The 72,089-nt window shown below is 44.0% G+C and overlaps 1 protein-coding gene across 1 annotated transcript; it reads right to left on the bottom strand.

Annotated features, from left to right (window-relative positions):
* Nucleotides 1–25,986: 25,986 nt before the first annotated feature.
* SMAD6 (SMAD family member 6) lies at nt 25,987–64,786 on the bottom strand. Its single transcript, XM_069974100.1, has 4 exons — nt 64,043–64,786; nt 47,075–47,131; nt 38,231–38,299; nt 25,987–27,375 (listed from the first exon to the last, which is right to left on the bottom strand). The coding sequence occupies exons 1-4, from the start codon at nt 64,434–64,436 to the stop codon at nt 26,834–26,836; spliced, it is 1,062 nt and encodes a 353-aa protein (XP_069830201.1). The 5' UTR covers nt 64,437–64,786; the 3' UTR covers nt 25,987–26,833.
* Nucleotides 64,787–72,089: the final 7,303 nt, after the last annotated feature.

The raw sequence follows: 72,089 nt of genomic DNA, 5'->3' as shown, positions 1-72,089 counted from the left end.
GGACAAAGCTACTGACCAGATCTATGTACCCTACTGAACAGTGCAGGAAGACTGGGAAACCTCGGAAGTCTGCTACGCCCAGATAACCGACGACTGGGGCTCGTATTACCCACCTAGGATGGGTACCTAACAACGAGAAGGCAAAAGGTGGTTCAGCGCCACTATTGGCATACGTGAGTTCGAGTATTCTCTTCTACTCTATCTTTTCCTGCACCTATTCCGGCAGAGCACATTTGGCACATTTCCGACAGGGCTTTTTTTGCAACTCCTCTCTTCTTCTTTTTCTGCTGGATAGCACCTTCTACTTCTACAAGCACTGATCCAACCTACTGGTCAGCACCAATGTTCTATGTCAAAATTTGCACTACTGTTATTGCGTGTACTGTTCAACTTGGATCAAGCTACAGTAATGTGGCAGTACCAACAACCCAGCTCGGTCTGCTACCACTCCAGGCTACCGTGACAAGTGCCCAAGTGACCCCAAACACTCCCGGAGGTTACCATCCATCTGGGCAGCCCTGCAGCAGTTTTGCTTGCAGGAAATCTGCAGTATATAACAGTGACAGCAAAGCGGACTATGGTACGCCTTTATATAATGACTATGGTAAGACTTTATATAATACTTGTAGTCATACAGTTTCAAAATATCATTATAGAATAAACAAGTATTATGACATACATTTCACCATCATACTGTTACTGACAAAATCCAGTATACAAAGACCAACATTATACAAAGGTCAGATACTACACAAGGACCACATTTAACCTACATAACAACTAATTATCAGCACTAAACTTTTACTAATAAAAATCCTATATACCAAGGTCAATTTTACCAACACTGTACAAAGGACAAATAATACGTTTACACTATGACTACATACTATCGCCACCTAATAAATGAGTGATAGCACTGTACTAATGCTAAATAAATATAATACAAACTATACACAGACCAAAATTACCTGCATATAGTCACAACAGTTTGGGAGTAATATCAGTGCACTTGGTTATGCACTTTAGTTTATTTTTTTTATAATTTTTTTTTTATATTTTATTTTTTATATATTTCAAGCATATTATTTATATAGGTCCTATATATACTTACACTTCACTATTTATATCAGTTTGATGAATTATATGGCTGGGTTCACACTATGTATATTTCAGTCAGTATTGTGGTCCTCATATTGCAACCAAAACCTAGAGTGGATTGAAAACACAGAAAGGCTCTGTTCACACAATGTTGAAATTGAGTGGATGGCCGTCATATAACAGCAAATATTTGCTGTTATTTAAAAACAACGGCTGTTATATTGAAATAATGGCTGTTATTTACCGTTATATGGCGGCCATCTACTCAATTTCAGCATTGTGTGAACAGAACCTTTCTGTTTTTTCAATCCACTCCTGGTTGAGGTTGCAAAATACTGACCAAATACTGACTGGAATATACTGTGTGTGAACCCAGCCTTTTATTGTATTCCATTCCAATACAATTGTGCATATATACCTTTAATATATTGGTTGTTTTGTAAGCTGTCATTTGTCTTAATCCATGTTTCCTGTATGCACATGAAGTAACAACAAATAGTTTAGCACTGGTTTACAACTAGCTTATACAATCAGTTTTACCATGCCAGTCCCAGATGACCAACGATGATGGAACAATAATGTAAATGAGCCCTGATTAGCTAGATCGGCGCTCATTTACTGAGTCTATTACTGAGTTTATTAGTAAGGGCTACACGGACATTGTTAGTGATGTCTGTGCAGCCCTTGCCCTAAACTGTTTATACAATACCTCTTCTTCTGCCCTTTGAGAAGAAGAACACCGGGAACATGGTGAGGTAATGTATAATGTATACAGTTACACAATCATCAGCCGCCAGCCGAACATCGCTATTACACGTAGCAATGCACTGTCGGCGGTCAGCAATTTTAAGTGAGGACCAAAAGACATGATCAGCCGATGATCATTGTCATCGGCTGATCGTTGTCTCTATTAGGGCGGGTTCACACTACGGAATTCTCGCGGACAATGTCCGCGGAATTCCGTCAGCTGTCCGCCCGCACGGGCACGCGCTTTTCCGCCGGCTCCATAGACACCATTCTATGGGCCGGCGTATTCCGCGATCCGCTAAAAGAAGTGACATGACACTTCTTTCAGCGTATAGCGGAATACGCCGGCCCATAGAATGGTGTCTATGGGGCCGACGGAAAGGCGCCCAGATGTGCGGGCGGACAGCTGAAGGAATTCCGCGGACATTGTCCGCGAGAATTCCGTAGTGTGAACCCGCCCTTACACTGAGCTCTGCCTAAACATCTGCCTGATTCGGCCCATCATCGCTCTGTGTAATAGGGCCCTAATGCTCAACAAGTGAAGAAGAGCCTCAGTATTTGTATTTAAAAAAGGCCGGATAGGAACATCATAAACCTTTAAGAAGTGCAGCTCTATCCTCACACAGCAGTATCAGGGCATGAGGATATTACATCTGACCTCTTGAAAAAAAAGTAAACAACATGCTGGTTCCTGAATAAAGAAAGCGTTTAACGCCAGGGTGTTTGAGACTTACAGCGCTCCAATAATGTCTAAGACAGGCACTAGATCAAATGCATAGACAAGCACTGCTTGTGTCAACAGCCTCGGTACTATGAGTAATTCTGGTGTAACATATTCCACTTCCTCAGAAATATCCACTTCATAGCAAACAGCATCACCAGATGTTCTTATAAATACCACCCAAAATAACGATGGTGCATTACAGGCTCACGCTGCGTGATGCTAATGTTCACATAAAGCAAAAATCTTCTCCAGCGCTGTTATAGAATTATTATTTGTGGGGTATACAATGCAAATTGAACTACCATTAACACATATGGCATATCATAAAATAAACTGAAGAATATCAGTGCCAGATTAGGGTTCCTTGGGTTCACTTAATATAGGGGCACACAGTCCATAGAGGGGCGAGCTGGGATGGGGCAAGTTCTTGGACTGGTTAGCCCTATGCCCTTTGTTATTAGATTGTTAGAATCTAAACAGAACTGTTCACTAAAAAAAGAAGGTGGAGAAGTAGCACATGGGTCATGGAAAGAGTGTGGAGAGACAAAACACAGTCCCCCTGTTTATGACTCCTTCATACAGACTCAATGGTTCACAATAAATAGTTTAAACTCAGTGGATGAAAATACAGCATAATGCTGCGTTTACACAGAACGATTATCGTGCAAATTTGCACGATAACGATCGAATTCGAACGATAATCGTACGTGTAAATGTAGCGAACGATCGAACGACGAGCAAGAAATCGTTCATTTTGACCTTCGAACATGTTCTTAAATCGTTGTTCGCAAAAAATTCGCAGATCGTTCCGTGTAAACAGTCGTTCACCGATTTTTCCTATGTGTGAGATAGGCTTAAGCGATCGCAAAACGAATTTTCCGTACGATATATCGTTCCGTCTAAATGCTGATCGTTATAAAAGATAAATCGTTACTTCGAAGTCGTTAATCGTACGATCGGGCGTATTATTCCTCTGTGTAAACCATAAGGTCCTATCAGACCTAAAGATTTGTCAGCCACAGGGGCCGCAAATGAGCACCAGTCGTTGAGAGCGGATCTCATTTGCAGTGCCTTAAAGGGCCTCTTACACGGGCCAGTCATCAGCCAGGAGCGTTGCAAGAAATGCTCCTGAGGCCCGTGTAAAAGTGACAGCGATCAGCTGAGGATGGGGGAAATGCCCGATCCTCGGCTAATCGTTAGAGCTTGCTTTAAAATTAATGTCAACAGCTACACATCTTTCTGTGTAAATAGTGGATTTTCGGCCGATAATGATAAAGGGAAACTGACAGCACGGATATATGTATATATCCGGTCACTTTCCATGGCCACTACATAGACCGATACATAGACCGATACATAGATAGTTCATGTAGTCTGACCGCTCGATTTCTAAGGGTCCTTTTACATTCAGCTATTTGTTGGCCACAGATTGGTGAGATTTGCGCTCGTTTGCAGTGTCTTTACATGGCATGACAAATAAAGTGGTATCGTTCATGTAGCCCTGGAAACTGACAGCACAGGTATGTACATCCACAATCCGCCCTGCCTGTGATCCAGCATTTGGGTCTCCAGCCTTCTGTACCTACAGGCCCTGCCTCCAGATTACAAAAAGCGCGGATAGTAATTATACACTGTTTGTCATCTGGAAACTGTCAGCACGAATATATATATATATATATATATATATATATATATATATATATATATATATATATATGCTCTCAGTTTCCTTTTATCGTCATCCCTGCTCACCACAGCCTTCTCTGGCACTTCCGAACCCGTCTCTGAGGTGACAGGCCACTGAGCCTCGGCGCAGCGTTGTCCTGTCTTGGCCAGTGATTGGCTGTGCACCCTGTTACTTCAGAGACAGGATCAGAAGTCCCCAAATGACCCAGGAACACAGCAACAAGGCTAGATGACATTAGGGGTGCCTGAACAGGTAAGTATTCTCCTTCTTATTTTAACACCAAAGCAAGGGCTGCACGAGCATCACTAATGAGTAATACGGCCCTTATGCAGGAAGATCTATGGCTGATGACAATAAATTTTAAAGGGGTAGTGCGGCGCTAAAAAATTATTCACAGAATAACACACATTACAAAGTTATACAACTTTGTAATGTATGTTATGTCTGTGAATCGCCCCCTTCCCGTGTCCCACCACCCCCGCCCATGTACCCGGAAGTGTGTGGTGCATCATACATTACCTGATCCGTGTCGAGGGCCGTCCGCCATTTTGTGTTAAACGTCATCTTCGGACGGATGGACGAATCCCTGCCGCCGCCCCCCCCCCTCTGCCGCGTCACAACTGTGCACAGCCGCGATTGGATGACGTTTGGCAAAAAATGGCGGACGGCCCTCGACATGGATCAGGTAATGTATGATGCACCACACACTTCCGGGGACACGGGCGGGGGTGGTGGGACACGGGAAGGGGGCGATTCACAGACATAACATACATTACAAAGTTGTATAACTTTGTAATGTGTGTTATTCTGTGAATAATTTTTTAGCGCCGCACTAACCCTTTAAAGCAGACTCAAAAGACACGATCAGTATAGGATCTGGCTTTTGCGCAATCTTCAGCTGATTGTTGTCACTTTTACATGGGCTAACTAATCTGCTGATAAGCTAAAATTATTATGTTAATTTGTTTTCCCTAAGACCCATTGGCATCACAACATATGGGGTAAATTCGCCCCTGCGAGCCCCTGGGACGAAGGAATATTTAATGAAAAAATAACAATTAAATTTTAATCCCCTCCTCCATGAGGTATAAATAGGCTCCACCCCCCCCTAGACCTCAGTCTAATTATAAAGAAACATAAAACACAGGGAGGGAGTCTTGTGATGCCAATGGGTCTTAGGGAAAACAAATTAACATAATAATTTTAGCTTCCCTTACGTCCCATTGGCATCACAACATATGGGGAATTAGCAAGCATTATCCCCAATGGGCGGGTTATTTATTACGTCCGCATTAAGAACAGATCTTGCAAAGGTTGTTCTTGACAAGAAAGAAGTATCCAGCCTGAAATATCTCACAAAGGTTGTCAAAGACGACCAGGTAGCTGCCTGGCATATGTCCTCAAGTGGCACAGCGGCACGCTCTGCCCAAGTGGAGGCCACAGCTCTAGTAGAGTGAGCCCTGGTAAATTCTGGTGGATCCAGATCAGCAGAAGAGTAACATAAGGCAATGGAGTCACAGATCCATCTGGATATTAAAGGTTTTGAAGCCTTTCTCCCCTTGTTCTTTCCTGCGAAAGGGATAAAGAAATTCTCGTCTTTACGAAAATCACCTACTCTATGTAGATAGATCTTGATAGCTCTGGATACGTCCAATAAAGAAAGATCCAAGTCTTCTTTAGATGATCCAGTAGGAGAAAATACAGGCAATACTATTGGCTGGTTGATGTTGGCAAATGAAGCCACCATAGGCAGGAATCCTGGAAGGAACCTAAGGATAACTTTGTCTTGGGAAAAAGTCACGTATGGAGGTGCGGAGCCAAGGGCTTGAAGTTCTCCAACTCTCTTAGCAGAGGTAATGGCTAGTAAAAGAGAAACTTTCAATGTTAACTTGAAGTCTACTTCCTCCCAAGGCTTAAAGGGAGGAAGACACAGGCGTCTCAACACAAAGGATAAGTCCCATGGGTCTACCTGCTTTACCAGGTTAGGCCTAGTCTAGCCTTAACAAAATTCTTTACCTCCAAGATCTGAAAGAAACGTGAGTTTAGGTGTGCAGAGAGGGCTGCTATCTGCACCTTGATGGAACTAGGTTTTAATCCTTTATAGAAGCCTTCCTGTAAAAACTCCAATGACTGTGGAGTAGAAGGTTTAAGTCCATCAATACTCCTGCTTACACACCAATCTTGAAAATCTTCCAAATCCGTGCATAAGATTTATTTGTAGTGCAACTACGAGCGTGAGAAAGGGTATACTATACCTTCTCAGAAAAACTAGAGTCCAATATGGTCCTCTCAGTCTCCGAGCTGTCAAGCTGAGGCTGGAAAGATTCCTGCACAGATGTTGACCCTGGAATATTAGATCCGGATGCAGAGGTAATCTCCAAAATTCCCCTCTGCTCATATTCATGGGCAGGGTGAACCATGCCCTCTTCGGCCAGAAGGAAGTTATTATTATCACTGACAACTGATCTTCATCAAACTCTGGGAATCATGGCTATGGGAGGAAAGATATACGCCAGCTGGTATGTCCATGGTATTGTCATTGAGTCCACTACCGTGGGATTGTCTGCCCTGTAAAGGGAACAGAAATTCCTCAGTTTGGCATTGCTTGCTGATGCCATGAGGTCTCTCTGAGGAAGCCCCCACCTCTGGGTTAACTGAATGAACACTCTCCTTGAGAGAGACCATTCCCCAGGTAATGTCAGGCCTCGACTCAGTCAATCCGCCAATATATTGTCGACACCCCTGATATGAATCGCAGAGAGTCTGGTTATTCTGGTTTCTGCCCAACAGAAAAATCTTCTCTACTTCCCTGAGGAGAGAAGGGGATCTGGTACCTCCCTGTTTAGGTACGCCACACAGGTCATGTTGTTCATCCGGATTCTGTAAAATAGGAGGAGAAAAATGAAGAAGAGCTAGGTAAATCACTCTAAGCTCCCTCACGTTGGAGGGCAGAGCGGATTCCTGTTGACTCCAAGATCCTGCAGTCGTGATGACTGTCAGATGAGCTCCCCAACCTGTTCCTGAAGCATCCGTCGTGATGGTTATCCAGTGTGGTTCTGAAAATAAACTCCATGTTTGACTTGTCTCCACCACATTAGAGAATGTCTTGTTTGAGTCGATAGAACATGCATCGCATCCAAGTCCTTCAGTCCTCGGTTCCATACTGTTAGTGCTTCTCTCTGAAGAAATCTCATGTGCCATAACGCCCATGGCACCGCGTCCACAGCTGAGGCAAGGAGCCCTAAAAAGCGCATTTATGTTCTTATGGATACCTGACGAGGAGGAATTAGGAATTAAGTCTGATTTCTCTATGTTGATAAGCCAACCTAATTGTTGAAGTATGTCCTGGACATAGTTCAACTGAACTCTCAGAAGATCCTGAGTCTGAGTCATAATCAACCAATCATCCAGGTAAGGGATAACTTTATCCCCTGTAAACGGAAGCGAACCATCATGGTGACACTACCTTTGTGAAAACAAAGGGTGCGGAGGTATTCCGGATGGAAGGACTTTGAATTGTAAGTGTCTTACCTTCCCCTGGATTTGGATGGCGAAGGCTCTCCTGTGAGCCTTCAGAATCGGTACATGAAGATATGCATCCGGTAGATCTATGGTGACCATAAAATCTCCCTCCTGGAGGATAGATTTTACCGATCTTATGTTCTCCATGTGGAAAGTCTTCTTTACGATGCATCTGTTGAGATATCGCAAATCTATAATAAGCCTCCAATTTCCGGATGGCTTCAGCACTAGTAACACTGGGGAGTAAACTCCCTGACCGATCTCAGATAGAGGAACATCCTCTAGAGCCTCAATGGAAAGGAGGCGAAGAATTTCTGTCTCTAGGACTAAGTGTCTTTCTGGCTTAAGATTTCTTGACAGAAGAAATCTTGGAGGAGGAAGAGATGATAAATGAAGGACATAACCATTTTGAATAATATTTAACACCCAGTGATCTTTTCTTAATTCTTCCCAGGCAGGGAGAAACAAACTCAGACGTGTTCCCACTGGACAGCTTCTGCGTCAGAAGTCTGGTTTCTTGTTGGTGTCCTTATTCTGCTGCTTCCCGGAACCTCTTCTGGAATAGTTTCTTCCTCGACCTCTGTACTGGTATCTCCCTTTGCCTCGCTGAGGAGATTTTGCTCTGCGAAAGGAATCACCGCTCTTATAGGACAATGGTAGGGACTTCCCCTCCTTGTCAGACAATTCCTCCATTAATTTATCCAGCTCAGAGCCAAACAGCCTACCTGGCTGGAACTCCATATTACAGAGCTGAATTTTGGAGTTAGCATCTCCAACCCAGGGTTTTAACCATAGCGCCCTTCGGCAGCGGTTGAGAGCGTACTAGTTTTTTTTACGCTAACCTGGTTCCCTGAGATGCAGCATCGCAGAGGAAGTCAATGGCCATAATGACCTTTTTTAAGGAGCGAAGGACCTTGTCCCTGCTAGCTCTACCTTCCAATTTTCCTGGACCTTGGTCAGCCATCTTCTTAGGCTTCTAGAAACCTCAAAAGAAGAAATGGAGACTGCCCCTTGGGCTGCCGCTGCCGTATATGATCTCTTGAGGGCTACCTCCACCCTTCTATCCATCGGATCCTTAAGATTGGATCCGTCCTCCGCAGGCAGCACAGTACCTTTTGACAGTTTGGCTATGGCCGGGTCCACCTTTGGAGGCTCAATCCAGTCCTTACATTGTTCTTCCTTGAGAACATATAAGGTCTTAAACCTCTTGCTCAAACCCGGAGCCTTTTCCGGTTCCTTCCATTCCGCCTGTAACATAGACAATGAAGTCTTACCCACAGAAAAAGCCCTAGGCTTTTTTGAGGAGGACCAATCCTATCCTCTTCTATTTCCTCAGGGTGTATTTCAGCTTGCACAGCTTAGCAGAGCTTGTGAATTCTATCAGCTGTGAAATACCCCCTGAATAATTCTTTCTCATCTTCAGAAGTAGAAGAGGTTTCAGAAGAAGATGATGAGTTAACTTCATCAATCACAGTAAAACTGAAAATGACCATAATCCTACAGCCATAAAGTAATATACTCAAAGGCTGGGAGTAGAGAGAGAAATACTCCATTTGGTCTTTAACTTAGGACACGGGCGGCGATTCTCATTAGCCGCTAAAGTCTTTTGCACATAGTCCTTGACCCATACAACTACATCCTGAACATCAGGCTCCTCATAGGTTTAGGTCTGCATGAAGGACAGCGTACTTAGGCATTATAAATATTTTTAGGCATTCATAAATATTTTTATGAAAGAAAGGATGAATCTTATCTGGAAAAAATGATCCTCCTACGGTATCCATAGCCGTCAGGTAGTGGAGTCTCACACTCGGTACATGAAGTGCTTCCTTAGAAGGTCTTTTGCCAGCAGCAGGACTGGTCTCCATTTCAGACATCTGCAAATAATCAATGTATTACAATACATATAAACCACTAGCCTGGCTAGAGTGATATCGGAAAGAGACACTAGGTGGCAGCAACACTTACTTTTAAGTATATAGAAGAGAGATCACAGCACTTTGCACTCAGATGTTTTCTATTAGATCCAAATGAGCCACAGAAAATCCTTCCAGAGGAAGACAGCCAGACCTAGAGGTAGCAACAGCTTACCTTCTGCCTTGAACATACAGCTAATCCGGCATGCAGAGAGTGCGCCGCTGCCGGCCCCCGGAAGTGACATGACGCCGAAGTGCTGAGACGCACGCAGCGCCGATGCGTTCCACAGTCGAACGCGACTGGAAGAAAAGCCAGCGGCTCGGGTGACACGCAGAGTGCGTTCCAAGAAGCACTAGGTAAGAAAAACTTAAAAGCTAAGACCTGCAGAAGCAAATATCAGGATACTACCTGGACACCGGCTCCAGCGGCATCCCAGCAATCATTACCTGGAGGGAAAACCTGAATGCAACAGGTTAACAAAGCATAAAAACGGAGGAGGGACAAAGTCCCCTAGGGCTAACAGCAACGAAGTAAAAAAAAGACTGAGGTCTAGGGGGGGGTGGAGCCTATTTATACCTCATGGAGGAGGGGATTAAAATTTAATTGTTATTTTTTCATTAAATATTCCTTTGTCCCAGGGGCTCGCAGGGGCGAATTTACCCCATATGTTGTGATGCCAATGGGACGTAAGGGAATCTCCCTTTAAAGGGTTGCCTAGAACTGTCTGAAGACTTTCAGTAAAGTTAGCAGGACTGGGCATTCGGCTTTCAGAGTATTCCTGCACACTGCTTTTATGAGTCTGTACTAGGTTAGCAGGTTAGTAGAGATTACTGCGACCATCAAATTGGATGCACCCATGTAAAAAGTGGTGGTTTTGGTCAGATAGGTCCTTATATCAAAGGGGTTTATCAGTTAAAAAAAAAAAATTAATGACGTATGATAAAAAGTTTCACAAAGTTTCTATCCTATGTGTTTCAATTATTCATTATTGCCAAGATCTGTGTTTTCTATATATGAAAGAGAACTTTCTGATATGCAGCCAGAGACTGAAAACCCATATCAACTCTATGAACAAACAGGGCACATCTTTCTCCATCAGGTGAATCCTTCTATAATCTAGAGGTTATGTCAGGGAGCCATTATAGTACGCTATCCAAGTTATACCGCTATATTCTGCTACAGGTTATTGTATCACTCAGAGTGTCACTGTATTACTCTGCAGGTTATTATATCACACAGCATGGGAACAGAAGCCTTTGCAAAGTTCCGTTCGTCTCTTCCTTTATTCCCCATTGCCTTTCCCAATGTCCCCCCTCTCCCTTCCCCTTGAGGAGAGCTAGAAATGTGACACAGAGTATTTCAGAGTTAATTCTTGATTGGAGATTTGGCGGGCAGCCACGTCCTCCCAATTTGTGGCAGAGGAAAGGACCTGATGGGACCTGCTGATCCCTTTCCAACCCCCACTACTGTGTCCCACATAAACAGCCTGAGCTGATTGAGGTGACCCCACAGAGAGACACGAGGTGGGGATGTCTGGCTCAAGGCATAGCCATAATTAAGACACAACACAATAGGAAACCTGAGGATGGCAAGCGCAGGGGGTTAGGGCCGAGCCCAGCAGCTAGTCACACTTGTCACCAGCACTTCAGGCTGTGTCAGCCACTAATGAGGAAAAGAAAGTGACCTCATGAAAGCAAGGGCAGCTGTGAATTCCAGCCGTGACCTGCACGCATCCCCTGCTGCTACTCAACATCACATGAGGCAGGAGGTTAGGGAAGTGCAGCAAGATGCAAACACATAGCTGTGGAAATGGCTGCTCGCACCGTCTCTTAATGCAGCTGCTTTCATTAAAGGATTACAGCAAAGAAATCCAATACATGAGATGACGGTTGTTATTTTCTAGCACATTATGATGGTCAAGATTTAGGCCATAGAAGGGTGTCGGCCTTGTAGCCATATGAGGTGCCAAGGGTGTGGAACCTTAAGTCCTATTAATTGCTTACGGAAGCAGAAGGACGTCCCCAGTTTTCATTGAGCCACCATTCTATATCTGGGGGTCAAGAAGGAAATCTTAGATGTAGATGAATAACTGGTTTTGCTTTGCTACAAAAAATTATTTTGTTTTTGGGATAATCAGAATATTATACGTGTTATCCTTCCTTTCACCAGTAAGTGGCAGAACAGCGAAGGAAATAACCTCTAACACTAAGCGGCTGTATACAAGCAGCCTGGACCTTTCTTTTCCTCTATGTTCTTAACTTTAAGGCCACTGTACATTTACACAGGACAAGTATGATGTAGAGTTTAATGAGCGCTGTGGATTTACTGCAGATTTTCCCCATTGACTTCAATGTGTAATGAAAAAACCTTAATAAATCTGCGTGTAGTTAAAGTGCAGTTAGAATTGTGCTCTGGTATGCCAGATTTAGCAGTGTCCTAGGTTGCTGCATAAATTTGGCGTACCTGTAGACTGTCTAAGTCAGGCCCTGACCTGACAGGCCCTGACATTCAGGGATGTCAAAGTCAGGCCCTCCAGCTGTTACAAAACTACAATTCCCATCATGCCTGGACAGTCAAAGCTTTAGCTGGCAGGTCGTCGATCGCTTCTATGGAATACAGGGACATGTAATACGTCTTTAGCCTTCACACGTACAGGATCCACAGCGGATTTCAAGCTGCAAGTTCCGCAGCGAAATCCACTGCCATCCTGTCATTTTCTAAGGCTTTACATACTCCCACTTACCCACTGCTGCCAGGCTAATACATTACTTTAGCTGCCCTGCCGTAGCCACTGACTGGCTTAGCGGGAAGCCAGGAGCCTGAGAAACAAATGGGAGTGCAGCCAGGTAACATATTAGCCAGGCACCAGTAAGGGCTTTACATACTCGCAGCAGAATTATTATTATTTTTATTATTATTTATTTATAAAGCACCCTTAATAATGAAATCCACTGCAAGTATGTAAACCTATAGAAAATGAAAGGACAGAGGATCACAGCGGAACTCACAGCGTGAAATCCACTGCGATCCAGTACATGTGAAGGCTCCCTTAACCGCCGCGCTGTGACCCCGCTCTGATTTGCCACGATCCCGACTGCTATCTGCAGCACGGGACTGCGGCTAATTAACACCGTTAGATGCAACTGTCAAACATGACAAAATTGGGCATTTTTGGTCGCATAAAATCCAGAAACTTTGTAATGAAAAAGGATCAAAAAGTCGCATATATGCAATCAAGGTACCGATAGAAAGAACACATCATGGCGCAAAAAAATTACACCTCAATCAGCCCCATAGACCAAAGGATAAAAGCGCTATAAGCATGGGAAGAGAGCAATTTTAAGGAACTTTTTCTTTCTGTAGAATGTTTTATTTTTTTAAAAGCCATCAAATAATATAAAAATTATGCAAGTTGCATATCATTTTAATCGTACCAACTTGAGAAACATGTATAACATGTCAGTTTTTCCATAGGACAAATGGCGTAAAAACCCTAAAGAAAAAGAATTGTGTTTTCCTGCTCCCTCTGCTCTCCCCCCCAGTAGACAAATCTCCAATGCCTCTGTCTCACATTGTGTGTGTTTGCTGAGCACAGGCTGATGATGCAGACAGGGGACAGGGTGTGATCTCACAGGAGGCTTGGCTGGATCTCACAATCCCCTGAGTGATTCACCATCTCTAACCAGCCCCTCACTACACCTGAGCAGACAATGTGTGACAGGAGCAGCTGCTGCAATTTAACTGATTGTGCAGAAGTCTGCAGTAAAATTAGGGCTTTGTTCACAAATATTGGAGTGTCATTGCAGTACTGCAGCGTCTGCACAAAAATGATGCAGTAACACAATGAAATGATGGCAGAGAGGATCAGAGCCGGCACTACCAATCCCACCTGGACAAAAAACAAGGCATAACTTCCTATGTAAGATAATATCGGATAAAGTCCTTATTGTGGGGCTCAAGGTCAAAGATAAAAGATTCTTGATGATAATATGTGCGTGAAGATTAAATTTTTTTTTTTTTTTTAATTTAAAAAGTTCTGCTAGAGACCAAGAAAAGTTTATACTACATTTCCAGTACCATTCCACTCTATGTGTAGAGTTACAAGTAAAAATGCACCAGAATATTGCCACAAAAAAACTGTCTCACATGTTGTGCAGTATATTTATTAGGTGTTTTAAACCTATGGCTTAGGTAAAAGAGTTAGTGACAAGAGTGGTGCTGTTTTTGGAAGAGAGTGGCCATGTTTATCTAATCTAACCCCTTCAAGTCAAGCATTACAGAAGTGTGTACCCCCTAGATATGCTGTGTTTTGGGGATTCTGCCTTCTATTCTTTGTTTCTTCATTTTTGAAAGCATCTGCTTCTCCGTAATTTTAACATTTCCATTTTTCTCCCTCTGTACTTTGCACAAAAATAAAATGGGCAGGGCTCGTGCCCACATAAAATGTCACCATAGACATAGCAGTGACGTGGCCTACCAATTACTGAATCACCGCGTGTAGACAGTACACAGCACCCACGTATTGAAGAGCAGACGTGGGGTTGTATGAAGGGACTGAAAATTTGGGAAAAGTACATACTTATCCAATGATTCATGGCTGTAACAAAACAGCATTTACTGTTGTTCCCGACAGCTACTGAGGTAATCCAGGTGACCCATCCAAAATCCATCTTATAGGTTTGTCCTGACTTAAAGTGGCAGGACAATCACAGAGGGAAGTCAAGGGAAGTTGTTTGAACGTATAGTGACCATGTAATATTTGTGTTGAGGCAATAAAAGCAATGTTACCATTGGTGGAGCTGGCCATGTTTCCAAAACTTGTAGAAATTTTTTCTTTAATTTAAGCATCAAAGAGGCAGTACTATGCCACTGAAGTGCTGCAGGATGGCGTGTATCTTCGTTCCTCCTCTCTGCTAGAGATGATAGAACCTGAGAAAATCATAGGTTCGTTGAACTCGAACATTCTCAAACCTGCTGCATTTGATTGCTGATGCCTTCCCGGTCCTTGCAGAAGAAGGAGCATGCCTGGGGAAACCCTGGAATTCCAGGCGGTCCTCGGGCACTATCCTCCTTTCCCACGGACCAGGAAGGCATCAGCAATCAATGCGGCAGGTTCGAGAATGTTCGAGTTCAAACGAACCTATGATTTTCCGATGTTCGATCATCTCTACACTCTGTCCCTTCTTGTTTATTTGGCAGTCGTAGCTCGGCTTCTAGCCCCATAAGCTGTAAGTGGCAATGCCCCCAACATGCAACACTGTTCATATCAACAGTGCAGACTTCAAGCGACTCTGTATCCGCCAACCCACCAAACCGCTACTACCTTCCATTTGATGAGATTAAATCCTTACTGATCGTGTCTTTTAAAATGCACCTGGTGCCTTGGTAAGTGCAAAAAATTATCAGGTCTGCAACGCCTCTCCTTTCTTCCTCCCCACCCTCCTCATCATTAGGAACACCCCCCAGGCAGGATTTCTCCTATTTATCACTTTTCTAAACTGCACCTGTGCAGTTTAGACGAGCAATGAATAGAAATCCTGCCCAGGGGTGTTCCTAATGATGAGGAGGGTGGGGAGGAAGAAAGGAGAGGCGTTGCAGACCTGGGGCACAGACACTGTAGGCTACCCCAGTTTCACGAATTTTAAAAGACACGACTGGTAAGGATTTACTCTCATCAAACAGATGGCACAAGCGGTTTGGTGAGGTGGGTTGGTGGAATGCTAGAACAGATGATTTTTGTTCATGACTACAGATGAGAGCAACTCGACTCGTCAGTTTCTCTGCATGTAGGTAGTAGTCTTGGGCTGGGTTCACTCTGCATTTTTGCAATCCGTTTTTTTGCAAAAAAACGGATGAAAAAACGGATGCATTTGCGTGCATCCGTTTTGATCCGTTTTTCCATTGACTTCCATTGTAAAAAAAAAAAAACAGATCAAAACAGATCCTTTTTTTTTGACAGACACAAAAACGTAGCCGACACTACTTTTGTGTCAGTTAAAAAAAAAAGGATTAGTTTTGATCCGTTTTTTTTACAAGAGGGGAAAATTCCTTTGCTGACGCAGTCCGATCAAGGGGGGGGGGGGGGGGGGAGTTAATTATTAGAAGATGCAGCACCTGTAGAGTGTAGCATACAGGAAAATGTAAGAAAACTGTCAAGATATACCAATAGTAATGGAGGGTTCCAGATTTAGGCCTTTTTCCTGCCATACATTCTTCCATGGCCGATATATGAAGGATTTTTGCAGCCAATCCATTACTGTTGAAAAATAGTTGACTTCCATTTCCACACATATAACTGTTCATGCTGACGATAGCAAAACAGAAGCTAGGCCTTTTATTGATACATTTTTATGTGACATTATCATCTTTGGTGAAGTTTACAGAGATCAAGTTAATGAATCAATAATATACCATAAAGAACGTTTCCGTCTCTGTCTTTGAGACCTTTGTCAACCAGGTATCTGCGGAGTAATCATAATATAATCATGATCTATCTACGAGTCTATGGACGTCACAAAATCATAGTGTAAAGAGATTTAGAGGAGGGGAGTACAAAGAAATTCCAAGTCATAATATATGGAGATAGATCATGAGGTCTCCTTCTTCTAACGGGTAGTATAAAAAAAAAAAACTTTATCAGCATATTTGCTGAGAGATTCGCTTTTATGTTTCTACAAAATAATCTCTAGTACTAATCATCTTTTTTTGAATCAGTTCTTGTATTTTTTCTGTTGCTTACAGATCTTAAAGGAGAAGTCCGGCAAAATTTTTTATTAAAGTATTGTATTGCCCCCCAAAAGTTATACAGATTACCAATATACACTAATTACGGGAAATGCTTATAAAGTGCTTTTTTCTCTGCACTTACTACTGCATCAAGGCTTCACTTCCTGGATAAAATGGTGATGTCACGCCCCGACTCCCAGAGCTGTGCTGCTGTGGCTGCTGGAGAGGATGATGGCAGAGGGATGCTCAGTGTCCCTCCAGTGCCCTGTGTCCCTCTGCCATCATCCTCTCCAGCAGCCACAGCCCGCACAGCTCTGGGAGTCGGGTCGTGACATCACCATTTTATCCAGGAAGTGACATCACCATTTTATCCTGGAAGTGAAGCCTTGATGCAGTAGTAAGTGCAAGGAAAAAAAACACTTTATAAGCATTTTCCGTAATAAGTGTATATTGGTCATTTGTATAACTTTTGGGGGGCAATACAATACTTTAATAAAAATTTTCGCCGGACTTCTCCTTTAAGATCTTTTTATTGCATCTCCTGCTAAATTGATCATTGTTCTTTGTCTATGCCATCAAAATTCATCTCCAAAAAGATGATTAGTACTAGAGATGAGCGAAACTTGAGCACGTTTGGGTTTGTCTGAACCCAAACACTCTGCATTTGATTACCGATGGCTGAAGACATTGGATGCAGCCCTAGGGAGTCCTGGGAAACAGCTGTTTCCATGTTTTCCGGGCTGCATCCAACTTCTTCAGCAACTGGTAATCAAATGCAGAGTGTTCAGACAAACCTGAGCGTGTTCGAGGTTCACTCATTTCTGATTAGTACATAACATTTTAATACACATAGTATTAATTGGCTGAAACTCCTTTAACTGCATTTAAATGTGGTTTTGCTAAATTTCTTTCATTTGCTTTGTACAGTACTTTGTTACAGATTATAATCTGCATCAAATACTTAGCATATCAATTTAACCTAAGCATGTGATATACACCTTGATGTCCATATTGTATCGATAAAATAGCCTGTACAAAAGATATAGACAACACAAAACCTGCTTATGGCTGGCACCATAGTGGTAGTTGTACCCCTTGTGCCAGACATCCTTCTTGTATATTTTTACACATTATCACACATCCTTATGCATGGTTCACATATTTCTGCACACTCTAGTTTCTATCTAATGTGACAATATAGATCCACAGCCGACCAAAGGAAAAGTGCATTGGTTCAGTATTGCAGTTAAACCCCAGAATGTAGAGGCTCGTTCCTCGGCTCCAGCGCAGCACTTCGAGCAGGGAGGAGGTTAAAAATGTTGAGGTCTGACGCCTGAGTCATGTTTCCCAAAGAATTTCAGGCAGCTCTCGAACTGTGAAGAGAAGATTGTCCCTTCATCTCCCCCTCTCACTTTCCTCCTATGTCTCCCCTTTCTTTTTATTTTTCCCTTCATCCCTTCCCTCTCTCCATTTCATCCATTGCAATAGATGTTATCAAGTGGTCTCTAAAGACAGAACAAACCAGCGATTCATATGCTTTACATTTATGGGGCTTCATCACCTAGTTGCCTAAAAATACCTCTCATCCTGGTGACGAGAGTTCATACAATAAATAGGCTTGCCAGGTTTCCACCATTTCCATTTAGGTATAAAACGTGCTGGCCCACAGTGTAAGGCTAGAAGAAGAAAAAGAAGAAAAAAAGCCAAACCAAATGAGGGACGGACAACAATGCCCAACAAATCCCATTGACTTCATGGGTCGGTCAGGTTTTCATTCTGGTCCCTGGTATTCTATCGGTCAAAATATTTTGTCTGACATTTTTGGTGGAATCTGTGATGGAGGCTCCTGAGGAAACCTTGGATGCAGATGTGAACCCGCTTTATAGTCTCTGAATGTAGACAAGGCAATTCACTCAACCAAGTAGCGTTCCGGAAATCTGAAAAACAAACATAATGGGCCAAAATATATGTTGACCTCACCACATTTATAAATAAAATAGGCATAAGCTGCGCAAATTTTGACATAAAGAGCATTTTGCCATCGTAACAATTACTCAATTGACTTTGCTTAGGCTGCCATAAGTCCATGTGAAAACCAACAAAACACAGCAATCACTGAGCTCAGGGAGGTCAGTGAAAAAAATCCTATGAAGTACTCACTCAAGAGTCCCCATTGATACATCGCCTTTAAATTAAAATTTGCAAAAAAGGGGGCCGTAGAGCCTCAGTTGCCAGTCTCAAAACACGGGATTAGCCAAATATCCCTCCACGATAGAAAAACCTGTTGCCAAGAGGTGCCTCCCCAAAACAGCTGTCTGCGGATGGATGCCTGGCTTTGGTAATCCCTTATGTCGCAATACTCGCAAAAGAGTTAGACTTTGATGTAAAAGGGGCCACCCTGGTATTTCCCTATTTATGTTCCAATACTTGCAACCAAGTGGGACTTAAGGGGCTATATATCAAAATGGTTTGGTGATCTCCCCACTGGGAGGCAGCCATTGGACACAGGTTTCCTTCCCTGGCGGGATATCTGTCTATTGTCTTGTTTTGAGACTAGCAACTAAGGCTTTTTGCAATGTGAAAACTAGCCTATAGTTAGTGGATATTAAATGGGTTGCCCCCAAAATAAAAATATGCCCTTTCCTCAGGATAGTGAGGGCCCCAACCCCCTGATCTTCACTGGGAATGGAGAAGCAGACAAACAAGCTCACCTCTGCTCCAATCATTCTCAATGGGAGCCACGGAAGATAGATGAATACAATGGCTCTCATCACCACTGCGGAAAGGGAACAAATTTGGCTCTTAGGCTTTTAAAGTTTACGTGGGCTTGTGTAAAATAGTAAATTATTGTCTGAATTTGGCCACAAGCTTCCAATGACCTGACAGATCAGATTTACCTGTTAGCCATTGTGAATGATTGGGTGTGGATATTTTCAAGCCATGGTTGACCAAAATTTGGGGTAACAAATTCTTATGGACACAGCCAATGTGTCACCTGAATTTTCTTTAACTGATTAGAGCCAGATACTAAAACTAGTTTCTTTTTATTTTAATCTGTTTCTATTTATTTTGTGACTTTATATTTTATTTATTTCACTATTTGTACATTGTTATGGGGGCTGTCAAATTGCCTGGGCTGTTCTTAACAGCATTTAGTGACATGGTTTAAAGCAAGACTCATGGACACAGATGACAATAGACAGACTTTGTCCCCTTCAGATGAATGTAAAACATCATTGAGCACGGACTGTGACCTTTGAAAAGGTCATTCCACAGAGAGCTGCTATCGTCTTGTTTTGATGCTATTTACTTAAGGCCCTATTCCACGGAACGATTATCGTTCATAAACTCGCTCCAACGACCGCTCGTTAACGATAATCCGCTTTGTGGAATTGGTGTAAACGAGCGAATGACAAAGGCGAAATCGTTATACGGTTGTTCATAATTTTCAGCATGTCGAAAAAAGTCGTTGGTCTTTGAAAGATAATACGCCAATCGGTTCGTAAAATTAGAAATCTTTCAGTCGTTCGTAAAAAGGTTTAAAAAAGTAGGTGTGTCGTATGGTCATGATCACCCCGGCAAACGTTTTAAATGACCATCTAACAACTGCAAAATAATCGTTACACTACATATATCGTTCACATTATGTGTTATCGTTCGCAAAAAAAAAAGTTTAGTGATCGTTAACGAGCAGTCGTTGGAGCGAGTTTATGAACGATAATCGTTCCGTGGAATAGAGCCTTTACTGGTGTCACATGATGCTGTAATGCCATACAGATCAGTTTACAGCAGCCTCCTCTTATCACTACTGATAGAACAGGAAGTCTCAGCTTAGTTTTAGCCTCAGTGGCCAGAATGGAAACTACAAGATTTCCAGATTATTTTATAATATAGATAGAAAAAGGGAAAATTCTTTAAAAAATTTCACCCAAAATTCTTTAAAAATGTTGAACATGAAAACATTATTCAAACAATAAGTCATTTTCTGATGACACATTCCCTTTATATGGCTGCCTCATAAAGCTTTTAACACAACATATTAGGTCACATGAGTCACAGTGTTCAGTCTCCGGATCAGGACCCCTTAATCAGCCCGAGCATACATCTAGTGAAGATGCCACTTTGTAATGGGCCGCACAGTGCATCTGCACACAGGTCTTTAAGGAGAGCTATCATTTTCTCCAGCAGTTTAATTAGATACATGAGGTCTCTGTGGCTTATTGCGCAATATATTGACTCTATTTCAGCTTAACAGCCCAGTCATACAATGAGAAGTATGGAAAAAAGAAAAAGCTTTAATTGTCAAAACTTGGAACAATCTCAAGTTGATCATTCTCTCAAAGAGTTTTTGGCTAAATTAAATTTACTGCTAATGAAATCCACAGGCCTACACAATTTACGGGTTTTGTTACCATGGAGATTACCACAAAATATGAATCCGCTTATCCATGTGGGCCCTGAAGCAACACAAAGCAAATGCTGTAGATCTGAGGGTGCCATGCTGCTGTGCATGAATTTTGCAAGTTATATTAAGGTATGGGATCATCTTTATTGATCCTAAAATAGTCTACTGGAGAACACATATATTATGTTAACTCCAGTGTTCCCGTAGTGAGCATCGCATTAGAATGCATGGCGCTAAAAACCTTGTGAGAAGAAATAGCAAATCGTATTGAGCAAAGATGGCGAACTGTTTGGGTTCTCCAAACCCTAGTTCGGTGCAGCAGTTGGATGCAGCCCTAGGAAGTCCTGGAAAACATGGATATACCCTATGGCTAGGTTTACATTATGTAAAACCAACAGCCGTAGTTGTGCAGTTGTTTTTACATAGTGTGAACCTAGCCCATGGCTGTAAACCACATTCAGACTGTTGAATTAAAGGGGTTATCCAGCGCTACAAAAACATGGCCACTTTCCCCCTACTGTTGTCTCCAGTTTGGGTGGGGTTTTGAAACTAAGTTCCATTGAAGTAAATGGAGCTTAATTGCAATGGAGAGTACAAAAACCTGTGGTAAAAATCAAAGCATGCTACAGATTGCACGGTTATCTCAGATTTAACCTTTTGCTCTGGATTTGACATTGGATTTCTCTCTTTGCAACACCGTGGGGGAGATTTATCAAAGGGTGTAAAATTTAGACTGGTGCAAACTACCCACAGCAACCAATCACAGCTCAGCTTTCCTTTCAGCACTGCCTAAAGCTGAGCTGTGATTGGTTGCTGTGGGTAGTTTGCACCAGTCTAAATTTTACACCCATTGATAAATCTCCCCCCATGTGTGTATTTAGGCCTTGTTCCCACTAGGTATTTTTGCTCAGTATTTTGCAACCAAAACCAGGAGTGGATTAAAAATACAAAAAGGCTCTGTTCACACACTGCTAAAATTAAGGGTATGGCTGCCATTTAATGGAAAATAATTTCTGTAATTTAAAACAATTGGTGTTGTTTTGAAATAACAGACATTATTGCCATTAAATGACAGCCATCCCCTAATTTTTAGCAGAGTGTGAACAGAGCCTTTCTGTATTTTCAATCCACTCCTTTTGGTTTCAAAATACTGAGCAAAAATACTGTGTGGGAACAGTCTTAGAGGGCAATTGTCACTATACTTCACTCCCCAGATAGATGTGCAGTCACAACTGATGCTGTAAGATCGTGTAGTAATAAGGTTGTGTGTATGAGCCCTTTGGGTGGCCTTCATCCTAAAAAATTGGCCTTCCTTACAATTTCTTCGCCAGCTTTCATGTAATACAATCATATCATTTAGTGAAGAATTTTCCACACGGGACAATGAAATTTTCCTATGAACAACAGAATTTTTACAGTTTGTTGAAAAGCCCTTGGGTACGTATGTCCTGATCTGATGCACAATGTGATACTGAACCAGAGTCAAGATACTCTTCCAATATACAAAAGGAAATGAATGGCTATATCTCCCTTAAATGGAATCAAACGGATGAGATCATTTTTGGACAGAGGTCGAAATGGTCAGAACCGGTTTGTGTGGTCGTCTGATGACAGATCGCTCTTCCAATGCAATATATACGTGAACTGGCCAATTTCAACATCCACAGGATGGTCAAACTACTAATGTATCCTGTTACTCCAGTGGTAGTGAGATAAATAGGACAACACACACATCCACTACACTTAACTTCCCCTACATAATACATGTGAGGAAACCCCAATAGGTCAACAGGACAAGTACATGTGGCCAACTAGATCAATGTAAAGCAGCACCGCTCCTAAAAATCCTCTGAATACCAAAACCACACATGAACACACAAATATTCCATGGGGTTACTAGTAGTAGAGATATGCATGATAACGCAGTAAACATGAGGTCAGAGATTTTTCTGGCCTTCCTGTGAGTAGCCTCATTGTAGAAGTTTACAGTTCAGCCTCTCTCCCACCAGGAAACGGCTGATAACAGGGACCCTACACAGCAAATGTTAAAAGGGGTTATCCAGTGCTACAAAAACATGGCCAATTTTTTCTACTACTCTTGTCTACAGTTCAGGTGTGGTTTGCTATTAAGCTCCATTTACATTAATTGAACCGAGTTTCAAACCCCTACCCAAGCTAGAGACAAGAGTGGTGCAAAAGTGGCCATGTTTTTGTAGCGCTTGATAACCCCTTTAAATGGGTAATGTTACCACAAAGGACAGGTACAGTCCTATGAGACCTAAAGGCTCTTTTACAAAAGCAGATTAGCATTCCTGCAAATGCTTGTTTACTCATAAAATGGCCGGTATAGTCATGGTTATTGGCCACAGATCTCTGTCTGAACAGAGATTAATCGTGCCTTGTAAGGGTGATTGCACACTAAAGAATCCACGAGTATGACCTGCCATGGATTTCTTCGCTCGCTACCGCTTGTGCCTACGCGCCTCTCTGCCTGTGCCATAGACTCCATTCTATGGCCGGGCGGATTCTGCCGTCCGCTGAAAGACTTGACTTGTCAATTTTTCCGGCGGATGACAGAATCCCCCTGTGCATAGAATGGAGTCTATGGCACAGGCAGAGAGGTGCGTAGGCGCAGGCACGAGCGACAAAATCTGTGGCGGGTCATACATGCGGATTCCGTAGTGTGCATTCACCCTACATGTAGATGAAACCACATTGAAATGCGGGATGTGGCAGCCAATCGCTGAACCATTTTGCCATGAACAGTTTTTGTAGCAAACCACTGGCCACAATGTATGGGCAAGGGCTCAACTGCATGTCTCAGCTTAAGAACCCAGCCTAAAGAGTAATGAACAATATATGCACAAAGTTCTATGGAATCTGTTAAGAATAAAAACTGCAAGATATCAGGATTATTTTTAAATACAGATAGAAAAATGGAAAATTAAGAAAAAAGAGGTCACCAAAAATCCTTAAAAAGTCCTGGGTCAGCCTTTTTTTTTCTCTTATAAAAGAGCCAGGGAGAAGGTGGCTGAACATAACACGCACCTACCTTTTTGGTTCCAGTGCTGGGGTCTTATGTCCTCTGTTCCCAGTCGCTGACTGGCTGAGTGAGCGTGACACGTCACAACCTGTGTCCCTGGAACCAGAGCAGAGGACAGCGGACCCCAGCGCTGGAGTCGGGGAGGTAGGTGCTTGTTATGTTCCGCCACTTCATCCCAATTTCTTTTGACACCTCCTCCCCTGCTCTGCTTTAACATAAAAACATTTAAAACAATATTTTCTGAGAACACATTCCCTTTAAAGGGGTTATGCAGGAAGCAAAATAGTTCCTACCTGTTTTACTCCCTATTTCTCCATTTATACCTTCCAAGACATGAAAGGGCAGGTGTCAGGGGGATCGCTAGCTGGTAGAGATGAGCAAACCTGGAGCATGCTCGAGTCCATCCGATCCCGATCGTTCAGCATTTGATTAGCGGTGGCTGCTGAAGTTGGATAAAGCCCTAAGGCTATGTGGAAAACATGGATATAGTCATTGGCTGTGTCCATGTTTTCCAGACAACCTTAGAGCTTTACCCAACTTCAGCAGCCCCCGGTAATCAAATGCTGAACAATTGGGTTAGGATGGACTCGAGGTTCGCTCATCTCTACTAGCTGCATGTCCGCTGCAGATGTTACAACGACATCAGACAGCTATTTAACACCTGATTTCGCCCGCAGGCAATGATCCCGACATGCACCCCCCCCCCCCAAAGACACCCAAGGGAAGGAAGTGACCTGCCAGGGAGTGGAACAAAAAGGACCTCTTCTGCTCCCTGGATAACCCCTTTAAGGAAACCAGGAGATGAGCGAAACTCAAGCACGCTCAGGTTTATCCAGCATTTGATTACCAGTGACTGAAAAGTTGGATGAAGCCCTATGGAGTCCTGGGAAACATGGATATGGCCTATGGCTATATCCATGTTTTCCAAGCTGCTTTAGGCATCCAGCTTGTGCTCCCTGGATTCTTTAAGGATACCTAGGGATAAGCGAACCTTTAGCACGCTGCGGTTCATCCAGCATTTGATTACCAGGGTCTGAATAAGCTGGATGCGGCCCTAAAGCTGCCTGGAAAACATGGATATAGCCATAGGCCAGAACTCCATATGGCTGCATCCAACTTCATGCCTAATGAAACCCAAATACCCCTTTAAACAGATTCTGTACCCACAATATGACCCCCCACAAACCGCTTGTACCTTCGGATAGCTGCTTTTGATCCAAGATCTGTCCTGGGGTCCGTTCAGCAGGAGAGGCAGTTATTGTCCTAAAAACAACTTTAAACTTGCAGCCCTGTGTCAAATTGGCGTGGCCTAGATTGTGTATGCATTAGGCTGGCACAACCTCTCTGTCCCTCTTCCCCATTAGGAATGCGCCTAGAACAATTTCTCCTATTTATCACCTTTGTGAACACTGCACATGAGCTGGGTCGTTAAGGCACCTGCGCAGTGTTCATACAGGTGATGAATAGGAAAAATCCTGCCGAGGGACGTTCCTAGTGATGAGGAGGGACAGAGGGGCATTGCAATCCAAAGGCATACACAATCTTGGCCACGCCAATTTGACACAGGGCTGCAAGTTTAAAAGTTGATTTTTTTAGGACAATAACTGCATCGAACGGATGCCAGGACAAATCTTGGATTAAAAGCAGTTATCTAAAAAGGTACAAGTGGTTGGGGGGGGGGTCAAGATTGTGGGTACAGAGTCGCTTTGAGGCTATGTTCACACTACGTATATTTGAGGCTGTATTTGGTCCTCAAGTCAGATCCTCATAGCAACCAAATCCAGGAGTGGATTGAAAACACAGAAAGGCTCTGTTCACACAATGTTGTAATTGAGTGGATGGCCGCCATTTAATGGCAAATATTTGCTGTTATTTTAAAACAACGGCAGTTATATTGAAATAATGGCAAATATTTACTGTTATATGGCGGCCATCCACTCAATTTCACCATTGTGTGAACAGATCCTTTCTGTGTTTTTAATCCACTCCTGGTTTTGGTTGCAATACTGACTGAAATATACTGACTGAAATATACGTAGTCTGAACCCAGCCTAAAAGCGCATTCAGCCAACTATGGAGTAGCATGTACCTTCTAAATAATATAACTTTCAGATGCGTTTTCACTATACTGATTTTTGTTTATTGATTCTGTGCTGGAAGAACTGTAAAAGCCAAAGTGCATTTTATTTGTATTTAGGTTCATATACACATTGCACCATACATAAATAATGACATTGTAAAAATGACTCCATATTTACAAGTATAATATATATTTCCATATAATATATAAACATTTTATATTAAATCTAGGGCATGGTATTCGGGAGAGTCCTTTTTTTGTGAGGAGTGTGTGTAGTCGTGTGGATCCCTCATTCAAAAGGGAATTAACTATTTCAATGCCAGGGGCCTGTAGTGCACTGCAAAGCCAAAAAAAAAAAAAAGCAGGCAAGCAAGGCAGTCCAGGCCCTGGTGGCAAGGAGAGGTTAATTCTTATGGCACCTGAAAAGGTTAATGTGACATGATGCAGCCCCACTTTGTGAGCGTGGAGGTGTCATACTGTAACCATATGCATAGTTGTGCAGCACCAAGGTGTTCACAGCTGTGTTCTTCTAGCATGCGGGATAAAATGGCAGCTACAACCAAGAGCACAAAGAAACAAGGCTAATCGAAGATTCAATCCCAAAGAAGGGAAATGGCTCCACAGTTCCATAGGTTACATCAGAGTATTGATGCTGGAAACCCTATCATCTGGCAATGAGGCATGAGATGCACGGTTATTAATATGCACGTTGATGTATACAATATAAACAAGATAATGCATGCCTCCCTGACAGACAATGTATTAACCAGGGACCTTACTTAATAAAATGTATGCTGGAAATGGTATGTATCCTTCTTTGTTCATACACCAATTGAACGAAGAAAAAAAAAAAAAAAAAATGTAAAAAATGTGTGGACTGGTTGCTACCGTCCTAACAAAACCTCCAGCCAGCATGGGCAAGAAGTGATCATCTGGCGAGAGTAGCATGGTCCCCAGCCCTTGGCAAAACTGATGCGTATACTGTTAGGGTCATATGGTCCGTCTGTATATTCCGGGGGTGCAGGGAGATGCTGTAAGATGCACGACTTTTTATAGTCAAACACTTTGAGGGAATAGCCAGGCATCACCTTGCGCACTATGAGGGAGCGGCAGGTGGGTGAATCAAGCGTTGGAGAGTTAACAAAAATGGGGTGGTCGCTGCGGTTATAGGCCCACACCCCATCCGACTCCTTGCTCAGCACAATACCCAGTCCAATCTTCCCTCGTGTCCTGGAAGCAGCCTCGCTCCGATTCTCCAGATTCAACTGGCCCAGACAGAAGCCGCTCCCTTGAGGTAGATCATAGAAAATGCTGACTGAAGGCTGACATACAGCATAAAGACGGCCCACGCGGGTCCTGTGCTCCCAGTACGCTACGCTGCACCAATGGCCCTGCTTGCTTGAGTCGAGAGACAGACTGGTGTCAACTGTGGAAACAGGGAAAAAAATACTGTATTTAATAGAAGTTGTGGCAAGATTGAAATACACACACACACACACATCTTTGCATGTACACAGATCCAAAGTTAACGCCTATATTATATACCACACCTACATTTGTTTTTTTTAGATTTAAGAGATTTAAAACAAACAAACATGGAATTTGCCATTCATACTTTGATCAGGTACGTTCTCATTGAGTTTCTTCATGCAGTTACTTTTTACTACGTTCGATTTCTATGATAGACTATACTTTCTGCAATTTGTCAAACGCCTAAGCAAGTTCTGTGATTTCAGCTCTGAATGCCAGTTCTAAATTATATTATGGACTGTATGTAATTGCACATCAATACAAGGCAAGTACAGTAATACCTCGGTTTCTGAACACCTCAGGAACCAAACAAAACTTCAGGGGGAAATTTCGTTCTGTATGTGAACAAAATCAGGGGAAGATAACCGTAGCTGAACTATTGCTATTAGGTGTCTCCTATGCAGCTGAGCGCCGGCCGGCTGGAGACGGAGAACGTCACCGTGCAGGAGCTCCAGGGCTGCTCTTCTCCTGCTGGTAGTATAAAGTATATTATGGGGTGCACTAGGGGGATTCCAGTGTATTAGGGGTGACTCGAGCTCCTGCACAGTGAAATCATCATGTCTCATATGCAGCTGAGTACGCCGGCCACCTGGAGAGGAAGGACATCATTGTGCAGGAGCACGGTTTATAGCAGGGACTCCAGTTATTATGACTGGAATCCCTGCTCCTCTACAGTAAGTAGTAGTGTAAGATGCATTGCTACTTGCTGGTAGTCTTTACACTCTGTGGGCCGGGCTCTGCACCAGACCATATGTTAGTGTATATAGCTTGTACCTAGTTTTAAATTTGTACACAATCCATATAGAGCATTTTACAAGAGCTAGTTTTTCTGTCCACGCTTATCATGTAAGACATATGAAAACCAAATTGTAAAATGAGAAGAAATAAGAACCCCTTTGTGTAAGTAAAAGTTTCTCAGTGCCCCTTTAAGAATGTGCAATTCCCTTTGTGCAGAAGCAGCTAGCTGGTTTTCAATTAACTGAAGTGATAAGCTGAATGAGGGAGGAAAGAGGAAGGAGATAAGACATAAGCAAAATGTTCAGGAGAAGGATACCAGAGCCTGATTAGGGTTACTCCAACATGCCAGACCTCATACCCTGCCCTGGGCCCCTCACACAGGAAGCTGCCTCCTCCTGCGGCCATTGAGAGGAAAGTAGGGCAAGGGGAAGGGATCAACGCAAAGCCTGGAAGAAACATACATTTAGACGTAGGGGAGAGGTCACCCTAAGATAAACAGGCTTTCGATATGAAGTAGTGTTCTAATGAAAACAATGAACATTGAGACATTCTCAGGACGTCCTGGCATCACCTTCACAAAAACAACACACTACATTGGTTCTCTTTCATGGAGCATCCCCAGGATTATCCCTGATCTCCTCCCAAGGCAGCTCTTGGGGACACCCCCTCAGGAGAGAACCATATGATTTTACTTTTAGGCCTGGCTGTTCCTGCCTAAATGGAAAGTCTGTGACAGCAGTTTGGAAAGGACATCAAAGGGCTCTGTGGTCTGAAAGGAGACGGCTCCTGTAGAGTGCGCACATCCTAAATCTTCTCAGTCTTCCTGGCAAAAATCAGAGGGGGCAGGACAGAAACCTTCCTGCCAGGGACTTATGTAATGACATAATAACCAGAGGCATTTCACCCAGCAAACTAGATCACCACGCAAGACGGCGGCACAGACTTAGATCCAAGCTCAGGATACAAATAAGTTTTTTAAATTTTTATTTCATGCTATATCTAACAACATTTATCTGTAGTGCTGGTATAGATTGCAGTACAGATCATCATCTATTGTGTATAGCGAGCTTCACAGTATATAGTAAATGGACTGCATAGATACATAAATGATGGAGTGGACACACCATAACAAACAAATGGTGACAGATTCCATTTAAGAGATGGTAACTAAGTGGCTTTGGCGGGGCAGCGCACAGGTTGGCTGAGCAGGACGAGCAGATGCCAGGGACCCCCAAAGCAAGCCGGAGCGGGGAGGAGGTGATGTATGCTCCGGCCGGTGGGGGGGGGGGGTTACCTTACATACACGCAGCGGGATTTTAAGCAGTATGTATTCTTATAGGGATGCACTGACACTGGGTCTGCAGCGGATTTCGCTGCGGATCCGGTGTGTGAAGGCACCCTTAAAGGGAATCTGTCAACTGTAATTCACGTGCCAAACTGCTGAGAGTGGGTCATATGTCTGTCTGTGCTTTTGTCTGTCTGTGCTTCCAGAATGTAGAAAATGCTTTTGTTCTACAGTATATATATAAAAAAAGTCAGACAGGCTTTCCTGAGCTCCTGTAGCGCAGCAAGCTGTAACACCTCCACCCCCTCTACCATACCTGACCCTACTTGGGACTCCGCTTCCAGGTGTCAATCAAGCAGGGAGGGAGAGGAGGCAATATAGCTTGCAGCAGATCAGGAGCTCGGGACACTCTGTGTCAGAGAATAAAAGTATTTCTCCCTGGGAGCACAGCTGGATATATGAAAGGTACTGTGTGTCTCCTTTTCCTAGCAGCTAACAGTGTCAGCAGTTCGGAACATGAATTACAGCTGACAAATTACCCTTAAAAGTTGTCTTCTGGCAAAACATATTGATGAACTATCCACAGGACAGGCCATCAGTTACTGATCGGCAGGGTGCTGACACCTGGCTGTCCCGCCGATCCGCTGTTCTGTGCCTGCTCTACACAGTGAATGGGGCCGGTAGCAGTTGTCTCCATTCACTGTGTAGTGACGGCTTCTAGTTACTTGAACCAGAGCTGATCTGCAGTCTGCAGTTACGTGTTGCCACCACTATACAGTGAGCGGAGACAAACTGCTTCCAGACTGAAAAGGGGGCAAAGCGAAGCTACTGAATTTTTTCTATGCCATGTGTTCTCCTAGTGATCAGCTATAATATGGAGTGGGATCCTGGCAGCAAGTGTGCAATTCCTCTACAGAGGAAGTGACGATGCATTGCATTTTCTCTGTCTTTGAAACTTTTTTTCTCCAATCATTAATACTTCCTGGCATGTTTTCTGATGGTAAAGAACACTTGTATCAGAAATGTTTCTAGAGTCAACAAATATGGCCAGGCAGCTGCCTGCCTTCTACTTAATAGCACTGTCAATAAAGCTGCCCATTTACATTAAGATGCATTACAAATGTTAATTTCAATGAACAGGGAAGATCTAGGCTGCAGCACTAAAGATATAGACAAAACCTTGCTGCAGTTAATAACCTAACAGTGTGTAAAGAAAGGTTCCACTTTACAACCTTCCCTAACGCTTAAACTCTGTAAAAGAAATAGCATCCCACAAAGTCTCAGTCTCTCCACTTGCGGTTTCCCATCAACATCCATGACGCCACTGATCTTCTCATACCAAGCCTTATCCTCAATTAAAAACCAGCTGCCCTCTGCAATGATCCCTCCTGGCACTGGTGACCAACACAACGTGTTGCCAGACTCAAAAGGTGCTGTAAAATAATGCAACTAGCAATATACTGAAGGAAAAGTTGGAAAACTGGCTTTAGTTTTATGCATTATTTAGCAATTGTGCTGGTCAACAAGCTACAGTCCTCTTAACATTCATATGTGACTACCAAAACCAGCCTAGCTCCCCATACACTCTATACTGATGTCGGCCTAACCTGCCCCTGGCAGTATAAAGTGTACTGGAGTCTCCAGAGACTACACCGACAAAATGTTGGTGGGTATAGGGATCGGGCGTGATGGAATTTCACTGCCCAACCCCTTTGTTCATAGAGATAAGCTGCCACCAAAGGTGTCTGTCTGCGGTTTACAACTCCCCTCCCCATAGGGATAACATGAAGGTTTAGGAGTGCCAAACATTGATGTATATGTGGAAAATAATAGACATAACTAACTGCTGAAGAGTTCTTAAATGCGTATGGCCACCTTTACGTTCCATCTGTGAGACATGGACCATGAGCTGGCTGCATTTTACAGACTGAACATGTCCTTGTTAATGGAAGACTCACAATCATGTATTATAATGCAGTGAGCCCCTTAAAGGGCAGAGCATTATCCTACCGAAGTGACAGCTTTGTCAGTTCAGCAGTGTAGTGCTCTGGCAGTACGTTGCTCATTGCTTCATATTACAGTATGATGGTGTCCTGATTGTACTTCATGAAATGCCACCCTCAGAGTCATGTGTATACAGAATTACCATTATAGATACTGTACTATACGCTGTGTTTAAATATTCACGCTACTGTACTCAATACGGGGGCGTGAAGATTTAAACAGTTTTGGAGCTCCATAATGAATGATAATGGCGGGAAATTCTAATTCCGTTCCATAGCACAATGTCCAGGTTCACAGATTGTGCATGAAACGTGTGAATGCTCCCTAAGATTTATACGCCGAGTATCTGAAATTTGCACCACAGGTTCATATCTGTAAAGCTTTTCTTACACCGCATTTTTTTTTTCTTCTCTCTCAGACTTCAGAGCATTTCCAATAGTCTGGACCCTAGCCCAAACTATTGTATCCATTGCCAAAGCAGCATAAAAAAAGCAGCTATTGAAATGACATTAACACTTTTTAGCAACTGGCCATTCTATGTGGAGATGTGGAAGTTCAGGTAGTGGTGCGGAAGTCCGTATTCCATATTAGTAACAAAGTATTTCTGTATGTATGAGTCCATTAAAGTGCAGGTATGTGAATAGTAGTGCACACCCAGATGTAGAGTATACACCAGCGCACACTCGTACTCCCCTCCTTACACGGTCAGGATCCTGCGGTCTCGTCTGTGCAGAGGTTTTGGTTTAAAAGCAGGATAAAAGCAGGATGTTTGTCTGAGGTTACCCTGCCCTCAAATAAACATCCCACAGCAGCCTCATCCCAAGCACAGGCTGAGCAGTGTGAAATCGCTGGCTTCATTCTGCATTGCTTCCATATCCTGCCTGTGCTGAGCAGGGCACGTCTTCTAGAGAAGCCAGGGCTCGGGAGATTGGGGGGGGGGGGAGCGGAGGAATGTATAGGAGGGGAGGAGTACATCAATGTAGCAGGGGAGAAAGTAAAACAAGAAGAATTTAACTGAAGCAAGGACGAGGAATGTTGGGTGGGGGAGCGGAAGAAATGACTGCTTGAAAGGTGGGTCAGAAAACCAAAAGGGTAGGTAAAAAGTATAAGTAGGGGTGTTTGGGTATGTAAAGGACTAGGAAATACTAACAACTCATGGTGAAGGAGTCTAGTGTTGCTCTTCATCTATCACAGAAAGGCCTCCCATTGATGAAGCCTCAGTAGGTCTGACACTGACTATGCTATTCACATCCCTCCTCAGGTTATATAGGCTGCTGTGTAGGAAAGTCACCTAAACCAGACCTGAACAGTCAGTGTCATAATAAATGTGAGAATCTGCAGAGAAAAAAAAAAATGTTCCACGCACTTCAGCTGGCATATATATATATATATATATATATATATATATATATATATATATATATATATATATATATATATATATATATATATTATATTATATTATATTATATATATATATAAATATATATATATATATATTTATTTATTTTATAATTTAAAATAAATAAATATTATAAATATACATACACACACATATATATACATACATACATACAAAGCAGGCTGGATCCGCGGTTATGCAGTGCGAGATGCACAGTCCTCACAGGGTCCGGCCAGCACCCCAATCGTATTCAAGAAAAAGGAGCGGAGTACAGCATCTCTTCATAAAGTGCTTAATTCTTTATTGTGCCAGTTTGCTTAGAAAGTGCAACGTTTCAGCTCCTTGAGCCTTTTTCATGCTTGACAAAGGCTCAAGGAGCTGAAACGTTGCACTTTCTAAGCAAACTGGCACAATAAAGAATTAAAGGGAACCTGTCACCCCCCGTACCGGGGTGACAGGCTCCCGACCCCCCGTTAGAGACCCCTATACTTACCTCATCCCGCCGGGTCCCGCTTCTGGATTCGGTCGGGTCCCGGAGATCTCAGCCGCTGCAGCCCGGCGCGCGCGCTGACAGATGAGTCCAACGCTCATAGAGAATGACGGAGCGCTGGACTCTCCTGTCATTCTCTATGAGCGTTGGACTCATCTGTCAGCGCGCGCGCCGGGCTGCAGCGGCTGAGATCTCCGGGACCCGACCGAATCCAGAAGCGGGACCCGGCGGGATGAGGTAAGTATAGGGGTCTCTAACGGGGGGTCGGGAGCCTGTCACCCCGGTACGGGGGGTGACAGGTTCCCTTTAAGCACTTTATGAAGAGATGCTGTCCTCCGCTCCTTTTTCTTTATATTATATATATATATATATACACACACACATTCATAACAAACACACATGTTCTTAAGAGTTGGGAGGCTACCATACACATTAAACGATTAGCCGCTCACATTACGCAGTAAAAAGGTTTGGACAAATTTATATTATATTTATATATATATATTATATTATATAAAATTTTATATAGAAAGTAGAGATGGTCCGAAACTGCCGAGGTTCGGGTTCGTATGAACCTGAACACTCAGCATCAGATTCCCGCTGTCTGCCTGCTCCGTGCAGCGGGTGGACCGCCTGGAAAACTGGGATACAGCCTATGGCTATGGCTGTATCCCAGTTTTCCAGGCGGTCCTCCCACTGTATCCACCCTCTCCACGGAGAGGGCAGACAGCGGGAATCATTGCCGAGAGTTTGGGTTCGTACGAACCCGAACCGAACTCTGTTCGGACCATCCCTAATAGAAAGGATTGTTAAACACTCCATATCACTGTAGCTAAAAAGTTGACCACCTTTATTCTTAACACCCTTAAGAAGAATGAGATGTCTAAAAATCCAATTACTTCTACAATGAGCACAAAACTATAGATGCATGCACACGTCCCATATATAATAGTGCTCATCCTAGAATATAAACAATTCTATAACTTGTTTGGGAAAATAACTGGGGTGCAATATATCTGGGTGCCCTGGAGACCACCTATCGCCAATAACACTGTGCACGTAAATCTAGTTCTACTGCACAATATACCCAGGAAAGACCGCAATCAAGTATAATACACAGCAGCGCCTGGACAGAACATCCAATGTACGTTCTGCCAAATACTTTATGGCAGCAGTCTCTGGGTATATGTAAAACCTCTCATACAGAGTTTGTCTGAGCTCATTCTAGGAGTTGTGTATTATTCCTCAGACCTTTGATTAGCATAGGTTTATAATCCTGCATTACTTGGTTGACACGTTTCGGCCCTGCTCGCCCACCTTAGAAACATGGATACTGACAGGCCTACGTAAACTTGAGGTGTGTGTGTTCTACATTTATATAGACTGGCTACAGAACATAGAGGAGCAGCAGAGGAGCAGCAGTGATGTACAAGTATAGCAGGCACACGTGAACACCTCCTTAAAGGGGTTATCCAGCACTACAAATACATGTCCACTTTCTTCCAGAGACAGCCCCGCTCTTGTCTCCAGCTTGGGCGGGGTTTTGCTGCTCAGTTCCATTGAAGTGAATGGAGCTTAATTGCAAACCGCACCTGAACTGGAGACAAGAGTGGTGCTGTCTCTAAAAAAAAAAGTGGCCATGTCTTTGTAGCGCTGGATAACCCCTTTAAGACATACCTCTCAGAGGAAACCTAGTGGTACTTATTTGGCACATACTAATGAAAACATGCACATGCCTTTTTGCACTACTACATTAACTCCCATCTCTCCCTCCTGTTTGGTTTTTCCTTTATTCCTCTTTCCTTATCGTTTGGGAGGTGATTGGTAGAAAACATTGGCTACGATAATCTGTAGGAATCAGGTAGTAGGTTAGGAGTTTAATGAATGGCAGTGGTGAATTCAATGACAATTCGGATGCACGTGATCATCCTCTATTTATAGGATCGCCCCCCCACAGACGTCATGCTATAGGAAAGGCTCCTAGAATGGTTGGCGACTGGGGATATTCCCTGCACTATGCAGGACAATGGGCTTCCTGTTTCTCAGGGCTCGAAACTTGTAAGACAATAACAGATGAGAACCAGGGGGTCTGTCCTTAAAAAGCATTCACACTGTGTGAAGAAATGCCTGACATGACATTTAACACACATAAAGCATGTAGTTGACTTTACCAACTAAAGACAATAAACAACTGCTGGACACCCTAAAAGCACTGGAAATCCACTATGCAGAAAGATGAAAAACAAATTAGAAACCATCTAAAATGTGCACTTACACATTAGCCCAAAGTGATAAACAACAGATTACTCCAACTAAACCATTGGTGAAACCTAATAGACAATCACTTTAGACAACCGATGACAGATTGCCATTGTCTGGTAATAATTTGTGTTTGTGATTTTCGGCTGATAGTTGGACAGAAGATCTTGGGAGAACATTCTACTCTGAAAAACATTTGTGGACAGACGTTCAGAATGTTCCTAAAAAGAGGTTTAGTCTTCATTCAGTGTCATTGACATGTATGGAAGGTATAGGAAACCTTCAGCCCTCCAGCTGTTGCAAAACTATGATTCCCATCATGCCTGGACGAACTGTAGTGGGTTCATAGGTTTCCCATCCCTGATGTATGGCCAGTCTGAGCAACTGTAACCACCGATATAAACTAAAATGTGTAAGGCTCCATCTGCGAAACTCTGCTTGTTAAATGATTTAGCAATCAACCTACTTCTATGTAATGTGCATGGCCAATGTAGGAGCTGTGAGGAGTGTCTCTAGTATTCTCTTCCCATTTCTCGCAGTATACACCTACTATGCATATTGAAAAATGCACTCTGCATAACGCAAAATAGAAAAAAAATTACTCATCGGGGATGTCTGTTTCTTTCTACAAACTAACATACACTTGGTTGTACACTTTAAAAGAGAATAGATGCCATTATAGCTACACAGTGGCAAAGACACCACCTTCGCAAATGGGGCTTTTATTTGCACAGATAGTCCCCAGCTATTAACTGCACATATTTTTGCACAATGTAGTGAATATAGTATTGGCAAAGGGTGCAGGGTAGAGATGAACCCAACATGCTCGGGTCTGTCCAAACCAGATTGTGCGGCATTTGATTAGCGGTGGCTGCAGTCCCACGGTTGCCTGGAAAACATGAATACAGCCATAGGACTCCCTAAGGCTGCATCCAAATTCTTCAGCCACTGGCAATCAAATGCTGCATGCTAGGGTGTGGACAGACCTGAGTATGCACATCTATAGTACAGGGCAAACCAGGCCCTTCATATAAGATTGTGTATTCCTGCAGCTTTTACCTATGTGACAGATTCTCCTAGTTATAACTAAATGACTCTATAGGAATTAGTAAAATACAGTTTACAAAAACAGTACCACACAACCTGAAGGACTCTACATACAGCATATGATGAGGATTTCCGCTTCCCAACGAGGCATTTCATGTAGCAGACAGGACTGCTTTACATACACAGGGCACTAAGTGTGGGGAATAATGATATGCTGAGGCTTACCACTCACAATTCTGATCCTGCCTCATCCCTTGTCAAACATATAGTCTTCCTCCCACTCCTCTAATGACTTCATGCTGTCTGGACCTGTCCCCATAAAGAATAGGGATAGGCTCAGGCATTTCTTTGTGATTATACTAAAAAGATCTATTAATGTCATGAATGTTGTGGTGGATAATGGGGGCTTGAGTACCTTCTATTAAAAATAACCTAGTAACTAGTACACCACTTGGCCAGCCATGCCATTAGTATGGTAGATGTCTAGTGATTGTTTTTTTACATTTCTGAATAATTGTAAGCCATGTAAAGAGTATGAAGATTGTGAGAATTTAATAAAAAACATAACTTGTACGCAATGGTAACAGAGCCCATAGAGTCCAATGCGACAGCCAAAACAGGACACTCTGGTGTAAGGGCCCTATTCCACTGGACGATTATCGTTTGCATATCATTAACGATTAACGATCGCAAACGACCACTATTGCGAAAGACCTGAAAACGTTCACTCATTTCCATTGAACGATAATCGTTACTTATGATCGTAATTGCGATCGTTTTTTCTTCGCTATTTATTCGCTATTGCATTCGTATCTATTGCGAACGACCGAACAATGTCTTATTCAACGCGAACGATTTGCGAACGAGCAACGATAAAAATAGGTCCAGGTCTTATAAAGCGATCAACGATTTCTCGTTCGGTCGTTAATCGTTAACTGCATTTCAACCGAACGATTATCGTTTAGATTCGAACGATTTAACGATAATCTGAACGATAATCGTCCAGTGGAATAGGGCCCTAAGTAAAGGCCCTATTCCACCAACAGATTTGACGACAGATTATCTGCCAAAGATTTGAAGCCAAACCCAGGAACAGACTATAAACAGAGAACAGGTCAAAGGAAAGACTGGATTTCTCCTCTTTTCAAATCCACTCCTAGGTTTGGCTTCAAATCTTTTGGCAGATAATCTGTCGTCAGATCTGTTGGTGGACACCGACAGATTTATCTCACAGATTCTTGAAGCCAAAGCCAGGGATGGGTTTGAAAAGGATTATAGTCTGTTCCTGGCTTTGGCTTCAATGATCTGTCAGATATCTGCGTGTGTAATAGGGCCTTTAGGACAAGCTCATAACCAACTACCAATGACCCAGTTAATTCTGGGACTCATGAGATTGTTGCAGGTTCCAGTGGTCGGACACCAACCGATACTTATCACCTATCCTGTGGATTGGTGACGGATATAACCAGTAGATAACCCCTTTACTAATAATCATAATAAAATCAAGCATCAGATATTGTACACACCTGAGACATCACCAGCAGTGATACAAAGTGAACTTGAAGCATCCATTTCAGTGTATGAATCGGAGAGATCTGTAATGAAAACCAGAATATTTTGTCAACCAACTCATCGACTTTGTTTGTTTTACACATCCAGCAACAAACTTTTTTTTATTTTTATTTTTTTTTAACCCCGGACAATCCCTAACCCCTTTTAAAATTGTTTTTTTTACATTACACATGCTCTTTCAGGTCATGGCTAAGTAACATATAGAAGAAGCAAAACATTAAGAGTCGTAGTATCATTGTAAAGTCTTGACTAAAGAATAATTTCACATATTTCCAATTTAAAAACACATGTTCACAATTATAAGCATTAAATGATGCAAAGAACAGGTGACAATGCTTATTGGCTAAGAGAGTAGTAAGTGCCTTTTAAATTCCCATTAAAGTAGGTGTAAGCATGCATGCACCAATAAAATGATAGATTACAAGTGTTACAAAGCTTCAAAGACCATCTAGAAAGAGAGACCTGCCTAAAATATATAAAAATCTAGTAAAATGGCACATATTATTACACCAATTACTCAGTGATGTCTCGTCTGGGTAGGTTTATTGGCTGATGGTGGGAGAAGGGTACATTGCACAGTCATACAGATTACCAACCCTCCTTCCCTATAATCTATGAGGTTTCCAACACTGTATCCCACCTTCAGAAATCACAATTGTATACGCTTCCAACAACATTTGACACATCTTGCATTGCTGCTATGTAACCCATTACACAAGTTATTCACATGAACATTATTATTCATTGTGTAGGTGAGTGTAAACCGCAGCTTTATAGGAGGTGTTCAGATCATAGAAACAGGACAAAATAGAAGAGCATGATGCGCTATTTTAGCCCACTAAAAAGATGGGACACCACGGCGGAGACCTAATGGACCCCATTAAAGTAAATAGGTTCCACCAAGTGCTGTTGCCTTTCACATAAGGGATTTGGCACCGGGGAGATTTTCATTGTTCTTTTCCTATGACAGAGCAGAACAACTTAAAAGGATATTCCCACATGATAAGTGGAGGTCAGACTGCTGGGAACTCCCGCCAACTCAAAGATCTCAGACATAAGTGTTCCTGGAATCAAGGTTGTGTTCACAGCCACCACTCCTTTTATTCTCTATGGGACTACCAAACACTTTATTAACCTACCCTGAGGTCTTATGTATAAATCTGGAACTCTATGAACTACATGCTGGATTGGACCTTTATTAGCACTGCATCTGACCACCTGTCATAACATGGGAGAGTTGTGGACATACTACCCCTAATACAGATGGTCCTCAAACAATTATAAAGAAAAATGCCAATGCAGGTAAAATCAGGTATTACATTATGTCTATTAAAATAAATAGGCCACCATGTAAAAATGTTTGCACAGAGTCCTCCAGGTAGCCACTGTTTAAAGTAGCTTGCTGCTCTGGCTAATGGAGGGGGTAGAAAGCCATGACACGCCTATCTCTTACCAGGGTATATGAACTGGGGTTGTGCCAATGGCAGCCCTCCTTTATAATTGTGATTCTAATCATTTCGGCCATGACAATAGAACAGGTCATAAGTCTGAGAACAGGTCAGTGCAAACATCTGGCTTTATACAGCATATTTTAATTTATTTTTTTTTCCCAGCTTTATATGGACATTGCAGTCTCTGCCTGTACTCGTCCGATAAGTTTACGTAGTGAAATCTGACATACGTTTAACCAAACAAAAAGTAGAAAAATCCCAACAAAAAAGTGTCAGCTATCCAACCAACGCATCAAAGGGAATAAATAGCTGAGAGTAATCTCCAAGCCAGATGCTGAAGTGGAGATTGTGTAATACAGGTAAATGCAGCGGTTCAGAGCAATGTCACCAAGTCACCAGCGGATCCCTGCTGAGAGAGCGGCACTGCCTGCAGGGTCTACATCCCCTCCTCCTGTTACACCCACCCCCTCCTTTTGTCTGTAGCATGTAAAATTTCAACTGCCCTGACCACAAAGCAGGCTGGAACACGGTGCTGGAAGGATAAGGTTACACGAAGCCTTTAAATGCTTCATAGTTACCATACTTAATTACCCACATTAACATTCTTGAAGTTGTTTATTCCTGCAGGTTTCCTTCCTTCCTCCCTCTGCTACTGAAGCACAAGAAACTTTGTTTTAACAAGTTACCCACATTGTTCCTTCTCCATTAAACAGAGGAAAGTCCTTCAGCTTCAATGGCACGAGTATTAAGTATTAGAGCACAAGATGTACAAATACAAATGTCAGCAAGGAATCAAAGAGAAGACGCTACTACTCTGTGTGTGTGCTGCATTTGGGAAAGGGAAACTGGATGTCCCCAGTGTGAATATAAGATGAAAAGCTGACTAGGCTGCATCTATGGGACAGAGGGAGCTTATTAACATTCACATTTTTCTGAGGCATGTACAGAGACGTGACAGCAGTGTACTTTGCTTTTGCAGGAGACATTTACTACTATAACCCAAAGCAGGTAGCCAGTGGACGAGTAGGGCATCTCGTGAGGGCCAGGGACCTCCGATGGCGCTGCAAGCAGCCTCTACAATTTATAATCATGCTGCTGATAATCATGACTTTTAAAGAATCCTTTCTGCCTTTAGAAAACTGCAGTTTCATCTCTTTTTGTGAGCGTTTTTCCCTTCATTCTCCACCCCAAATTAGTGCTTTTTTAAAACAGTGTTTTATGTTGTATTTTTTCCTGTTACAAGTCATGTATTCAAAGACTTTAAGAATGTGGGGGGAAAAATTGGAATGCACTTTTTGTGCAGGGATTAAAAAAATAAAATAAAAAATACACACCTATATCACATGCCACAAATTTGGCAAAATGGGGCCCCACACACAAAATTATTCTTTCTTCAAAACAAAAAAAAAGTCACTGACCTAAAAACACACCTTACAAGTGGGAAAAAGATAATTAAAATAACCCAAGAGCGCTACAAATAAAGCATTATAGACACAGAGAGATTTATCAAACTGGTTTAAAGTAGAATTGTCTTAGTTGCTCCTTAGATTGCACATTTTATTCCTCACAGGCTCTTTGGAAAATGAAAGGTGGAATCTGATTGGTTGCAAGGGGCAACTGAGTCAGTTCTACTTTACACCATGTTTGATAAATCTCCCCCATAGTTTTTTTTGTAGATGCCATGCACGAAGCCACCCTTATAGAGGTATGATTGATTTTCATAATTTATTGTTGGCCATATACAATTATATAGCTGCCAGCTACACGCTATCCCTCTTATACACCTGCAAACTCCTCTCTGGAGGGCATACATGTATTCTCAATGGTGAGAATGCTGATGGTGGCAGCTTACTTCCCCAAGAATGATAGGATTAGGCAGATAAATTCCAGCAGATACAGTCCTTATATCTCCTAGCATTTTACTGGGGAAAGAATTGGAAATGACTGTTCCTATCAAAATCAGTACAGTTGGCCAATACTTACCTAATGTATATGGCCAGCGTTACCTTCAGAAGGGAATGTACCCGTGCACACAGGGGAATAGTGTGCATGAACTGATTAAGAGACTATGACTTTTTAATGTCAAATTGCATTATTTATTTATTTTACTATAACTATTATAATAAAATAGCAATAAATATATATAAAGTTATCAGTTAAAAGAATCACTATCCTAAGCGACTCTAATAATGCAAGTGTTTAGGTGGCCGGGGCTGGGGTCTACATTAACCTCCACCCCACCCAGCAGGAAAGCAGAATGCACCTCGCCACTGCCCGCTGTATTACATGTCCAGCAGCCATCCTTCCTCTGGCTGATTTGTTTGGCTAATGGAGACAGCGCAATTAGTTTAGTGAAATAATGGAAATAATATTTACACAAGGAGTAAATAGGGAATTTTGGGAGGCTGGACATTTGTCAAATGGACAAAGTTTACAATAGAACATTAGATGTTTGCTAAAGAGAGTAAAGAGGACTGTGACAGGTCTGTTTAGGAAAAGAATACCGCTTAATTCATTTGGGAAGAGAGTTTAGATTATACTTCTAGATAGTCTATCCTCCAGGAGTGAGAGGCAGAGATGTCTGTACCATGGTAGCAACACAGTGAAGAGGAGCATGGGTTCACTAGGGATACATCAGGGCACAGTCACTAATGCCATTACTTGTGATTTTACATTGGTAATAGCATTAGAAAGAACGGCATTAATCCTAAACCCAATCTGCATCAATGCCTATCAACACCCTTTAAGACGGACAGCATTTTTCCTGCGCACTGCATTCTTCCCACACGTCACTAGCTGGAGAATACACAGCATGCTTCTCCTCTCATCCCCACAGCACTACCTGTATCCCTGAGGGTGAATCCAAGCAGATTTTACTGCAGACTTAGGGCCCTAAGGGACGATTATCGTGCGAAAAATCATTATATCGTTCAAATTTAAATGATAATCGTTCTGTGTAATTGCAGGAAACGATCGAAAAATCGCTGGTATGTTGTTGACTGTTGATTTAGATCTGAACCTAAAATTATCGTTAATCGTTCGCTGTAATTCCACATTTGTTTGCTCAAGTTCCGCATTTTTTTCACTGATTGTTCAGTGTAATTGCACATTGTTCATTGTTTTGCTGGGATCACAAGGAGTAAACGATCATAGTATCGTATCTAACGATTATCGTTCTGTGTAATATAGTGAACAATTTCAGGTTAACGATAAACAATCTCGTTTTGATCGTTTATCGTTAGTTTTTAATCGTTCAAAATCGCTCCATGTAATAGGACCCTTACTATGAATGGACCCAGCCTTATGCTGCCTAACTAATCCAATATGACAACAGGGGGTTGAATTAATACACATGAAATAGTCACAAATGCCGGCCACCATATTTATTGGTATATATAAAGGTGCCACATCCACGGCTCGGTTACATTGAAGCAAGCAATTTACTATATTTCAAGAAAATTCATATCCGTGGCCGCAGCGGTGTCCAGCCTCAGACAGTGACTGGCAACGTTGAGTGCCGACACTAGCACCAGAAGTAGAGCGCCAGGATAAATGAGGCCTGGGAGGAGTGAGGTAGGCAAGTACAGTCTTTTTTTGTCGTCACACAGCCGGGGCAATTTTTTTTTTATAAAACTATACAAAACAACGCTTTAAAATGCACCTGTCACGAAGAACATGGACCCAATCATGAAATCCATTCTGGGGCCACAAGTTCAGGTATCCATGGATCCAAGCGTGCCAGGTCAGTGCTGTACACAAGCCCAATTGGATCAGAATGGGGCTCACGCATAGTACCAACCCAGTGTGCTTGTATCCCGACCCTCTGGATGCAGAATGGATTTCAGGCTGATCAGGTCAACGTGCTTCATGACAGGTACACTTAAAATATTTTTAAACGGCTTCTAAAAAAAATGTTTAGGGTTTCTAAAGAAAATTGTTAAGCAAACATAAGCCAAATATAAATTACTTCTGCCTAGTGAAGGGCCCAAGGGGTTTCTCTTAGTGTTTTAATGTCATGCACCAGCCCCTCAGGCCTTTCACTAGGTATAAACCGGCCTATGTGTTTTGCCTGCAGTTCTTTTAAAGATCATATATACATAGCTGGCATGCTTAATCTTGGGGGGAGACAATTTAAAGGGGACCTCAATGGCAGCACCAGCTGATGGGTGGAGTGTGACAGGTGTTGGGCCCCATGTATTATTACCTGCCCTGAGGATAGCCCATCAATGAGTTTTGCTCAGTAAACCCCTTTAAGTAAATGGACAACTTCAACCTAACTGAGTAATCCCCAGTAATGCCAGTACTGCACAGATATTATATTGTTGGTAGGATATGTTCGTGGTGATCTCATGAACATCCATTACTAAACCTCACCAGGTCAATGATACCTGTGCAAATAATCTATTACCTGAAAGATAAATAGGATACCAGCGACTGAACTATACTTTACTAACACTATACTAATCCGCTCTTATATTTATACAGCATGCACTTACACTGGGCAGGATGAAGCTGTACAGAAGTCAACACAGTGGCTCTTGCTGCATGATAAACTTAGTACATCTTTAACTTTATACCACCTATCATTTGGTGTAATGGCAAGGTTTTGGGACCATTTTGGTGCAGTGTCAAATTTCAAGCCTCACCCTTCCCATTCAGGGCAAGTTCACACATATTTAATCTGTTGCAGATTTAAAGGAGAATTCCAGTTATAATTTTAAAGTAGGCAGAGCAGAGCATAAAAAACAAGCAGTACTCGCCTCTCCCCGTGCCTCTGCAGTGTCACGTCACAGGCTCCAGGACCCCTGCCCGAACTTGTACAAGTGACTGAGCAGGAAATCCATTGGCCGAATCGTGACATTGTTGGAGCAGGAGATCTAGGAGCTCAATGGGAGTAAGGCAGCTCTGCAGAGGCACGGGGAGAGGCAAGTATCGATTGTTTATTAGGTTTCTCCCTGCCTGCTAGGAAAATTATAATTTTCTCCAGACTTCTCCTTTAAAGCGTGCCACACCATTTTGCATGTCAGAGATCGGTTGGGTCTGAGTGCAGCGTGGTAGTCCTACTACTGGTTCTCCTACTTGGTCTAAGTCCGAAAACTCAGACCTTGACTGATTAAAATCCTACAGTTTTTTCTAATTACAGGTATGCTTCAACCAATATAGATATTGGTAAAATAAAAGAAGCTAAACTCCATTCCCCCCAACAAGGTGGACTATATTGCTGCAAGATTACTGAGGCTAGTGACTGAGTGGGGCAGTGTTGGAAGTATACAGGCACTTTGTCTCAATAGGCATATACACAAATTTGGTGGGGAAAACCAACGTGGTGGCACCTTATGGAGCAGGGTTAAAACAAGCAGGTATAGGGTCTTTTTGTTTTCAATGAAAGTCAGACAACCCCATTTCACTTTTTACCATACTATGCCCATTGTCAACTGTCTACACCACAAGACAAGGATGGTACAGGGCATGTGTGCCAATTTTTGTGACAAATTTACCTAATCTCATTTTTAGACCTAGACCATGACACAGGCCATAGCCAAACACTACATTCACCTGGAAGGCTTTAATACAATGTTCTGTTTGGGCAGAAGGACACAAGAACACTAACTAAATCATATACAGATTCTGTAGCTATGCTATATGTGGATATTTTTTTTACAACTAAGCTCTCCTAAAAGCAAAAAAAAAACTCCCAGAGAAATGACTAGTAGACATTTTTTTTGGCATTACTTGCCAAATAAAAATTAGGTCTGTCTTTTTAACTGGACAAATAAGATGGCTATCAGGAGAACACAATCTGTGCCGTGAACACGAACAATCGGAGCAGCCAAGCATGCACGTTTTAAAGAAGAGTATAAACTGCTGCCAGACACCAAGGGCAACAAAGGCTGGGGGCACAGCTGGGAATGGGGTTGTATCTAATGTCTACTATTTCAGTACACAAAGATATACTGCAGTACATGGATATAATATATTTAGGCAGCTTAGAAGGGTTGCTGACCATGTCTGATAACTTCTATAAAAAAAATGTTGATCCCTAAATTGTTACATACAACTAGATTTAAAAGACTATTTCTTAAAGGGGTTATTTAGCCTTGAGACAATATGGCTGTTCTCTAATGAAAACACTCTTGTCCGCAGTGTGTGTGTGGGTTTTGCAGATTAGTTCCAGTGAAGTCACTGGCGCTAAATTGTAATACCACACATAACCTAGAGTCAGGGGTGGTGCTGTTTTTACAAGAAAGTAACTGTGCTTTCTCTAATCCTAGATAACCCCTTTAAGTGCAAAACAAAGTTAAAAGGTCCTTTATAGAAAACTGCAAAAAACAAAAAACAAACTCATAAATTTATTACATAGGCCATTAAACATGACCATATTATTCCACTGATTACTGCATTGATTTTAGGACAATGGCAGTAATTTCCATACTCAGTGCCAAGCTTGTCCAGCAGAGAATCATTTTATTAAGCCTTAGGGTACTATTACACGGAACGATAATTGCCCGAAATGGCCCTATCCGGCTGATAATCGTTCCGTGTAATAAGCACAACGATCAGCCGATGATCATTGTCATCAGCTGATCGTTGATATAGGTTCAGACCTATAATTGTCGACCACCGACCGTGCACCTCTATGTGTAATAGCGGTGCGTGGCCGGCGGCTAACAATTTGCAAAACAATACATAACCTATCCATGGTCCAGGGCTCCTCCTGCTCCTCTTCTCCCTGGGTTCCACGCGCTGCAGCTCCAGAGCGGCCTGTCTTGGCTGACGGCCGCTCAGCCAATCACAGACCGGGACCGCCGCGACCAGTGATTGGCTGAGTGGCCTGTCAGCTAAGACAGGCCGCGCTGAAGCGTGCGGGACCCGGGAAGAAGAGGAGCAGAAGGAGCCCTGAACCTGGGATAGGTAATGTATACCAGTTAAGCAAGGGCTGCAAGGACATCGGTAACGATGTCCCTGCAGCCCTTGTTAAACGATCAGGCAGTGTAATAGGCCCTGTAAACGAGCACCGATCTAGCCGATTGGTGCTCGTTTACACTTATTATTGGGCCCCTATCGGCCTCTCTAATAGTACCCTTAGTCCTCCATCTAAACACAAGTTAGCCACAATAGTCACCCTGAACAAGCATCCACCTTTCTACCAAGATGTCAGTCTTAGGGTACCTTCACACACACCGTATCGCAGTGAATTTTCTGCTGCAGATACGCAGCAGATTTGATGTAAATAACTGAACACAGCATCAAATCTGCTGCGCATCGGTCATGTGTGTTAGCACCGTTTAAAACAGTCACTGACAAAGTAAAACACAAACGAGTCGCGATTCATTTCTGCAAACTCACCCAGAGGTTTTTGCTCAAATTTTGGCGACAGACGAGAATATGGAGGTGGAGGTGATTCTGCAAGAAATAAAAAGAGAAGCAACATGTCAGTTTCAAGTGAAAGAAAAAAAAAAACCTTCCATAATTTTCAGATTTTTAACAGCAAATATATCGATGGAGTTCGTTTCATGAGAGGATTCATTCAGGTGATAAGCAATCCTCCGAAGGAAAGGTAACAACACTATTCTTATTGCAGGAAAACCTGTAGAGATACAGCCACTTTTCTGAAACATTTTCTGTGTAAAGACAGCTTAACACTCAGCTCTTAAAGGGGTAGTGCGGCGCTCAGAAATTATTCACAGAATAACACACATTACAAAGTTATACAACTTTGTAATGTATGTTATGTCTGTGAATGGCCCTGTTCCCCGTGTCCCACCACCCCCACCCGTGTACCCGGAAGTGTTGGTGCATTATACATTACCTGATCCGTGTCGAGGGCCGTCCGCCATCTTGTGCCAAACGTCATCTTTGGACGGACGGCCGAGTCGCTGCCGCCTGTCCCCCCTCCGCCGCGTCACAACTGTGCTCAGTCGCGATTGGCACAGTTATGCTCAGCCAATCGCGGCTGAGCATCGGATGACGCTGCAGAGGGCGGCCGGCATTCGGGACAGTCGGAGCTGTTCGCCGGCCGCCCGAAGAAGACGTCACTCGCTGAAGATCGGAGACGGGTGTCGGCACGTGACAGGTGAGTATAGCGCACCACACTTCCAGGTACACGGGTGGGGGTGGTGGGACACGGGGAAGGGGGCCATTTACAGACATAACATACATTACAAAGTTGTATAACTTTGTGTGTTAGTCTGTGAATAATTCTTTACCGCCGCACTACTCCTTTAAGTCCAATGGCAAATCTGGACAAGGTTTAGGTTGACTATGCATTGAATAATCCTACAGTGCATACCAAAAAGGATAAGGTTGTCCAATTCACCCTTAGGATCCTCTTACATAGGCCGACTACGACCCAATCATTTTAGTAAAAGAGCACCGATATGCTAGATTAGCCCTCGTTTACTGGACCTATTAGACAGTCTGATAATCAGGCAGTAAGCGCTGCATGGACATAGTTAGTGATGTCCATGCAGCCCTTGCCCAAACACCTCATACTTGACCTCTGCCCGGTCTTCTCGCCTGTGCTCTGCAGCTTCCCAGTCCTAGCAGCAACAGTGTCTGAGCTGCCGCCAGGGCCTGTGATTGGCTGAGCGGCCTGTCAGCTGACAGGCTGCTCAGACTCTGCAGCTGCCAGTACCAGGAGCGAAGACCGGGAGCGTGCATGCAGGTGTTCAGAATGTGGAGAAGAGACAATGGTGAGTCGACCTCCTCCTCCCCCCCCCCCCTCTCCAATGCCCAACACTTTTCTCCCCATTAGCTGTGTAGGCAGCTCCATGAGGCCAACACGCACATTAGAAGTTTGCCGAAATAGTCAAGTTCAAATGACAATACAATGTCAGGGCTACAGTGTCGTCAGAGTATAATACACCATTAGTTCTCGCACACGATATGTACGACCCAATTTTTAAATCACAAACTAATAAAAATGAATATGAAGGCCAGAGGTGGCAGCAGTTGTTTGATATTTATCCTTCTATGAAGGATCTACAAAATGCAGTAGAGACAGAAAAAAAACTGTTTGAAGAAAAGGAGAAAAAAAAAAAAAAAAAAAAAAAAAGAGAGAAGGTTGGGGGTAGGGTTTGGTCTGTCTCCTCCAGCTCATTACAGAGTGGGAGTTTTTTTTTCTGAAAGAGACGAGATGCCATTTCCTAGGACAGAGTGGCTGAATGAGAGCGGCAGGGGAGGGGGGTAGTGGTGACTGCAGCTTTAAGAAAGCAGCTGTAATTGGCGAGATCTCCAGATAAACAGTCATTCTGGCGCCAGCAAAAAAGCAAACTCTGTATTATCACCACTCCTACTCCTCAACAGCAGAGGGACCTCCTCAGGAAAGCAGCGCTGAGAGTGATCTGATTTCAAAGAGAAAGCACGCCAGACCAAATAACTAACTTCAAACTCCCTGATTCCTGGACTCCTCTACTCCCCATTAGAGAGGACTCGACCTTATAAAACCATTACAGCAAAGAATGGCTTTATCTCACTGTCTGCATTCAACAACTAACAGAGCAGCTAATTCTACTTTCTACAGACAGAGCCTAGAGTCGTCCCCCCCCCCCCCCCCCCACACACACACACACACACACACACACACACACACACACACACACAACCATTCCTTGCTGTCTGCATCAATATTTGCAACGGCATCAGAATGGATTAACATGTGCTTCATCAATAACAGGGCAGCTGGCCAAGGAGTCACATATACAGCAAGCATTACAGAGAACAGGAAATTCCAAGATTAAAAATTAAAGGAGAAGTCCAGCGAAAATTTTTATTAAAGTATTGTAATGCACCCCAAAAGTTATGCAAATCACCAATATAAACTAATTACGGGAAATGCTTATAAAGTGCTTTTTTCTCTGCACTTACTACTACAACAAGGCTTCACTTCCTGGATAAAATGGTGATGTCACGACCAGACTCCTAGAGCTGTGCGGACTGTGGCTGCTGGAGAGGATGATGGCAGGGGGACACTGAGGGACACAGGGCACTGGAGGGACACTGAGCATCCCTCTGCCATCATCCTCTCCAGCAGCCACAGCCCGCACAGCTCTGGGAGTCGGGTCGTGACATCACCATTTTATCCTTGATGCAGTAGTAAGTGCAGGGAAAAAAAAAGCACTTTATGTGCATTTGCCGTAGTAAGTGTTAATTGGTGATTTGTATAACTTTTGAGGGGTAATAATATATTTTAATAAAAATTTTCGTTGGACTTAACTCCTTTAACACTGCAAAAAAAGAACTCATCTTCTCATAAAATCTGCTGGCACAATATGGCTGCCTATACTTGACCGCTAGCCCCACAATGACCGAGTAGGTATGCCTGACAATGAAGACCGATTAAAAGTTCTGACAGACTTTCATTAAAGGGGTCTTTAAGTATCAAAAAGATTATTTTAAAAGGACTATGTCCTGTTTCAAAAAAATAAAATACTCCCCTGCCCCAATCACCCATTGCTACCATTTCAAGAGCTCCTGGTCCCTACTGCATCCTGTGAGGTGTTCCCCATTCAGCCAAATCACTGTCCACAGCAGTGACCAACCATGGCCAGTGACTGCACTGGAACCAGCCAACAGCAGCAGGGACCCTGAGCCATCAGAGGGCAGCTGAGGAAGATTGGAGCAGGGGAGTATGTTTTTTTTTAATCTTTTTATTATACAAGACCTGAAGTCACAGAAAAGTTTTTGTGTCATCAGAACATCCATATCTAAAAGGGATATATGTAGAGAAACATTGCATAGTAAAAAACACATAAGTCCATCCAGCGTATTGTCTTGCAGTTCTGATTCAATACAGTAAGGACAGTTAAGGTGGTTCTTGTGGTCTACCTACACCTGTACCAGGAAGGCTCCCATACCAATGAGTCAGATTCTGGGAAATACAATAAAGACCGGTCCTGACAACTCTGTTAAAAGGTAGCAAGAAAAGAACCATTATTTGTGGAGGATTTTCTGTAACAGGACTGGTTACAGTACAGACAACAACATGCTGCAGTCTGCAGGAGAATTATTCTCCAGCAGATGAATACATGTACCGGTCCTCCCTTTTCTCTCCTGTAGCTGAGAGGTAAGGTATAGCTAGAGCAGTCTGTCACCCATCTACTCTTCTTGTACCATAGAAGAAGGAATGAGAAGAGGAGGTAGTAAATGATCAGCTAGCTTGCTGCTGCCGTGTTATTAAACAAACAGTGATCCAGGCAGTGTGCCCCTAACCCTGGCTGCTTTCATAAGATGGGAGCCAGCATACCCCCCACACCAGTGTCTGATCCCCACACGCATCGTTGGTCGCCTGCTATTCAACAAATGCCGCTCTCAGGACCCAAAGATTCCCCCAGAAAAGAAACAAGTATTCTGTACGCTCTGATTCTTCGTAACACTGAGCATCTACCCTCCCCCTGCCAGCTCACACTTCATCAGCGGTTTACAGGGGGTAATGCCTTTTACTGGACAACATCACAGCGCTCGCAGAAACCTCCGGGGCAATGTTTGTTACATGAGACTTCTCCAAAGTGAAGGGAACTACTCCTAGAGCCGTAAACACACCACTGGTGGGGCTGCGGAGACAAAAGGCATTTGTGGACCTCTTTATAGGAACACACAAATAATTACATATAAAAGGAACACTGGCATGCAGAAAAACAAATGTTTCTATTGTGTCTGCTTCAGACTCAAAAATGCTGAAATAACCTCAGCAACCACCACAAGGCAAAAATGACAATGATATAATTGCTGAATCCCAGGCCTCCAAAAATTGGATGGAACTTTCCATGCGGCTCAGGCGCTGGATATAATGTGTTCCCAGAATCCAGACAGCCTGCCGTGCTCTATCACATGCATATCCATGCTTTGTGGGGTCACCCCGAATATATACCCTGCCGGTACACAACTAGCCAAAGGGTTTAGATTGCTAGCTTTAGGGCTACACTGAATGGATAGTCTAGATTGCTCAAGTTGTGCAACACTTACCTCCTTTTTCTTACACACTGAAGGAAATAGGAAAAAGGTGCAGAGTTGTCTGACATCTGTTTTCCTGATACCCTCTATTAAGAGCAATAGTTGCAAAACTGTTTCGTTTTGGTGTATGTTGCAGAAGCACATTTACAACCGTAGAGTAGCCCCAGCCATAAGCTGCCTATTCACATTAGACAGAAAGTCAGCTCAATCCTATGAGGAGTAAATTGTAACATGCTACATTGCCTAGTGTGTAATGGAACTAGACCTTAAAGGGGTTATCCAGCATTAGAAAAAACATGGCTACTTTCTTCCAAAGGGTGGGTTCACACTAAGGAATCTGTGCGGAGAAGTTCCTGCGGATTCCGTCGCTGGCATCTCCGCCTGTGCCATAGACGCCATTCTATGCACAGGCAGATTATGCAGTCCACTGACAGAACTGACATGTCTATTCTTTCGGCGGATGGTGGAATTTGCCCGATCATAGAATGGAGTTTATGGGACGAGCAGAAATGCGTGCGGGGGCGAGCAACAGAATCCGCAGGAACTTCTCCGCGCGGATTCCTCAGTGTGAACCCACCCAAACACTGGATGACCCTTTTAGGGTTCTCATACACGTATGAGTGCAGTTGGTTGAACTTAACCATTTTCAGGAAGCTACAATGAGTAAAGGATAAGGGGCAAGTCCTGTGGTCTGACTGGATGAAAGGAGTAAATTATAGATTAGAAAAGTATAGCTAATTATTTTTTTTTTTTTGGCAAAAACAATATAAGGGTGCGTTCACACGTACAGGATCCGCTGCTTCGATTCTGCAACTTCAAATCTGCTCCATCAAATCTGCTGCAGGCCCTGTACATGTGAACACACCCTAAGGGCCCTATTACACAGGACAATTATCGTGTGAAAACTCGTTATATCATTCAAATTTAAACGATAATTGTTCTGTGTAATTGATTATCGTTAATCGTTCGCTGTAATTCCACATTTGTTCGCTCAGGTTCTACACTTTTTTTTACAGGTTTTTTCACTAATCGTTCAGTGTAATCGCACATTGTTCATTGTTTTGCTGGAATGAGAAGAAATAAACGATCACAGTAACAATCACAATAACGATTATCGTATCTAACAATTATCGTTCTGTGTAATATGGTGAACGATTTCAGGTTAACGGTAAAACAATCTTGTTTGCGATCATTAATCGTTAAAAAAAAAAAAAAAAAAATCGCTTTATGTAATAGGACCCTAAGGCTTTTATGTTCCCACACAGTATTTTTGCAACCAAAACCAGGAGTGCATTGAAAACACAGTAAGGCTATGTTTACACACTGTACAAATTGAGTGGATGGCCGCCATTTAATGGCAAATAACGGCTGGTATTTCAAAACGCCCGTTCTTTTACAATACCTGCCTTATATGGCGGCCATCCACTCAATTTCTACAGTGTGTGAACATAGTGTGTTTTCAATCCACTCTTGGTTTTGGTTGCAAAATACAGAGCAAAAATACTGTGTGTGGGCACATAGACTAACTTATATTACAGAGTGCCTACCATATATTAATAGGTCCCACCTAATGACGTCCTTTATATAAGGATGGGATGAAAACCTTGTGGCAGTAACTGGACAAGTAGTTCCTAAGAATGGAGGGGGAAGGCGGGAAGTACAAGCCCGAACCATAAAAGTACTATGTGTCCCCGCATGCCTGGAAAGTGTCAAGCATAAAAGGGTTATCATACTGTTTACTCCTGACAGGCCTGTGATGTTTCCCACTAAAGACCTGTTTCTATGTGTAATTACACTGGTGGCCCCAGGCAGGGAATGCAAAGCTAGTCCTGCTGAGATAAGGAATCCAGTAACAAGTAACCCCTTCCACTGTCTATTGTATTGTTACTGAGGTTTACTTAAAACGCCTTACGTTGTGTGTATACTGGACAGGACAGTGTACTTACAGGTTTATAGCTATTATTCCAAGTTAGGCCCCATTTATAACATGTGTATGGCCTGAATACATTGCAAATCATCATCAAAACCTATACCACGGTGTCCCTATAGGCTTTAACAGACACACAGTCTACTTGTGACTACATTTGGTCTGCGTTACGACAGTAAAGGTTTACGTTCTGGGACAGAAGAAAGTAGACTACTTTTGTCTATTGACACCACAGTATATAAACTAATATATTCCAACATACACCCACTGCGGAGAGTGTGTTCATAGGTACTGATCATACAAAGCCAAGTATGGGCCCTTATGCCATCATGTCACCCAATGACATTACCTTTCCTTGGAGGTGCATGGTGAACAAGTCCTATGCAGGCTATTACAGTTTTCTATATTCCATCCTTTAGGTCACAATGTTTTCAAACTGTACACGCACACTGCTTATACAGCACAGTCTGACAGTGCTCTCTGCTGCCACCCCTGTCCGAGACAGGAACTGTCCAGGACAGGAGAGGTTTTCTGTGGGGATTTGCTACTGCTCTGTATAGTTCCACTTCCTGCAGGGCATACAGCAGTATAAGTACTGGAAGACTTGAGATTTTTAAATAGCAGTAAGTTACGAATCTGTATAAACTCCCTGAAACCAGTTGATTTAAAAGAAAAAGATTTTCTCCGGAGTACCCCTTTAATGGCAGATAACAGAATATGTACTAAAAAAATAAATTAAAAACAGAGACCCTGACAGATTCCGGGGTGTGCCCGAAAAGAGGCAAGAGGCTAGACATCCATCCACAACCAAATACACTACAGTTTACACAACAATGACTTGCATCCAGATTGGAGGAGAACAAAAAGATAAAACAGATAAAGCTAATTGAGAAGGGAGAAAAGCCCGAGCGGCTGAGATTTGTGATGTTGTCATGGACATAGGGATGGAAAAGCATACTAAAGCATTCTCCAATGGACGTCATATCTCGGGCTTTCGCTATTTTTAAAGCTGAACTGAAATGAACTAAAAACAACACACACACCGTGCCCTGCACACTATTAATGACCAGTGATTAAAAACCTGAAGAAACATTTACGGAGCTAAAAAAAATAATTAGCGGAGAATGCCCCTGTGTGCTGCCCCCTTACATAAATACCCCAACCCAAGTGTTCACAGAAAAACATCACATCAGTGTTTATTTTCTTAAATCAGGCTCCTATAAAGGGCCATAAAAAAGTTAACTTTTTTATTTTTTAGAGACCTAAAAAGAAACTTTGTGTGGATGTCAGATGTTTTGGGATGATGCTGAGAGTTGTAACTCACACAGACCTGCTTAACTCCTCCCTAAGGGTACGTGCACACTGCGGAATGGCAAAGGATAACCTCTCGTGCATTCCGCAGCTCACACCCACCCACGGACTATGGCGGGCGGGCGCATTTCCGCTCGTGTCCTAGACTCCATTCTATGCACAGGCGGATTCCGTCGTCCATCCAAAGAATGAACCTGTGCGGCCGGCGGCTGACAATTTCCAAACTCTATACATTACCTATCCAGGCTGCAGGGCTCCTCTTGTGCTCTGCTTCTCCCTGGGTCCCACATGCTCCAGCTTCAGAGTGGCCGGTCTGAGCTGACAGGCCGCTCAGCCAATCATTGCCCGGGACAGGCCACTCTGAAGCTGGAGCACGTGGGACCTGGGGAGAAGCAGACCGCTAGGAGCCCTGCAGCCTGGATAGGATATGTATAGAGTTTAAGCAAGGGCTGCCGCCTTTGTTAGTTGATTATCGGGCCGTGTAAAAGGCCCAGTAAACGAGCGCCGATCTAGCAGATCTGCGCTCCTTTACAGTTATCGGGCCGTGTAATAGTACCCTTAGGGTCCTATTCCACAGGACAATTATCGCTCGAAAAATTGCTAGATCGTTCGTAATTGAATAGTTTTGTGTAATAGACAACGATTAAACGAACAACGAGAAATCGTTGGCCGTTGAAAGAATTTGGACCTATTTTTATTGTTGATCGATAGCAAATCATTCGCACTTTGGTGTGTCGGTCATTCACAGTAGCGACGAATGCAATAGCAACGACTGGACGACCGCAAGAATGATCATAAGTAACGATCATTGTTCTGCGTAATTGCCCTCCTGCCCAGAATACCCCTTTAAGAATTTTACAATGTACATTATCTGTCTACTGTAGTCCATAAAGCAACATCACTCATAGGCTAATATTCTATTTGTTCCTTCTTTACTATAGGTTCCTGCCTATGAAAGTACAGCAGTGTAGTCTACTACAGTATCCTATCTGACCAATGGAGGCGTTTAGTCACTGAAACAAAGAAGGGACAAATGCAAAATGATTTTGGATCCACTCCTGCATCTGGCTTAAAAAAAAAAAACAAAAAAAAAACACAAAAACAGCCTGCACAATACAAGCATATAGCAGCAACACTAGAAAAAAAAATAACATTTGCAAAAAGGTAATTCAAGTGTATAAATCCTTCTAGAAATGACCATGAGAGGGTGGACATCCCCGAGACGGAGTGGTCAGTACAGCCATAATCAGATTCTACATAGAGCTCATATGCTTGTGTCAGTACATGTTCAGGTTATATAGAGAAGATGGCAAAACACAAATAGATCGCCCCATACTGTAGTCACCTGAATGTATGACCTTGGATTTCTGTGCAGACATGACAATCTTGACATTGCCCACTGGACGCCCTACGTTAGAGATATTCTCCTCTTAAAGAACTGGAGGCATGACCCACCATACTGGCACTGTGCACACCGTTCTTGCATTGCAGTCTGTACATCTCATGCCCCTTTCCCTATTTATAGAAGTGTAAAAGATTGGGCAATAGGGACCCCTTGACTGACTGGTGTAAAACCCCCTCCCCAGGGTCTGCCATTTCTCCAACACTAGTAGATACATATGGATGAAAACCATTTATCCATATGACCTGCCTTCTTGCCCATGTAGCATACTGTATTATCCATGTTAAACGACACTGTAAAGTTAATAACTTCAAGGAGTTTCCAGGAATACACATCAGACCCCCTGGAGAAGTGCAGCAAATACCATTTACACGTATAGCTATTCTCAGAACTGAAGACATGAGAGACAAAGTAGCTATCATAGAGAACTAGAGCAACTCCTCTGATGAATAGTACAGACAGGCTGTCGACAGCTAGAAATGGCTGCCGCCTCCAGATGGTACTGAGTCTAGATGGATGCCATCATTTACCTACACATTTTATTCCTAAGGCTGGGTTCACACTGCGTTTTTGCAATCCGTTGGTTACTTTTAACGGACACTACTTTTGTGTCCATTAAAAACCGCATCAGTTTCGATCCGCTTTTTTTTTTTTTTTTTTTTTTTTTTTAATAAATAGGAGTCAATGGAAAAACGAATCCAAACGGATGGCACACAAGTGCATCTGTTTTTTTCCCCATAAAACGTATACATTAAACTGATTGCAAACACGCAGTTTGAACCCAGCTTAAGGCTGAGGACATCCCTAGCACACGTTTCCCTACATGTTTAATTTGGATGCGAGTGACCAGCAGAGCGTCACATCACAGTAACATATTAGCCATGAACGCCAAGGCCTTGAAAATTCTTGAAGAACACATACACTGGATTATCCTTAGGCCCCGTGCACACAGAGCAAAAGCCGCGGAATTGTCCGCCTCTGAATGCCGGCAGCCTTAGAGTCATACTGACACTCCATGGACGGCTTGCGTGGCTCCTCTCTCCACGCTCAAGAATGAGCATGTTCATTCTTCAGCGCCAAGAGATGCAGCGCGCGCGCCTCCCATGGAGTGTCATTATGACACGGAGGCTGCCGGCATTCAGCATCGGACAATTCCGCTGCTTTTGCCCTGTGTGCACGGGGCCTAATAGTATATAAACCTTTGGTGTGCATAATACCTACGCTTCTCAGGTCTGGTATCAGATTCTGTATTTGGTCATACACGTTATATATACGTAGGCTGACTGTCCCGTAGACTTACAATGGAAATCAGTCTTTGTCATCACCCTTACTGCGCCCTTCTCACATCTTCATCTAGCAATCCATCCGAGGTCTGGGCATCCAAACCCAATGAATACTTTTGACTTCCCTACAAATGTTAAGGGTCTGTTCACACGTACCGACTCACAGCGGAAATCTCAATGTCAAGGTCCTGGCAGGTCCTTGTCAATACATACTCGCAGCAGTCTTAAAAACAGCTTCGAGTATGTTATGCAGCCGCCCCCTTAACCCCTTTGGCTCCTGCTCGGCTCCCCTGCTGTCTGTGTATACATTACCTCTCTCCTTGCGTCCTGCTCTCCCGCCCAGCCAATCAGTGTGTTGCCCAGCCGCAGCCACTGATTGGGGCGGGAGAGCAGGACGCCAGGACCCCGTGCAGCAAGGAGAGAGGTAATGTATAAACAGACAGCGCTGGAGCCGAAGGGGTTACCGGGGGTGGCTGCATTACATACTCGCAGCGTTCTGAAGCGTATGTATTGACGGGGACCTGCCAGGACCTTGACTCGCAGCGGATCTCGCAGCGAGATTTCCACTGCGAGTTGGTACGTGTGAATGAACCCTATAAGTTTTTTTTGTCCCTTTAAATTTCAACCAATGAATCCTTCTTTTGCTTGAAATCACTGATTTATATAAATCCTAATGTAATATGTATGGGCACCTTTAGAAATGAAGCAATGACAGTACGGAGCTGCTGCAATGATCTGGTCATACTGCTGTTCATATTGATGAGTAGTATAGGCATGTAGACTAAATGATCACTAAATGCCATGATGTGCCCGCCATTGCTTGGATGCATACAATAGTACAATAATTGCACTCCATGCCTGTCTACTATACAACCAACAATGTAGATTGGACTACTCTAGGAATCTCAGACCTCAGTATAAAACCCCCCAAAAATACCGACAGTCAACTTGTGACAAGGTACACGCCTGGCTCTGGATATCACTACCTCTCACTAAATGCACAGGGTGCTATCGTACTTATCAGTCCTATAAATAGGTTTCCCTCCCATCTTATGATAGATCGCCTTTAAGTAACCATATTGATCTGCAGATCATTATATTGCTTTCTGTGTGGTTCCATTGATCTGCATGCGATTACAGCGGGATTCTTGCCATTGCACTCCTTCTCAGATATCCTGTAGCCTCTTATTGCCCAGGAAGGGGGCGGGAGAGGGACGTGCTGGGGTCTGCACATATTACACAGGAATGCAACACTAGAAACACAGCTCTGGTTTTACATGACTTTTTTCCTTTACGACATTTTGCTCCCAACTCTTGCATTGACTCAGGGTTGCACATAATAAGACTGAGCGTGTTATGTCCAATACAGGAGAAGTTGTTCTGTTAGGTTTCTGCCTGCACCTTTGTGCACTGAGAAAGAAGGTGCTTTCCATCCTGTGACCTTCCCATTGTAATAAACACTGGGTAGGCACACTGCATAGAACATTCACGTCTTAGGGTACTATTACACAAAGCGATTTTTCGACGATTAACGATAAACGATCTGAAACGACCACTATGGCGAACGACCTTAAAATCGTTGAATTACAATTACAATTACACGGAACGATGATCGTTAACTATGTTCGTTCTTGCGGTCGTCTTGTCGTTGTTATTGCGTTCGTAGCTACTGAGAGCGACTGAACGACATCTTATTCCATGCAAACGATCAACGATAAAAAAATAGGTCCAAATTCTATCGAACCACTAGCGATTTCTCGTTGGTGGTTTAATCGTTGTCTGCTAGTACACTAAACGATTATCATTCAAATTCGAACGATCTAACGATTTTTCGAACGATAATCATCCCGTTAGGGTCCTATTAGACGCAGCAATTTTTATCTATTGCAAACAGGAGCTACCTGAAATCATTCCCTGTATTACACAAAATAGTCATTAGTTATTACAATTGTTTACTCCATCTAATCCCAACGTATGATGTGGAACGATTAGCGAACAAATGTGGAATTACAAAGAACAATTAGGTTCAGCTCAAACGATGCGATGAAAAATGCAAAACGTTTAAATTCGAACACTATAATTTTTCACACGATAATCGCCCGTGTGATAGGGCTTTTAGGGTCCATTTACACAAAAAGATTATCCATCTCCATGAGATGGCAATACTGGAGAATCTTTCCTTTTTGGTTTGTACTAAATTGTCCCTCTCTTATTCCTCCTATTAGGAGGGGAGTCCGCGTGGCAAATTCCGCTCGAAATTCAGTCTGTTCTATTCCTATAACGGGATTTCTCTTGCGCCCTCTCCTCTCAAAGGATGAGAGAACATGTTTATTCTTTGAGTGGAGAGGCGCAAGAGAAACCCCATTGAAGAAATAGGACAGGCTGAATTTCGAGCGGTACACAGGTACACAGCGCTTGGAGAATGTGATTATCAGGCACTCACAATTTATTCATTTCCAGGAGGAATCATAGAGGAATGGTACAATGTATTGTTCTAGTAAAAACCTGCCACCAGGACTGCATATTAGTGGACAGTGCAAAGTGGCCGACAATACCGGACTGCTCCTTTAGACAATCATATGAATGTAACCAGGCAAGTAAACATCTAGCATACAAAAGGTGCGTGAACACTTAATCGCATATTGTAAAAAACATTGTAATTTCCAAAACTTTCTTCCATTATCTAAGCTTTAAGGATTTTGCTGACAGTTACTGAAGGTCTATGGCCAACATAACAATGACCTGAGGGAGGAATGGGGAACCTGCGGCCCTCCAGCTGTGGTAAAACTACAATTCCCACCAGCTTAAGCTTTGGCTGTCCAGGCATGACAGAAATTGTAGTTTTGCCACAGCTGGAGAGCCACAGGTTCCCTATTTCTGACCTAAGGACTCCCATATGGGTCTGTGCAAAAATGTGAAAAATAAAAATGGTTTGCCATAGGGAATTGTGATGTCTACATTATCAGCCAGGTTCTTCAATACCAAATCAGTGGCCATTTCTCTACACTGCAGAATCCACCCACAAATAGGCAACGATAAAACTCACATAAAAACCATCTCAGGCCTGGTCTAAATAGAATTTTAGATGACTTCCAAATTAAAGGGGTCAGCTCTCAATGTAAATATGTGACACAACACTCATCAGACAGCCAGGCCTGTCAAATATAAGACTGCTTCATACATGACCGTTTACAAGAATGGGATGATAGTGACTTCCACAGACAGCATCAATGGAGATGACAAGTGTAGAAGGCCAACATACCGCCAACCTGGAGAATGTAAGCGCTACCTACTGACAAACTGTATGGGACATATAATTTATGCAGGACAGCCCCCCTTACTGGAAGAGGTGGTGAAGAACCACAATGAAGCTATGAGCCAAGCATATGGGAATGACAAGCACCTTCCAGAAGACGACTGTACCAGAAATATGACGGCCACATTCAAGATCACATGTCGGAGCTAGTTTTGGCTAGAGTCGGAAAAAATATACCGACTCCAGCTTTTAAAAAAATTCTTAGAACAATTTAGAATTGAGTTTTGATATGAATTTTATAAGTTTTGCTCATCAATACATATTATGAGCAACATTCTAATAGAACACTGGCCCTATTAGATAAGGGGGGTCGGTGAGATGTTGTCGGTCACTATTTGGCTGTTTGTTTCTGAGCTGGAAGAGTCCATTGTGTGGGGGGAGATCTGTGCTGTTCTCTTCCTGGATGCTGGATGACTGCATATGAGCAGCAGTGTAATAAGGAGATATCCTGTGTAATATAGAGGAGGAGGAGAAGACAGTGTATTAGCAGTAACCTCTGTCCTCAATGTGGTGTTTTTCTTCAGTGTTCTATGGCTGCAGCTGTGTGTGTGCGCATGTGTATGCTATGGCTGCAACAGGCTGTGTGGGTGTGTGTGTGTGTGTGTGCGTGCGCTATGGCTGCAGCAGGCTGTGTGTGTGCGCGTGTGCGCTATGGCTGCAGCAGGCTGTGTGTATATGCTATGGCTGCAACAGGCTGTGTGAGTGGATGCTATGGCTGCAGCAGGGTGTGTGTGTGTACTATTGCGTGCCCCCACACCCACAGTGACCCCTCTATATCACTATGGCTGACCTCTATATTACAGGTATCTGGCATTGTTAGCAGTCTCTGTGTGTATGGTGAATATTTAGTTAGAAACATAGAAGACTGTCAGCAGGAAAAGACCACCTGCTCCTTCTAGCCTAGTTGTGAGTTGTTCAGGACATAGAGGCTGGAGACTGTCTGAATCCCCTGCACACACAGGAGAAGCTGCTTTATATACAGTATTCCTTTATTCCCTCAGAAGTCGCCCAATGATCATGTAGGACATTAGGGAGAAGCTGCTGAGCCAGTGTGATAGATAACTCCCCTGGTATATGACTGGCCATTTATGAAGGAGCAGGAGTCGGAGTTGGGAGTCGATCCTGATAAAATTCAGGAGTCGGAGCTGCGGCTTACCGACTCCACAGCCCTGGGCCAGTTTACACTAGTCTATATCTTACACCCATTGATAAATCTCCCCCCTTGGTACATCCGTTGCCCTATAATTTTTGCCATCCAATGGCCCAGGCCATAGCCATGTCACATCAAATGTAAGGCCAGGTTCCCAAATATGTGGGATAGCTGTCATACAGCATGGTTGCATCAGATCAAAAAACTTTGCATGCAGCGGAATCATGCCAGGGCAAGTATGCAAACTGTTCCTAGGTCTGGTGCCAGGCCCTGTCTTATCCTATAGGGGCATCAGATATATGCCAGGTGGCTATGCACCCAACATTGCCACCCCAAGTAGCTCCGTATGACTGGACATATGAGATGCCAGGCCTTCATTACCTGCAACTTGACAGCAGCCATGCCAGATGGCTAACCTACCCAATGAATGGCAGCACATCTCTAAAAATTGACGTTTTCCAGTTCCATGGAATTAAATCCTAAATGGGGTATTCCAACCACAAGGTATCTACCCACTGGCCAGGTGATTATAGATGGGGGGGGGGGGAATCTGATGCCTTGAACCTCCACTGAATGGTCACTATCAAACAGTTCTGCTTTCCAGCATCAGCGCTACGGCTCAATTTAATGTCTATGGGGCTGTGTATGTCCAGCGATCCAGCACCATCCCAGGTAGGAACATCAGAAGCTGAGTCTTTTGTATTCGTTGCCCCCAAGGTCTGAAATGCTACATGGTGCTGCAGGCCAGATAGCAAATATACCAGATGAACAGGAACGCGGCCTTATAGTCTCTGCACTGAGCGGCAGCAGCATGCTCCACTGCTGCACTATTTCATGGGACTCCCCTTCTGATGATCAGGGGGTATCAGCAGTCAGACCCCTACTTGTCTGCTATCACTCATCTAGTGAATTGTTTGCTAATTCCAGAATACATATTTAATAACTAATGAAACCTTGTGCAACTTACTTTATACCGTGAGTAGATGAATTAGTCACAACATGTGCAGTTTGTGGTGATATATAAAAGACATCAGAAGCACAAAGCACTAGTATCAGTATAGCCTGCCATGCATCACCATAGCCTGGTATAGCCTACCATGCATCAGCCACAGCCTGCCGTGCATCAGCCAAAGCTTGGTATGGCCTGCCGTGCATCAGCCAAAGCCTGGTATGGCCTGCCGTGCATCAGCCAAAGCCTGGTATGGCCTGCCGTGCATCAGCCAAAACCTGGTATAGCCTGCCCTGCATCAGCCATAGCCTGCCATGCATCAGCCATAGCCTGGTATAGCCTGCCATGCATCAGCCATAGCCTGGTATAGCCTGCCGTGCATCAGCCATAGCCTGGTATAGCCTGCCGTGCATCAGCCATAGCCTGGTATAGCCTGCCGTGCATCAGCCATAGCCTGGTATAGCCTGCCGTGCATCAGCCATAGCCTGGTATAGCCTGCCGTGCATCAGCCATAGACTGGTATAGCCTGCCGTGCATCAGCCATAGCCTGGTATAGCCTGCCGTGCATCAGCCATAGCCTGGTATAGCCTGCCGTGCATCAGCCATAGCCTGGTATAGCCTGCCATGCATCAGCCATAACCTGGTATAGCCTGCCGTGCATCAGCCATAGCCTGGTATAGCCTGCCGTGCATCAGCCATAGCCTGGTATAGCCTGCCGTGCATCAGCCAAAGCCTGGTATAGCCTGCCGTGCATCAGCCATAGCCTGGTATAGCCTGCCATGCATCAGCCATAGCCTGCCATGCATCAGCCACAGCCTGGTATAGCCTGCCATGCATCAGCCATAGCCTGCCATGCATTACTGTAGAAGTGCAGCACCCTCTCAGTTATAACAGCCACCAGGGCAGTGTGTCCCTTCAGTCTATTGATGTAAAGCAGACCACTTCCATTTAGGAACAGCAGCAAAGATAATGACCAGCATAACGCATATTAGAGATGAGCCATAATCAGACAGTGCGGCACTCACCGGGTCCACATAGGCGGCTATAGTGGTAGGGGTTGCAGCAGCCGCTGTTGCTGTCCGCTCCTCCGGGGCCCTGACAGCCGCTCAGCGCCTTGAGTTGCCCGGGATGCTGGAGCTCCGGCCAGCGGAAGAGCCTGCAGAGCAGCAGGTGAGGAGGGGGCCCGGCCCGGGTCACCAGCACACAGGCTCCGGGCTCGGCGCCCCGGGACTCCACCGCCTCCAGCAGCGCGCACAGAGCCGCCTCCTTCAGCCGCTTTAGGACGCCTGATGCCGCGGAGCGCAGCTCCGGGGACCCGCCGGGCGGCTCGGACAGACCGCAGCAAGACACTCCCCCATCACCGCCCGCCCGGCTCCGCCACAGGCGCCGAACCAGCCCGCTGCGTCTGGACTTGAACATGCGACGCCCCCGGCGGGGATGCGCCCGGGTCTGACTGGAGCCTCAGCGCTGACCGGGAGCCGCGGGGGGATCCGGCATGTGTGGCTGCTGCGCGGGGGAGGCACGGCCGGGGATCCGCAGTCCTTCTCCGCCGCGCTGGGGCTTTAATCCCGGGAGATCGGTGGCGGCTGTGCACGGGCTCTCCGCACGCTGCACGTCACATCTCCCGGCTGCCGCTTCTTCTCGGTGCTCGGGGCTCCGGAGCTGTCACATGGCCGCAGCCTGGCGCAGAGGATGCAGCTCCGGGCGCAGCACAAGCAGCATCCTGCCTGGGGACCACACTGACAGGGATGCACCGGGGAGCGTGCGGCGGCGGCGGCGGCCAGTCCTCCGGCTCACCCTGCTGCTGCTCGGTCACGTGGGGCCGCTGGAGCTCTCCGCCGCTGTCTGCCCGCCTGCACACACTCCGCTCCGGTGCCCTGCTCGCCTGCTCTCCGCTCGCTGCTCTTTGTGCTCCAGCTCTCACACACACTCTCGGGCCCAGCACCGGGCGCCGCTATTGGCTGCCAGCCGTCACGTGACAGTCTAGACACTTTGGCGGCTCCGCTGCACTGACTGTTGCGCAAACAAATCTCAAGTTTCTTAACTCTTAAAGGAGCCGCTCCCCGGTCTGTGGGCAGGCGCTGCCGGTGCACTGTGCCTGACCAGGGGCTGAGCATCCCGGCAGTCACTCCTGCAGAGAGATGCACCCAAGATGCTCAGCTCCAGCCCTGCTTCTCCTCCTCACTACTCCAGTCATATCCAGGAGGGGGGTGCTCATACTTTACCCACTATAGGGGGCACACATAGAAGATTAGTGGGCATAAAATAACAGGTATATGAAAAAAACCTTATCAGTCCTCTATTAGTTTGGTCTGATCCTGGGAAAGTTGGGTGACGGCTATGAAGAAGAAGATGGCTGCTGTTATAACATCCATAGGGGCTGTTAGTGACGGTAAAGCTAGCCATACACAATGATAGATGTCAGCCCCCCATTCCTCCATAGACATAAACACTCAAAGCAACAGAGCAGTCGTGTGTTTGGAAAAAAAAAAAAAGGATAAGCCGCTGCCAGACTCGGATGGCGGCTTATCTCTCCTAGATCAAAAACTCGAACATGCTTTCCTCACGATATACAAATCGTTGTGTTCAGCTGACATATAATGATAGTGATTCTAAAACAGGGATTTGTCATGGACTTGGCAGACATGCCATTCAGGAGTCTAAGAAAGCTGGGTGACAAATCCTTGTGGGAACTGTAATGGTGGTCTCAGGGTGCACAGGCCGGACAGATGAGATGCGGCTGCTGTGCAGTTGTAAACCACATGGACGTACTGTTCCATACGATTGTCTATTGATCGGTAATGGTAACATGGTGCTTGCTATTTCTCAGCAATATCGGGCAATCTTTAATGAGTAAAACTGTGTGATGCTGAAGGAAAAGAGCCCGAAAAACCACACAACATTCATTAAAATGGCAGCAAACCACGTCCATGTGTAATGGCCTCATCTCTACGGCCCAGCATCTGCACCAGGAGACTCCACCGTCAGAAAGCGACTAGAGAGGCTCATGAGGAGCAGATCTGTCAGCGTACACAGAAATAAGACAGTATTAGGCCATGCTCACACACTCTTTTTTTAGTAAAATAACGGCTGTTGTTTTCAGTCTTCAATGATTTCCATTCAAGTCTATGGAGACAACGGCGATGGTGTATTCTGTCCAGTCTGACACAGTGCTCTCTGCTGCCACCTCTGTCCCTGACAGGAACTGTCCAGAGCAGCAGCAAATCCCCATAGAAAACCTCTCCTGCTCTCCAGACTGGAAAGAATACACCACTTCCTCCAGGACATACAGCAGCTGATAAGTACTGGAAGATGGAATGATGATGGCTGGATTTCCGAAGTCCATTACGTAGCACATTGTCTGTAATTGTGTGCCGTGCTCGGAACATTTTATGTTAAAGGGGTTTTCCCATCGGGCTACTGGGCTCCCACTGATCTCCAGAATGGGAACCCACCACTACCTTCTATCAGAAGACACAGGTCCCCATTTTCGAGATCATGATGACCCCGGTGGTCCGACCCCAGTAATCAGATAGTTATCCCTATGCTGAGGATAGGAGATATTGGGAAAACCCTTTTAAGCCACACCTCCTTGTAGAGTAAGATGCAGTGTCTCAAACACAATGGGGGAGATTTATCAAACATGGTGTAAAGTGAAACTGTCTCAGTTGCCCCTAGCAACCAATCAGACTCCACCTTTTATTTTCCAAAGAGTCTGTGAGCAATGAAAGGTGGAATCTGATTGGTTGCCAGGGGCAACTGAGCCAGTTTCACTTTACACCATGTTTGATAAATTTCCCCCATAAGGCAGGAACAGGGCTGTTTCTAGGTAATTTTAACTACAGGGCGAATCTTGCCAAAAGCGCAGTGTTATTCAACCCTTTTCAACTTGAGGCAAAAAAGAATGTCATATAGTGACTCACAGGTGACGTCTTCTTTGATCTGAGGCATCACTTTCCCTTTTCCTCTCCATCTGGCCCGGACCACCATGATGAATTCTTGCAGCAACAATTCATCTCTTCTGAACCTGTCAGACAAACATCTTAGGCTCCGCACTTTTACAACAACTTCTACTTTTTTGTGTCATGTCCCAAAAGTCAGTAGGTATGTGGGTTGCCCCCTGTATGTAGGATCCCCTGCTGTGTCCCTATATAGTAATAATGCAACTTGCTTTGCCTCCATATAGTAATAATGTCCCTGTGCAGGTTGGTCCCCCTCCCCCAATAGATAGTGTCCGCAGTGTAGCTAATCCCCTGTAGGTAGTCTCCACAGCACGTAGCAGCATCCACCTCCCTCCAATAGTAAGCCCACCAGTATGTAGTATTCCCTCTGTAGGTAATGCCCGTTAGTTAGCCCCCACCCCCTTAGGCATTTAGCCATACACCCTGTAAGTAATCTCCCTGATAGTTAAACATCCCCCCTAAATATAGTAACCCCCAATGTAGGAGACATCCCAGTTTAGGTATTTAGCCCCCCAGCAGATAGCATCCCCATGGTAGGCACTCCCCCTGGTAGTTAGCCCCCTGCCCCTTTTAGACATCTCCTCTGTTAGCCTCACTCACCTGCTATGTAGGCATCCCCACTATGGTTTAGCCCTCTCACCCCAAGTTAGGCATCTACCCTGGTAATTAGGTAAGCATCCCCTTGTTACTTAGAAGTAGCCCCTCCCCCTCCATGTCAGCATCCCCTTGTTACTTAGAAGTAGCCCTCCCTTACCCCCCTATGTAGCCATCTCCCCTGTTATTTAGATCCCCCCCCCCATATAGCCATCCCCCTGTGATATCCCCCTATATGGCCATCTCCCCTGTTAGATCCCCCCTGTGTAGGCCTATCCCCTGTTAGATCCCCCCCCCCCCCGTGTATGCATATCCCCTGTTAGATTCCCCACCCCCCCTGTGTAGGCATATCCCGTTAGATTCCCTCCCCCCCCCCCCCCTGTGTAGGCATATCCCCTGTTAGATCCCCCCCCCCCTGTGTAGGCATATCCCCTGTTAGATTCCCCCCCCCCCCTGTGTAGGCATATCCCCTGTTAGATCCCCCCCCCCCCCCCATGTAGGCATCTCCCATGTAGGCATGTTTTGACCCCCTCCCACCTTCACAGGCTTTCTGTATAAATAAAAAAATAATAAACAGTAATACTCACCTAATGCTGCAGAGCACAAATCCTGTGTCTCTTCTCCCCGCTCTGAGGACAAGCACAGGAGTGACGTCACTCTGTGCCAGAGCTCTGGGGGGAGAGAACGGGCTCTTGTGGCCAGAGGCAGAATGCAGCCTCCGACCACAAGAGTAATTGGCAAGATGCTGACAGTGTCAGTGCGGCTCCCGGTGCCCGTGCTGACAGATGGGGGAGCTGGACAGCTGGGGACCGTCCCGGGACGGCGGACGCACGGGGGGCGCGGCGGACCCAGCAGTCTGGGCAGATGATGTTGTCCAGAGGCGGAGGAGCGGAGGGGCAGATTATGGCATGATGGGGTGGGCGGTCGGGCGGCCGGGAGTGACACCAGCGCCCCCTAGCTGTCGGCGCCCCGTGCGGTCGCCCGGCCTGCCCGCCTGTAGAAACGGCCCTGGGCAGGAGTTAAGGCCGTGTAATAGAACACTACGATCAACTGTCATGAACGTTGTTGGCTGATCATTGCAGTCGCTTGTCTTTCAACATGTTGAAAGACAAACAACTTATATACAGAGCAACGGCAGCAGACTGCTGCTATCTGCTATGGTCTGCCTGGACAATCTAGCGATCACCCGGGGAGCCCCCCCCAACGCAGCTCCCTGCGGCCTCCCCTGTACTCACCCACTTGCTGCTGATGCGCATAATAGCGGCGGCAGCGAGTGCAGAACGAGGAGCAAACCTGCACTGACAGTGCTTGTTTGCCCCTCTAGTTGCCCCGTATAATAGGGGCTTTAGCGTTTTTTGAGGAAAGGACCGCTGCCAGATAGTAGCTGGGAGTCAATAGGGACATTTGGAAAAGTGTTTTTGTCTGTGGTGTTTTTCACTCATTAGTGGCTATGTGGCCGTTTTTTTAAAAAAGAAAAGAAAGAATGCCTATACTATTATACACAAAATTGAAAGAAAATAAACCCCACCAAAAATGAAAAACCGCTGACAGTTTTAGGGCGTGTTTTGTGAAAAAAGAATACAGGATAAAACAGCACAGATAAAAACACCTATACAAATTTACATTAAAATAAGAAAATGATAGAAATTTCTTTTCAAAAGGCACGAAAAACTGGCAGTTTTCTGGTCTTTTTTTTTTTTTTTTAATTTTATTTGAAGAGGTAGAGACGAACAAATCTTAGTCTGAACCCCAACATGCAGCATTTGGTTACTGGTGGCTGAAGAAGTTGGATGCATGCCTATGGCGCCCTGATGTTTTCCAGGTTTCTTTAGGGCTGCATCCAACTTCATCAGCCACTAGTAATCAAATGCTGCATGCTCGGGTCCGCCCATCTCTACTAAGAGGTATTGTAGATGAAAATATCAAGATACACCAATTTTTGGTGCAATGCCTGTCAACATTTATACCCCTTCATGCGGGACATGCAGCCGCTGATAAGTACTGGAAGATGAGATTTTTTTTTAGTAGAAGTCACTTTCCTGCACTGGTTGATTTAAAAGAAAAACATTTTTGGTGAACAACCCCTTTAAGGAACATGCACCTTGACAAATCTGCCTTATTGTTTCCCTGAGTGCAGCATCAGTAGCATCTGGCAGCCTGTGTGTGTTTTCCTATTAGACTATAAAACTATAATTTTTGTTTGATAGTTTTCTGTGATAACTAAATGCAAAGGCAAATAAAGGGTTTGTGTGATGAGCAGAGTGGATTGGATTCTCTGGCCCCCTGTGGGTTCGCTGTTATCACTGGGGAGGAGCAGTGCCTAGCCACACATCCCCCCTGCAGTGGCCCCTGCAATGTGGCATTTATTGCCGGCCATTCAATGCAATGGCCCTCCATTCTTGTACATAAAGGAACATCCCAATGCCCTCTATGGCGTCTGTATGCCCTATCAAGGTATATGGACAGGGTTTGTTTTCCCCCGGATGGGATAACTCCTTTAATCTTTTTGAAACTTTTGGAAAATGTTTTGTATGTGCATTAGCGTAAGGTTCCATTTACATGAAAATTGCTCAATGTGTAAAGAGACGCTAATGGATAATGTGATGACTTGTGGGTAATAATTTAATAGTGAGGCACATGGAAGATGATATTTGTGAACTCCTAGCAGACATCATGTATCACATGTATGGAATGGGCACATCATTAATATTGGCTAGACTATGTGGAATATGTTGGCACCATATAAATCAAGATTAATATTTTTATTACTGTCTGATTTGGACTGTATGACCATTTATTACCCAGAAGGGTTTTAAGGTCACAGATTTGAAGTGGGTACAACGGGGGTCTCATTCATGGAGTAGATTCTATTGATATATAAATAAAAATTATTATTAGTGTTTCCGCTAAGGTTATAACATTGGTCCAGAGTTGACAGTAGTGACCATTAAAAGTGATAACCTTATGTGATATGCTGACCCAGAGAACATATCTTATTCTTCTTGAATGTAGTCACTGTCACATATAAATGACATCAGATTGGTGTCAGATACGTACGCCATTATTAGCATCAATATTCACCTGTTCCACCCCCTCATGTCTTGTTCTTGTAATGAATGGCTTTGTTGTCCATAATGATAGCTAACCACACTGACTATAAACAGCCAGTTCATGGTCTACACAGGGGGCACTGGCCTCCATGAAGGGGGTGACAGCATGTACCATCCACTAGAGCTGACGTCTTGTCACTGCTTTCATGGTCAGTCCTAGTTTGGAAAAATTGTTCTGGAATTTTTTTGTCCCTGACAGTGTCCCTGACCAATACAAGTGTGTGTTCTCACTCCGTAGGTTGGAAAAAACTCATAGATCATGTTTAATATGTAATAATATAGGGAGGTCATAGTACATCTTTATATCATCTCAGCTACATTAAATCTTTTGTCTGGTTTCATAGTCACGTCTTTTTAGTTTTCTTTGATAGTATTTACATTGTAATAAAACAAGCAGAGCTGATGCATTGAAACTTTATAGGCAAAAGAGTTATGCCTAATGTCAATATAGCAATATGTACAAAGACAGAGCCCCAAACCCAAACCAATACTTACCTACTTGCAGGCATAAATCATGTTAAATTGGGTGCAGGAGGAGGCCACGTCCCTTCTCGCTATGCATGTCCCTTCTAGCCTCCCATTAGAAAATGTTTGGTGATTGTCTTACTACATACTAGGAGGTCATAGCTGTATTGTCGGCATGAAGGACGCCTACACAATATTCATCAGATGCTTTTATTGTTCTCGCTGACCTTTTTTTATTGGTAACATTACAATATACAAAGCATCCCCCCCCAGAAGGAAGAGAACTCTATCCAATAGGTGGCAGCAGTGAGCTCTCTTCCTCCTGGAGGAGAGCTACATTGCAGATTTTTTTTCCCCAGCACTTTATGGCCTACAAGACTCCTCTCTAGGAGAAACTTAAGGGTATGTTCACACTGAGGAATCCGCGCAGAGAAGTTTCCAAGGATTCCGCCGGTCACCCCCGCTCATGGCCGCGCGAATCTCCACCCGTGTCATAGGCTCCACTCTATGGTCGGGCGGATTCCGCCATCCAACCATAGAATGGAAAGGAATGGGGGTTACCGGTGGAACCCACTGGAACTTCTCCATGTGGATTCCTCAATGTGAACCTACCCATACCTCTTTATTTGTCAAATGACTCCAAATACAAGCCAAGACTTTAAAGGAGAAGTCTGACGACTTTTGGGGGGCAGGTATTGTATTGCCCCCCAAAAGTTATACAAATCCCCAATATACACTTATTACGGGAAATGCTTATAAAGTGCTTTTTTTCTCTGCACTTACTACTACATCAAGGCTTCACTTCCTGGATAAAATGGTGATGTCACGACCCGACTCCCAGAGCTGTGCGGGCTGTGGCTACTAGAGAGGATGATGGCAGGGGGACACTGAGGGACACAGGGAACTGGAGGGACACTGAGCATCCCTCTGCCATCATCCTC

This window comes from Dendropsophus ebraccatus, chromosome 1 (genome assembly GCF_027789765.1).
Source record: "Dendropsophus ebraccatus isolate aDenEbr1 chromosome 1, aDenEbr1.pat, whole genome shotgun sequence".
NCBI classification, from domain to species: Eukaryota; Metazoa; Chordata; class Amphibia; order Anura; family Hylidae; genus Dendropsophus; species Dendropsophus ebraccatus.
The sequence above is the reverse complement of the archived record's forward strand: the minus strand, read 5'-3'. Positions and strand labels throughout refer to the sequence as shown.

Coding starts and splice junctions, on each gene's coding strand:
- SMAD6 (XM_069974100.1), bottom strand. CDS start 64,436: ATGTTCAAGTCCAGACGCAGCGGGCTGGTTCGGCGCCTGTGGCGGAGC. Junction 47,132..64,042: donor TAGCCGCCTATGTGGACCCG/GTGAGTGCCGCA, acceptor TATTTCTTGCAG/AATCACCTCCACCTCCATAT. Junction 38,300..47,074: donor ATTTGAGCAAAAACCTCTGG/GTGAGTTTGCAG, acceptor TTTTCATTACAG/ATCTCTCCGATTCATACACT.